A 72,089-nucleotide genomic window follows, 5' to 3' on the forward strand; every position below is an offset into this window, starting at 1 on the left:
GGAACACGGACAGAGTGGCCGGACGCTGCGTCGGCCGCGTTGCGGAATATAACCGTAGAAGGCGCACGACCGATCGTGTGTCTGTACAGTTGCTGAATTAATGACGTGAAAACACTCGCCATTGTCAGTGCATCTAGCGCGCGTTCTCTTGTAGTTGCTTCGTTGTCGGCGAGCCGTTACTCCCTGTTATTACTCGGACGAAATGAATTCGCCGAAGGTGTCCCGCTAGCTCAGAGTGATGAGCCCCGTTCCCTTAGTTTCGGATCGTCACGACACACGCGCTGCGCAGCCCACGTGCTTTTCGAGCCAGAGAGAGAGTCGCGCTTTCTGCTTTACATTCGGATGTAAACAAGAGAGGAGAATTTGGCCGGTCAATATGGCTGACTTCCGGCTTCACAACAAGTGACGTCAGGCCTCTCCTAGCTTTGCTTCCTCCGTGACCACTGTGGTATCTATCGTAGCCACTACTAGTACGCGATGTGTTCACTAGATGGAGATCAAATTACTAGTACAAGATTCCGCCACTAGATGGCGCGGGCGCGCCCTCTGCGTTTGGGTTTAGGCACTGGGGTTTAGGGACCGGGAGGGCAAAATAGACTTTAAGCGGGTAGACTTAACTAGAAGGAGGTTATCTGATTGGTGGCTAAAGTCATGGCACGAGTGAAAATTAAACTCTTCACTACAAAGTACGAATCCTCAAACTCACTTTAAAAAAAATAAATCTAGTTTTTGGTTCATTAAGTATTACGGCGTGGTGGCGCTAGCCACCGCCCAATCTAAAGGGTACAGCCATATCCATCCATCCGTTTAGGATGCGTTCTCTAGTGTGACAGCCAAACAGATGGATGCACAGGCTCTCTCCCCACCCATCATTACAAGTCGGGGGACATGCTGTGTTTTTTTTCTTGCTTTAGGTTTACCAAGCCTCGTCTCGGGGCGAGGCTTCATGGTTTAGCTAATCTGAAGTGGTATAACTTCTCTGTGTACGAGAAATAAATCCGAAGACTCATTAGCTTCACAGTTGAGAGCTTAACATGATTGCACCATTGTGTGCCTAGTGCATACTTCATAACGCTTAGCGCATACTTTTGATTGTATGATGGTAATTGAGTACACTGAATCACGGGTTACAACAATGTAACTGCTAAATTACTGAGCAGCTTGTATCAGTGAAACTTTTGCATGTGGCTTCATTCTGTTGAATGGCTAGTAAGTTCTCACAGACTTTCCGAGCAGAGGAAGATACCTTAAGTATGTTCCCAAGCAAGCGCTTAGCTTTGTGGTAGAACATCTGATTGTCATGTGAGAGGCCTTTTTTCGGTCCTTACTTGGACCCAGAAATCTTTATTATTTTTTATTTGACAACCTCTCGACGTTCTCTGTCATAAACTTTACGTGGACAGCGTAACTGTTGAACATTTACGGTTGAACAAGTTCCAGGACACGCAAAGCTAAACGGAGCCAGAAGAACGGAGATTAGACAGGTGCGTAAACTGCCCATCATTGCCATGCTGGCAGAAGCGGCGTGTATTGCAGCTCTCACAGACGCTAGCGTAGAAGTTTATTCTGGTGTATCTATGGGCAAGTTTTCGTTTTCATGCAAGGTTCCACGTAACAATGACAATGAATCTGTCAAAAAAAAGCGGCAGTGAGGTACTGTGTGAAGACCAGCATGAGCCGACATTTTGGGCATGTCTTTATAAGATGAGTACGCTGAATGGCAACACAAATTGCAAGTTTTCACAGGCAGTCACTCACTGACTTTGGCTATAAGCCAGGCTCATGTGTCGTTTCTGCGCGACAACTTGTTTGTTGTAATAGGTTTTCTTGTTTTAGAAAGAGCGTACTGGAAAAATGACAATGACCGGGAAAAGAGACGTGGTACATGTATGCAAACCCTTCTTGCTGTGTCTATTGCCTATACATCTTTTCAGAGAAAGAAAAAAAAACGCCGCCATGATGGCCTGCTTGTGGGTCTTTAAAGGCTAAAGACATAGCCTCAACAACGGATTTCAGGGCGTTGACACCCATTGCGCCATCCAGAAATGATTATGAAGCTGCACAAAAAGCCATTTTTGAAAATGAGTATAGGGGGCACGCGAAGTAAACTAACATTACTGTGCGAAGGAGGATATGAGCAAGAAGAAAGTATGGAAGTGGGCTGTAGATTTTTTGACAAATCTAATAACGACAAACCACTTTGATCACGTGTCCTCGTGTCCCACATTGAAAAAGACTACATTTGCACCCGAATTCAAGTGGGAATGAGAACAAAAATGGGAAACAACCTTCATATAATGGCGAAGACGAATAAGAAGCCTCCGCCCAATGTTCCATCATGTGGCGTCTCTTCATTTTCCGCTGCAGGAAACCTCCTGTGTCAGCAGATGTTAATTGCTTCGATCTCCCATGAATAAATGTTCAGCAATAGACACCATTTGCGGCTGATATATTTATCTCTACCAGTTGAGCAGCGGTGGCAATAATGTGACCCACCTCACGCACTTGGTGTCTTAAAAGGTGGCATGAGCAGTTTACAGAAGGTGAAGCGGTAGAAATGCGTCATCTTTGCTGCCTTACATGATGCGTTGTCACTCAACAAAACAAATTGATTCAACCTGTTATATGAGGGAGCAAGATCTCTCGGTAACTGGAGGAATTTCTGAATGAAATAATTGCAACCACGTGAAAGAAATGCCAAGGTTTAAATAATTTTTATTAAGCATTAAGGTTGTGAAACATACCATGCACCGGTGTCGGTGGTTTTGTAAATGTTGCAGTTTGTTTAGGGAAACATAGATGTTTATTTGATTAAGGATGACGCGCGTGACTGTAAACCGATGGTGGCTTTAATCCTAAATCTCGCAATACTCAACCTAATTGACCTCGAAATATTGTAAGGTAATAACTGAACGGTGCTAAGAATCCAGAGATAGCACTAAAACGGTTGAATGTAGCGCCTGTTTCATAGTTTTCTATGTGCACGATTACAGTTTCTGCTTTCTTTTTCTCTTTCCCGCTTCTGTGAATAACACAAAATTAACCGTATTGAATCCGTGAAGACTTGCCTATAGATTCTCGCACATCTGATCATCACGCATTCTACTTTCGGATAAATGGGAGAATATTTTAACGAATAACCTCGTTTCTGTTCCCAGTACATGGCATCCATATTTTGGATATTGCCATTTGATTGTGCAAAATGCTAAGAAAAACTTTGTGCTTGCATGGCAGGGGCTGCATCAGCTACTTGACACTGCCGCGCCGCCCTCTGTTCTGCTCGAAACATTTCTCTCTCTATCCGCTGTGTGGTGCGACTTACTACGGGTGTTGCGAAGTGCCATAACTTGCTAAAAGTTCTTCTTAAGTGTACGTTAATAATTAACCCACGTCATGGAACTTAATCCGAACCCTCTATACGGCGTGCCGTATGGAGCTCGTCAGTGAGAACCACAGAAATACCAGTGTAACGAGTAATATTACCTTAACCTCGCCTATGCATGTACAACAACTTGCCTTAGTTCAGCCGACTTCCCTTCCTCGAGTGCAAAAAGTCCCTAAGCGCAAAAGGCGACACTACGAGCTATTTCAAAGGCAAGAGCTATCAAACTATAACAATAATAACGAGCACCAAGTTTAAATGCACGCACATTTTGCAAGGACATGCGTTACCTAATATTTTCAGTAGCAAAGAACACGAGGCGCCTCACTCAACGACGGCAAGCGTCTCGCCTTGTGATCTTTACCAGCTTAGCCTCACTCGTGGGACAAAATCTTCACTAAAATGCAATCTGACCAACTGACCAACTCCCCAGATAACCACTTTTGCTGCGCAGTTAGTCGTCCGCCGTGGTGGAGCAGTGGCCATGCTTCTCGGCTGCTGACCCGGACGTCGCCGGTTTCATCGTGGCTGCAATGGTCACATTTTGGCTAGGTGCATTTTCAATGCAACTCAAAAAAAAAAAAAAAAAAAAAACCTGCGAAACAAAACTACCTCAGCCACCCACCACATAGCAGCTCTCATAATTATACTGTATTTTTGGAACGTTAGACACCAGACAGTATCGGTAATTTCGGCACGTTGTTTCTAGATGTGCTGACGTGCGGCGGCCACACTTTGTTGCGCTGGCCGATGAGAAAACAACTTGCGCATGCGTACTACCTCTTGCTGGAGGAAACCGGAAGGCAAACACAAAACCAAATTTATGTGCAATTCAAAGTACCTTTCACCTCGGAAGAATCCAAATGTGTTGCCAAAAAGGTCGATAATTACCCGCCGGCCACTGTTCTTATTTTTAAAACCTGTTACAGTTTGTGAACTCATATAGCATGGGTGACGGCAATCTATGAAAAATCTCACCTCAGACGGGGAGGGAAGAGCTGATTCATATAGTCCCAGTCGAAGTCTCGTCTTGGACCACGGTTCATGTTCGGAAAGCGGAGACACAACGGCGAAGAAAACCTCTGTCATGTACCACGTCACGTCTTCGTTAGTTTACAGGGCTTTTGGGGTGCACACCTCCGACTACATTGCTAACGACTAGTGTGAGTTTACGGACAAGATAGACCGAAGTTGGACTTCGGTCACTACGGTATATCTGGTATCTTTCCTCCTTCCTTGATGCACGGGGGCAAGACGCTGAAGAAAACAAGGTTCTTTGCTCTGCCAAGCCAGGTTAACTATGACAGGTAAATCTACAGTGACCATCCAAGGCACGAGGTGCTAACCGACGCGAATCGATCTCTAAGACGAAACGGGCTTCTGAAACCGGTTACAATGAATAACGGGGCGCTTCAGGAAATTTTGTGAAGCATGTACCCAGCAGCCTAACAACAAGGGAATGCTGGTGTTTTCGTCCCCACGCTTTTCCAATGGGAGCGCGTTAAACATGTTTCAGTGGCATTGTGTTTACTGAAAGAAAAAAAAAAGTACAGGAGATTTTTTAAACCCCCTTCCCCATTCCCTGACCACTGTAGGCAGCACTCTCCTGATTATTGGCGCATGGGTGACGGCAACGGTCCAGGAAAGCATACTGCGTTTTTCACTAGATGACAACTCCCCGTGAGGGGAATGGCGCTATTGCCTGCATGATGTAAGAAAAAAAAAACACTATTCTTCTAACGCTGGATTCTCACGTACGAAACGCCGTTAAGGACTCCGCACAAATGCATTCGCATTTCCTCATGATTACCCTAGGAATTGGTGAAGTTTTTTTAACAAAATAGACATGGTGGTGCGACCTGTGGTAACCAATCAAAACTTGGGTTTAGTAGCTCATCATAAGGAAAGTAGTTTGGTGCATCTTGGTAATTTCTCAAAACAATCGCGCGTATTAATGGCTTGCACGTGAGGTCATGGATGCGGCTTATAAAAGGAACTAAGACTCCACAAAAGCAGCTTGGATTAGAAAAGCGTTTTGTTTGTGTGAAGATGACGTCTCTTCGCTTCAACAATGAAATAATGCGCATGTTATGTTCTGACGACAATAATGTCACATTGAAAGTCTGGCTTCCACACACAAAGGGGCTCCCGCATGCGCTCTCAGTGACGTAAGTGCAAGCTATCCGTATGAGATGGCCAGTCACGCATATTACACAGTTGGTTGTGAGCACGGTGTCTGATATGTGTTTCTTCAATGGAAGCATGTGTGACTGTGTGCGGCGAGGGATTATGAAACATCGCTAAAATATTTAGATTCTTATGTGATAATCGGTCAGCAAACCTAGGCCGCATCGATAGGGCTGATATTAAGTAATTTTGGAAAGCACGGCACACACACACAAAAAAAACAAAAAGTACGAACTATTCACAGACAGCAAAAACACGCTCGCTAGCTATAGGTTAACACTTTCTTAGTATATACTGTTTCTAGTGGACCGTTTGCAAAATAGCTATTGCGAATGCAAGATCTTTCCACCAGATAGGCTTCACCATAAGCTAGACTGCAATTTTTTTTTTCGTTCGCCATTGACACTTCTGTTTTCATCATTTTGTTTGTTTGTTTTTTTTGCACGAGGACGAAGAGACAACTAGGCATCCCAATGCTTTATTGTGACTTCAAACGGCTTTTTGTTTCGTCCACACCTTCACTAGAATGTGGAGCGGTGAACGTACTTTTAGCTAAAAAAAAACAGTATGAGAAGGAGCAGGGTCGGTGCAAGCGGAGAGTATGAGGTAACAAATGCTTCCCCCCCCCCCGTATCGCTTTTCTGGAACTCGCTAAACTATTTCTTTAGGCGAGAACATATGCTGCAATAAGCCCCGTTAGCTTCGATCGCGTTCCACTTTATGTATGAAACGGCGTGTAGTGACACCTGTCTCTGTATACATTGTTAACGTAATGTCACAGACATCTTCCTTACGGTGGGAGCCGTAGAATGGCGGTAAACGTGACTTTTTTTATCTCGTTACAGCATGTCGGTTCAGAGGAGGACACGGATTCAATCGGTTCAGGCGTTTTTTTTTTTTTCATGCTCTCCCATTTTAGTCTTTTCTCATTCCACGGCACGGGAGCATCGAAAGGAACGCAAGAATCACCATGCGCTAATCTAAAATCCCCGTTCAAGCTCACGCAGAATTTCAACAAGCTGGATGCCCTAGATTGCGGGCATGGTAACTTGAATGCAAACTATGCATCGGCAGTGTGGCGCTACCTAAAGTCCTCAGTTTTTCCCCATTTTTTTTTTTAAGTGTTTACAACCATGGAAGTCTCATTGACGAACCTCATTTGCTAACGCTTGTTTTCGGCAGCAGTATTCTTCCTAATGCTTTGCCAGCATCAGGTGAATAGAGTCCCCCGCTGACTATCGGCGGGACACTTTCCGGTGGAGAACGGCGCTTCGCGTCTTCTGAAAGAGGCGGGGCTATTTTACTTAAATATACGTAGCTTTCTAAATCTTCGAAGTAGGGAAGAAAATGGCGGCAGACGTACACTGTGCGTAGAGAGGGCGGAGAGAGAAGGCAGTTTGTCGGTATTTAGATGGATGGATGAAAAGCTTTTGTTTGATTGATGAAAAACCTTTATTTCGGTATTTCGATAAAAGGGAAAAATCTAGGAACCTTAGCTTCTCACACACGCTAGCCCGCAAGCTTTTTTTTTTTTTCAAACATTTTTTTTCTTTATCCCGCTTTTCCTATTTCTTTGTTTCGCGGGATCAACATGAAGTGAGGTGTGACATTTCTCAGGTCTGCTTTGAAAAGCATTTGTGGCGCTCCTCTACCCTCACGGGAATGTGGAGGGGTACAACTGGAAAAGCATTCTGGGAACAAGTGTTCTGGTTTGAAAAGATTTACTAAGGAAAGACATTCAAACGTGTTTTTAAAGCGCACACATGAAATCTGGGCCACTCTACGCATAAGGGCGCTCACTATATTGCTGTAGTAAATGTACTGTATATACTGTTTTGAGTAAGACCTTTGGGTGCCGCCGTGTTGGACTGTTGAGTCAACGAATAAATTCGTGAAGTATGGTACGCCGCAATGCAACAATTTTCAAGCGCGTGTGCCGGCCGTAACACTCTTTGTTTAGTTGTTGCAACACACAAAATTCAACCACTCTCTAAAGGGGAACTGAATCCCGTTATAAAATAGTCGATACGCTACCTAAACGTAGCACATACAGTAACTTTAAGGTAATTTTTTCCCCGCCACCTTCTGGGAGATTAAGAGCTCTCCCCCTCACCACATTAGTTTTGTTAGTTTGTAATGTAAAATTCTCTATGGTCCTGCAGCATTTGTGGGTGATGTGTAAGTTATATCAGCACACCGCAACTATTCTATATAGAGTTATGCATGCTGACATATCCACGTAGTTTGAAGACTACAGTAGTTTCTTTAGTGTTTGGAGCACGATAAGTCAACACCATTTGCGAGCTTCGTATCGCACTTTGTCTCGCTTTATTAAAAAATCGTTACGATGAGAAAATATATCGGACGCTGTAGCTCGACAATGTGCAAAGCCAGCCCCAGAATTTGAGCAGTTTTCCACAAAAATGGACCACTGTGGATCCATTATTCAGGACATCGGCCAATTGCAACCACCATATAAAATCAGCACTACGCATAGAATTGATGAAATGAAGCACTCCGAAGGGGTCATCTTCTATATGGTCTCCGAAACTGAACTGGCTCGTTGGATTAGTAAGAGCACAGTATACAAATAAAATAGCTGAAGTTGGCTGTTTTCTGAAAGATGAGCTACAATAAGTAAAAGTCCTAGTTGCTACGTTTAGCAAAAATCAAATATGTGTAATGTGCTGTCAGAAAAACAGTTGTAAATGCGGCAGATTTTGAAGAAAATGGTCACAGCTGAGGCACAGTCAGCGTAAACCGTGTAACTAGCACCTATTCTAACCTGTCCATCCCAAAATAGCTATGGCTGAGTTTTTTTATTAGACATATTTGAAATATACAGAGATAATGCTTTAAGATCAAGCTTATATTGGCCGCGAGGGCCTCCCTTGAGAGGCCAGCGCTGCAATCCTTTTGGCGTCACAGATAGTATTCGTAGTTGTGGAATACGGCATGCAGCTTTGCTGTGGCGACACCACTTAGATCGTCCCCCATGGTTGCAATGGTTCTTAGTCGCGATTTTACGATACAAGTTAGACAAGGGAGAGGCACCGGGAGCACTGATTCATAATTTGCTCGCCCGTAATATCAGGTCTTAACGTTGTTTGAGGCACTGAGCTTCAAAACACAGAGAAGCACGCATGGTGCCCACAGCAAAAGCGCAGGAAATGCACAGTTATAGCGGACAAAGTCAACCCGGTATTCTATGAGAGACGTCGTCACGTAGGGAGCGCCACGGCATGTCCTCGAGGCCAATATAGGTTAACTATGTAGAACAAGGACAACAGCTGACCCATCAGTTGTAAAGGTATCAAAAACTGTCTGTTCGTGCCACCAGAGTGAGGCCGTCGCCGACTTGAATCCGAAGCCCCCGTACGGCGGGCCGCACGATGTAATCCCATTCTGTCATGTAAAACCAGAGAAATTGTCTAGTTTTTTTTTTCAAGGGTAAACTCTATAGTACATGCGCATTCAAAAGCAAGAGACGAAAACCTACAGAACGATAAGATGCAGCATCGAGTTTTGATACACGGACCTTGCGCAAGGACTGCGTTAGGCCGACATTTCACGAAGATGCGAGTCGAGGAACTCACGCCGTGAACCATTGTGCGGCGCAGTTACTCGTCAGCCATTGTGGAGCAGTGATAATGGTGCTTGGCCGCTACTTGAAGGTCGCGGGTTCGATCGCCGCCGCGGCGGTCGCATTTTAATGTAGGAGAATATTCAGAAGCCATTGCGATTACAGTGCACGTTAAAGAACGCCAGAATGTGCAAATTGATAGAGTCCAGTCACCGTGTCTGTCGTAATTATATCGTGGTTTTCACTAGTTAGACATCAAACGTTACAGTTAATTTCGTTACAGTTACAGAAAATGGTCACAGCTGAGGCACAGTCAGCGTAAACCGTGTAACTAGCACCTATTCTAACCTGTCCATCCCAAAATAGCTATGGCTGAGTTTTTTTATTAGACATATTTGAAATGTACAGAGATAATGCTTTAAGATCAAGCTTATATTGGCCGCGAGGGCCTCCCTTGAGAGGCCAGCGCTGCAATCCTTTTGGCGTCACAGATAGTATTCGTAGTTGTGGAATACGGCATGCAGCTTTGCTGTGGCGACACCACTTAGATCGTCCCCCATGGTTGCAATGGTTCTTAGTCGCCATTTTACGATACAAGTTAGACAAGGGAGAGGCACCGGGAGCACTGATTCATAATTTGCTCGCCCGTAATATCAGGTCTTAACGTTGTTTGAGGCACTGAGCTTCAAAACACAGAGAAGCACGCATGGTGCCCACAGCAAAAGCGCAGGAAATGCACAGTTATAGCGGACAAAGTCAACCCGGTATTCTATGAGAGACGTCGTCACGTAGGGAGCGCCACGGCATGTCCTCGAGGCCAATATAGGTTAACTATGTAGAACAAGGACAACAGCTGACCCATCAGTTGTAAAGGTATCAAAAACTGTCTGTTCGTGCCACCAGAGTGAGGCCGTCGCCGACTTGAATCCGAAGCCCCCGTACGGCGGGCCGCACGATGTAATCCCATTCTGTCATGTAAAACCAGAGAAATTGTCTAGTTTTTTTTTTCAAGGGTAAACTCTATAGTACATGCGCATTCAAAAGCAAGAGACGAAAACCTACAGAACGATAAGATGCAGCATCGAGTTTTGATACACGGACCTTGCGCAAGGACTGCGTTAGGCCGACATTTCACGAAGATGCGAGTCGAGGAACTCACGCCGTGAATCATTGTGCGGCGCAGTTACTCGTCAGCCATTATGGAGCAGTGATAATGGTGCTTGGCCGCTACTTGAAGGTCGCGGGTTCGATCGCCGCCGCGGCGGTCGCATTTTAATGTAGGAGAATATTCAGAAGCCATTGCGATTACAGTGCACGTTAAAGAACGCCAGAATGTGCAAATTGATAGAGTCCAGTCACCGTGTCTGTCGTAATTATATCGTGGTTTTCACTAGTTAGACATCAAACGTTACAGTTAATTTCGGCACCATGTTTCTGGGTGTGCCGACCTGAAGAGGCCAGCCCTCATGGCTCGCGCCATCGTTAAAAAAAAAAACAACTCGTAGCAAGAGTTAACGTACGTGGCAGTGTCTGAGTGAGCAGCGTGGCAATAACAGCGCCAATAGAAGTGGCCATCGAGAAAATAACACGTTCATTACCTCTTTCTGGAAGAAATCTGAAAAGCACCATTTACCTTAGAATAGTTGAAATGCGTTGCCAATAAGATCGATAATTAACCGCCGGCCGACGTTATTACTTTGAAAACCTGTTACAGTTCGTGAACTGACATAGCATGGGCGATTGCAATAAATGAAAAACCTCACCTCAGACGGGGAGGGAAGAGCTGATCCATATAGTCCCAGTCGAAGTCTCGTCTTGGACCACGGTTCATGTTCGGGAAGCGGTGACACACCGGCAAAGAAAACCTCTGTCAAATACCACGTCGCGTCGTCGCAGGTTTGTTCGGGGCTTTCAGGGTTGACACCTCCGACGCCGTTGCCAACGACGAATGTGAGTTCACGCACAAGATTAACTGACGTAGGGCTTCAGCACACTGCGGTATATCTGGTGTCTTTTTCCCTTCTTCGATGAGTGGGACAAGACGCTAAAGAGAGAAAGGTTCTTTTCTCTGCAGAGCGAGGTGAACTATTAAAGGTGAATCTGCAGTGGCTATCCAAGGCACGAGGTGCTAACCGCAACGAATTGATCTCCAAGACGAAACGGGCTTCCTAATCCGGTTACAATAGATAACCGGGCGCATGTCAGAATGCTGTAAATTGTAATGCGATGAAGGAATGCTCGCTTAGTCGTCTTCATGGCTGGCCGGCCGGTAAACGTGTTTGAAAGGCATCGTGCTAATTCAAAGGGGAAAAACTACTGAAGATTTCCTGCGCACTCCCCCTCTTTCCCGGACTTCCATAGACAGCACTGCACAGCTGCTTCCCTCGTGGTTTTACACGGAAGGGTACAGAAAGGAAGCACTTCCTCTTTAGCGGTAGAAGTGTGCACCACTTTTGAGGTTTATTATTTGCAGAGGATCTATCGATGCCATAACCAGCAAACGTTCCTTCATAATGGCTCGATGACGTGCTGGAGAAAAAAAAAAACTTCTGTTCTTTTTTTTAAGTCGGCCTAATGCCCTGTCCACGTCAAATAAATTACTCTTGCTATATATTAAAAAATGTAAGTTCAGGGCTAGTTTATTGGCACTCAAGGCGTTTTGCGCTTATGTTTCGCACTAACTTTGTCATTTCTCTCTAGGATTTTTTTTTGGCACGGATACTGTTATCATTCCTTATTTTTTTCCCAGGCGTGTTTTTTTTTCGTTGTGGTCCCTAAAACCCAAGGCCTGATGTATGCTGGGGCCCAAAGGTGCAGCTGGGCGCACATCTCCACATTCCATGCAGCGTCCGCACATGGTAGCGTAGCTCGATCAATACAGATACAAACGCCTATTGTGCGGGCCCTGCCAACACGCACCCTTGAAACGGGTGGGCGGGGGGGGGGGGGCTTTTGTTTGCCTTGCAGTGCACAAAACAGGTTTCTCGACAAAAAAGACGTCCCGTTTCTTCCAGAGCAATATGCACAGTCGAGCGTTCCGTGATAACCTGTCAGCAGATCTGAGCCACAGAGCAGATGCTCACACCATAAGAAACACAAACTGAACACAGAACACCCACGCTCGTCCACCTCGGTCGATTCGATGCCGGTCGTTTCAGTCAAATTTCGATGGAGGTGAATTGGTAGAGGCCCGTGTACTGTGCGACGCCAGTGTACGTCGAAGAACGCAAGTTGATCTGAATTTCCGGAGCTTTCCGCCATGGCATCTCTCATAATCATATGATGACGTTTTGACGTAAAACCCGGCCTAATAATATAGCATGGTACATTACATCAATTATACGTGCTTGCTAGATTGAAACTTTCTCACTGACATATCCCTGTTCTCCAGACATGATTTCGAGAAGTACTGACACACTTTTACAGTATTTTGGATTGTTGCTTGAAACAGAAACACGCATTCCGAGAACCTTATATTGAGTACTGTAGTGCGTGGTTGGCATACAAAACACCGGAAACCAAAAGGTGAACTATGGGATTACCGTAATATGAAACGGGTGTAAGAAATAGCGTCCCCGGAATAAATGGCCCCTTTGGCATGGCTGCCAAGGTGGAAAGGTCCCCTGGTGGAAACTAACCAAGAAAGCAATAAGCATGCAATCTCTGTTCGACCCTTCACGAACTTTCAAAGTGTGCTGGAAAACGAAGGAAGTTGAAACCGAATCGTGTGTCCAACAGTTTTCAGTGAGGTAGAAGTTTGTGTCCATAAACCAGGTGCTGCTCTCTGATAATAACTTTATTCACATTACGCTGGCGAATACAAGTAGTCTTCTTTAGTGATTCGGGGCCAGTAGCGCAGCACAGGAAGCGCTCTGGACGGTCGCCCACAGCGATAGTTCGAGGTGCAGAATTAACAAGGTCCCCGAGGCTGACCGGACTCGGTGGGTGCTCCTGCTCCGCTTCTGGCTAGTGCAGCGCTTGAGGCTCTGCTCGAGCGCTGCACTAGCCAGAAGTAATGCTCGCTGTCTCTGCCGCATTACTTTTTTTTTCTATTGGAGTTTCTGACGGCAACTGTGACAATTAGTAACGGATTTTTTCTCTCGAGACAAGTGCAGTCTCTTTATTTATCTGCCCCACTCTTGCGATAATAATCGCAGCTTTACCTGCAGGATGGTTGGGGTGAATGTTTAGGTGTCATTTCGTGGCTTGAGAACATCTCCGTACTCAAAAGGGCTTTGTATTCATTACATTTAGCACAACGCCAGCAGATACCCAAGGCAGCACGTTTTTGTCTTTGCATGACCACCAAGGCACAGATTTTGCCTCCTTTACTCGATTTCATGCACCATCTCAGTTCCGCAAACAAGTACCGGTCACTCAACCACACGGCAAGCATCGATTGAGCTCCCGAAAGCATCCACCTGACTGCAGAGTGCTGGAGCGACCAAGCTGCTGCCTTCAGATGGAATGTATGGGCGCAGAACTTCCGCCCCCTTTTTGTCTTTTTCAGGCGTGTGCATAGCTGGATGACATGTATTTGACATGCGCATTGTATGTGATATTTCATCTGAAGTTACACTTGTACAGATTAGTAGGGAAAGTTGGTATTTCATTATGGCGCTTCATCTAGAATCTTTCAGTAAACCGCTTTCTTTGCTGACATGTTTTTTCAATTCAGATATAAAGAATTGGTGACAGGAAGGCGCAACGTTCGACGCTGCCCGGTGTTAAAGGGACCCCGAAACACTTTTTCAAGAAGTAACAACGGAATGAATTCACTGGAACAGTTTATTGCCTCACGAATATAACACCGGAAAGAAATGTAAGAATCCGTCCAGTGCGAGTAGAGTTGCAATGGTTTGTCGCATGCTGCGACTGCATTCTGTCTTCTCTCGTCCCGACGAAAGCGCTGGAAGCTAAGCGGGGAGGGATGGCAGGGCCGCAGAAAAACGTCACACGCGCCTCGTGGCCTTGAGCACTTTTTTTCTTTTTTTTTTCAAATGCGCCGCTGTGTCCGAGTGATCACGCGCGAACGCGTGAACAAGTCACGGCCTCCCGCGGTGATCTCTGTAATGAGCGAGCGCGCCATGTTCAAATCAGCCAATGGCTCATAAATGGCTAATATACTTATGATTTTTCGCCATATTCCGCCATTTGTCGAGAAAAGAAAAAGCAATTTTTAGCTGACCTTGATAATTTATTGTGAATTTCACGCAGCGGTCTGTGCTATAATATTTGGCTCGCGTGTTGTCGGGAGCCTCTACTACCGATAGGCAGCGTTTTCTTACCATGCTCAAAAACTGCTGCAGAGCTTTTTTAAGATGACGTTTTTTTTGTTTTTTGACAACGCAAATAGGGATATTTTTTCGTGCACATTCATGCAAGGCACGTAATTTTCGGGGACATTTTTTTCCGGAACCGTAGAACTTGGTCAAACGTCACCCTAAAGCCTCTAGATTTCTCCCTTTTACCTAGGTACCAACTACTGCCTTTTCTCCGGCTCTCTTTGAGGGGTGACTGGCGTTTGCAACTGTTTTCTTTCTAACTTGAAAGACATACAAAGCCACGTATGTCTAAGCATTATTCACTCATCTTTCAGCAGACGTGCCGGCCTTTCTCCTCCGGTCAGTGCACTCACGTTAGTGAGCGATCTAGTTTCACTGCGTGCTGACCACTCGTTAGGAAGAACACGGCTGCCGAAAACGAGTGCTAGCCAATGAGATTCGTCAATGGCGCTTGAATGACTGTGGATACTTAAGAAACATAAGGGAAATATATCTACGAACTTTAGTCATCCCCGCTATAGTACACGGTGCGGCAGTCTGCTCTCTCCATTCTCTTCTATAGCTAGGCCTCAAGTGAAGGCTTTGTCCAGCGAATGCGGCACCCGATCTTTCACTTTGTCTAGAAATCATGGCGGGAGAAGCTTTGTTCAGTATTTTTTTCAACGCATTGTGAATAAACATTGGAAAGCTGACGAAAACGTCTAAATGGCGCTTTTCCTGTCTGAACGGCACATCAAGGAGAGTTCGCCGAAGTCAAAATTGGTAGCCCCCATGATGCCGAAATTGCTGGTAGGCTGTCTCGGTGGCCTTAATTCGCGCTTCTTTTGGGGGCAAACATTTGCATGTTTATGGCACCAGGTGCTGCATTGTCCGTAAATGTAGTCGCGTTTTCACCGGCGAAAATCATTGCGCATGCTTCCTAGAGGTTATTGAGCATGCGCAGACTACCTGCCCAGAAAAACGATTCTACTCTGTTGATGCGATTGTTTCAATAAGCTCAGTTGATTTCCCGTATATGTGAACAGTTGGCTGTGTTTTTATAAATTGGTAGCGTGCGGTGTTTGCACATGGCCCATGACGTCACAATCACTGAAGCACGTGCAGGTTGCACATGTTCCTGCAATTTTCTTCTCTTCCCCCAACCTTCGTTTTGTTGCGCTCTCCTCCTTCGACAACAGCGCTTACAAGGTCAATCTAAATAGGTCGCGAAAGTCAGAACGTACAGTGGTCTCAAATTCATTGCGGCAGACATCAATCACCACGTGACAATTGAAGCGCAACTAAAGGGGAAGGGAGGGGGGCAGAGAGCAAAAACAAAAAATAATAATTTTCAATCAGCATAATTTCATTTGTTGCTATAAAGTTGTAACTTACATCAAGAAATCTTTGGTCCTTGGTATATTGTTGAGCGCCTTTTTTTGTCAAGTTTCATAAGCAGCGGGCACATCCAGGCAGTCTGGCAACAGGGGTTAACGGATTTTAGGGCGTATCGAGGAAATATGATATCGGTGCTTGTGAAGGTGTGCTCTTTGGTTCAGAGCATTACCAGGTCTACGAGGCATCGCTCACTTTACCGCGGTGGTTTTGTGCGTATACGTACAGAAGATTACTTATTTTTTATGTGTATTTCATAGCTCAACTAGCTCACACAATGTGTAGATGGCCGCTTCTGTGACGGCCGAGTGCTTTCGCTAGAGCACGGCTGGCGCGTACTCGCCTTTGGTGACTGTAAACGCGACGGACTAAGCAACAAGGCGCTGTACTTGATGGCTGCCAAAGCTATATTTTCAAAACTGCTGTCTCGCTGCAGTAGTTTTGAACGATACGGCAACGCGACTTTTCGAACTATTATGCTATTGTGCTCGTGAACAGTTATCTCACAATTGCCTCTGCGAAGTTTCTTGTGCATACTGCAAGTACGTCATGTGGCTAACAAATAAACTTTGCTTCCTCGATCTTTGTTATTTTTTTTCTCTCTCGCAGCAATTAGTGAGACACAATAAGAGCAATAAAATGCCGCAATAATAAAAGCACGTAGCAGGCCAGCAATCGAGGAAAATGACAATTTCGTGCCATGTAGGGCGAATGCGCAACGTCGCTACCACTTGTGGTCTGGACGTCATATTTTACTTTTTTTCTATGCTATTAGTTGTCCCCTTCTCACGTAGATGGCGACGATGGCAGCGAGCCGCCGACTACTGGATCCACGGGCTTCTAAGGAAGTTACGCTACCAGTTGACATGTATCTTGGCGCAATTCCCCAGCCGGAATCTTTGCACGCTACCGGTGGTGTTCATAGTGATTTAAAGAGCCGTAACGAGATCTGACCGGGTCGAGGGACGCCAGCGACAGCTGGCATTAGACAGTAATAGTGTGATATTGGAGTTGATGTATAGTATAGTGTGATATTATAGTATAGTATAGTGTGATTTTGGAGTTGATGGAATAGCGTTACCGTGACGCAAACGTTCGTTGTGGACAGTGTCTTATAGTTTAATGAGATAATGTTTGCGTGCCCTATAGCTGGGATGGTGGGTGCACCTGTGGGAGGGTGAATCGGTTAAAGAACAGTGAAAAGGAAAAGAAAACGTGAATGCCTGTGCCCCCACGCGAAGCAATGTTAGTTTTTTTTAGTATTAGAAAAATAAATAGGTATCAACCTCGCACGAAACGCTAAAGCATTTGTGTTGCTGATATGCTTACATCGGTCTTCTGGTTAGGCCTAGAGACGTTCGGAATGGGAAGCTATCTCAAAGCTGACCCACCCGTAATACTGGCTCACCGAAGCTAACTGAAGGTAAGCGAAGACACCTTAAACACTCGTTTATAGTGAAGGAAGTGGATCTGTCAACAACTACGCCTACATCACTTCAAAGCTGGCGTCCGCAAGCGCCACCATTTTCTGCCTACACAACGTACACCGCTATAATGCGCTCAAATTAAATCTGAAAAATACCATGTGTATGATGAGCGGTACTGGTGACGCATACGTTGCTGCGCCTGCGCACTTCGATAGCGCAATCACGGCAAACCCGCTATCCACCTAAGCCCAGTAAACTATAACTGTATTATACCTGTCTATTGTTGGCTTGCGCGCTTCGGGCGTGTGGGGCGTCACCAAATGTCCCCTCCTCTAGTTTACGACGCAGCCGCTAGGTGCAACAGTGTGTGTAAAACGTCAACTCATTATTTTGCTATAGTTTCCACCTGGAACAAAAATTGCGTCTATCAGTTTATAAAGGCCCCGAAATTTTCAAATTGGTTGCAGATTTTGGCAGCGAAAAAATTGTTCAGTATTCCATAAAAGTAGTACCGACAATAAATTTTGAAAGCGAGAGAACTTGTGGGATAGATAGATGAAGAGACAAAGATATCATCTGCTAAAACTTATATAGACTAGAACATATTTAAAATTTCAAAGAACGATCGAACCTCACCCTGCGCCACGAGCTCCTGTAAGCTGCACAGATCCTCACGAGGAAATTGAAAAGAAGGAGTGATCTTGCACGGCATAACGAAGGCTGCTTTAAGAATAAACCTACTTTTCAGCCACGTTTAGTGTACAGTTTCAAAGACGATATTCCTAAGAAACTTGAAGTCTGGAATTCTGGTCTGCCTGTTTTGAATGCGAATGCATTCCTTAGCCGGACTATGTTAGGCGTACGTCGGGATTTGTCCACCGCCCTCTCTTATAGCAATAGCTGCGCGTGGCCGCGTCCCTACCGACCAAGCCTCCACCAAGTTACGCTTCGTTATCGGTAGCTATTAGCAACAGCTGAATACGCGCGCGCTTATCCTCGCCCCCAGCGACCGGAGCCCTCATCTCCTAGACTTGAACGTAACTTGCCTTCGTTTCAATGCGGGGCGTTTGAAACGCGTTTGTAGCGTTTGTTCTGCCAGCATTTGTGTAGCGTTTTTTTAACCATGCACACTAGCTACAAGAGCTACAAAAGCAAGCCGCGTTTCTGGCGACAAAAAACAAACGCCCCGTGTGGCGAAAGGAACTATAAACTGCGCGGTGTAAGAAAAACAAATCACAGCATGTTATCCGCCACCACACAAACAGCTCGACATATCTCAAGAAACAGATTGGCGAAGATTGCAAACCAGAACCTTTTCAAATGCAGTACACTTGAACAGAGTAAATTCCAGACAATACCCACAAACAAGCTGTACCCTCTGTAAGCACGAACACGCAGATATGGCAGAAATTCCATGGCAATACCCACAGGTCAAAGTCATATACCGAGACGACAATATAAAACCGGACCTTCTCGAAGAGCGTTGGCTGAGTGCACTGACTAGCTCAGAGCTGCACGACCAAGAGTGGGCAATCCAGCGGGCATGGACAGCGGCGGAAAGGCTACGCCTCACCGCACAAAACGTCGCGGTGGCCTGAGCCCGGGCCGATAACCCGGCAGGGTTTTTCTTTTAGATGCGGAGCATCTTATACTCGCGCCTTGTAGTGCGCCGTCCGCACCGCTTCTCGAACATTCGACAGCTGACGCGCGCGCATGCGCCGTCGCGCCGTCGCCCACTCTTCCACCATCTGTGCATCCCTTCCTCCTCTACACACCGCGCGCGCTTCACTCCTCCACCATCTGTGCACCCTTCCTCCTCTACACACCGCGTTCGACATCTACAATTCTCCTGATTCTCCAGTGGACGCGCATGTGGCGTCGCGCTTCGAGAACATTCAACAGCTGACAGTGCATGCGCCGTCGTGCTGTATATATACTCAAGGTCGGCGCTCGCTGGCTCAGTTTCCGCTCGTCGGTTGGTTTGTACGGCGCGTCGACGTCCAAGGTCGCGGTGAAATGAATTCCAACGAATCCACAAACACAATGATCGACGTCCCTTCGACCAGCGCCGCCCTTTCGCATACGTGTGTACGTGTTCACTCATTTAACACCCCCTCCTACAACCACGTTAACCAATTTAGCCATCGACCCAAGTAAGTCGCAATTTAACACCCCATTTCACAACCACGTTAACCAATTTAGCCATCGACCCAAGTAAGTCGCACTTTAACACCCCGTTAACCAATTATATGGTCCGCATCCTCCTCAGTGTTCCCCCGAGGGAAGCTGCGGGCAATTTTTTTATATTTCTTTTTCAATAAAGTATTTCCAGTCCGTTTGTCCTTATCAATGGAGTGCATGATCATGGATGCGGCAAAACATCCGTCAGTCCAATTGCGCTGCCGTCCGTCCATCTGTCCGCTCATCCGTTCGTGCGTCCATCCGTCCGTGCATCTGTCTGTCTCTCGACCTGTGCGTCCGCTCATCTAGTGAACACTTCAAGTACCGCCATCTCACACCTTTCCATCATATAATAATCATATAGAAGTACCGCCATCCAGTGGACATTCCAAGAAATAAACAAAATGTGGCACGGCCGGACTAAAAGAGCGACACGCGCGCACATTCTTACTGCCTGCGCTTCGTGTCTAGTTCCCACGTTTCGCCGCCTCTAGTTCATGGAACTGCGGCCCAACACTCGCTGAACCCGGCTAAAACCAAGGAGGTTACGCCCAGACCCAGCAATATTTTTTTTTTGGCACCAGTATTTTCGATTTCTCAAACAGATTGATCTCGAGGACATACCGTGGCGCCACCTATGTCATGACGTCACTCATAGGATGCCGGGTTGTGTTGTCTTCTAGAACATTGCGTTTTCTGCACTTTTGCTGTGGGTACTGTGCGTGCTTCTTTCTTTTGAAGCTCAGTGCTTTAGAAGCGGTAAGACCTGATAATACGGACAATCAAACTACAAATCGGTGCCTCCGATGGCACTTTCACGCTTACTTTCTATCGTAAAATCGCGACTAAGAACTGCTGGAGCCATGGGGGACGATGCAAGCAAGGCAAGCGCACGCATCCTATCTGTGACGTCAAAACGATCGCAGCGCTGGCCTCTCCAGTGGAGGCCCTCGCGGCCAATAGGGCTAAAGGTTTGTCCTTCTGTTATTAGTTTTTTTTGTAAGCATCAGATTCAAGGCAAATTTTATTCAGATTAAGTCATCGATACACGTCTCTGTAGGTTATTTATTCAGAAACCATTATCTTTTGTTTATGATCAATGTGCGTAGGTTTCCTCCTCGATTCAAATGAGTGCGCTTGTGCCGCTCCTCTGGTCTGGCTGTGCGGGTGGCTACGTAGTACTATGACGCACTACTACTACTACTACTACTACTACTACTACTACTACTACTACTACTACTACTACTACTACTGCTACTACTACTAGTACATACATCGCGGCCACACGACCCATGGCTTAAGGAGCTTCGCCCCCTAAAAAAAAAGAAGCAATATTCCCCGAACGCTTTGTTCTCACGTGCAAAACACCGTTATGGACGCTACGCAATGCATTCGCATTTCCTCACGAATTCCTTCAGAAAGGGAGGATTATTTTTTTCTTTCTGGTTGTCTACCTGTCACCTGATTCAGCCACCCGGCCAAAAGGTAAGCTCTTGCTAAGCACCCAGCCATCTTGAATCGGCGGCTACGTTCACACTTCTAAACTCAGTCGCTGAAAGAGCAAATATGGCGCATATACGGGTCGCAAGATCAATTCTTAAGTATTGGGTGGTATGTTGTTTTACTATTGGTTGGACGGCAGCGTTGAAAGTGCGACGCAATGCACGAAAAAGCCCTCTGTGGATGTTATGGCTGCCCCCTGGCAATGGTCCTGAGTCTGCACAAACTCATGTTTGCGGATGCCACTGCCAAATAATAATAATAATAATAATAATAATAATAATAATAATAATAATAATAATAATAATAATAATAATAATAATAATAATAATAATAATAATAATAATAATGATAATAATGTTAGTATTTACGCCCTAAAATAGCCATATGATTATGAGAGACGCCGTAGTGTAGGGCTCCAGGAATATGGTGTTCTTTACCGTGCACCTTAAACTAAGCCACACCATTGTCACCTTCATCAAAAATACGGTTCCTAGGATTCGATGCAGGGACCTTCGGGCGAGCAGTGAACTGCCTTATTCACCGATGGCGACCATATCCCACACGGATGACATCAGGACTCATGTAGTACGGCCGGCGGAAAGCTGTCGTCTTTCGACAATATTTGCAGCGAAGCAGCACATACGTGGCCAATTTCAGGAACTTGCTCCTTTTGTTGGGGGGGGGGGGGGGGGGGTTATCACGTTGTTGTGCCATACTGGCTCCATACTGGCTCCACGCAGCGTGTTCGGACCCCGATGAATGCGCGTTGTTATGGGCAGCGTCCAATCGAGTTTTCCAGTCTAAGCTAGCGGATGGTAGCATGCTTGTGGGTAGGCACTAAGGCGTGGGGCGTGGCTCTTCAAAAAAAAAAAAACATTATATATATGTATATCACGTGTATATACAATCACACCACAACTCTTGTGTCACGTTTTTATATGATGACGATTAAGAATATGTACAGAGGATTTGCGGTTTAGCGGATTTAACCTCTGGAGCAAGCTCCTTCGTCAACATTCACTTCGTGGATTTGCGAGAATATTTTTCTTATTTAAAAACACATCCTATATTTCAAGACCAGTTGGGACATTTTTTCAGGGAATAAGCTACTGCAAAACAGTTGATTAGGTGAGTTTGTGAATCATGATAGTTTAAAATAGAAGCCCGATACGTAGACAGGTACAGCTATGACACGGACAGGCGCTTGCCCCTGTCTTAGCTTTCCCTGTCTACTTATCGCGCTTGTGGTTTCAAAACATCAGTTACTACAGTAACAAGAACAACGATGGAGAGAGGGACAACCAGTAAGAAAAGTTGCAATATTGCAGGTTGTTTGGTTAGTCCGTAGTACATCATTAAACGAGGTGCTATGCAAAAAAAAACACGGACAAAAAATTGAATGAGGATGGGCGCAGACTCGCGACTGTATTTTTTTTATAAGAAAGCGCATATTTATACGACGCAAGTCACCTACGTGCATACGAGAATCCTACGCAAATTATCATGCAATTGTATCGAAGTATCACTGATAGAAATTCTCTTTCTTTTTTCAGGGTGAAGTAAGCCTTGGCAAGCTCACGTGCCAACTTGTCCTGACTAGGCCTAAGCATTTTCGTGGTCGCTAGCAAAGCGTGACACGGTTTGCCTCAGGCAGGCGACGAGCATGCGCTGCAATGAGGAGGCAAATTAGGTCCTTATCTGTTCTTTATCAAAAGGTGGTGTTTCATTTGTTGTTCATTTACGCAGTGGATTATTTGGCCGTTGTTTAGGGGGTATTCACTTCACGTCATCCGCCAGGTGCGCTAGCGTTGTTCCGGGATGCCACCACTTTGGCACTACCGACGGTAGTATTTATGGTGGCTGCGGTGACACTGTAGAGCTATCAGATTTTCTCTCGTTTTTCGGTGCGCCTGTGGACAGCAATGGACGTCAGTGCATGCACACGTGGGCTAGATAAACCTGTGTGATTGTGCTACATGAAAAAAGGGCGTCTGTGAGACGGCGTAGACCCAATCGAAGTTCATAACGCTGAACTGCAACACGACGTTAAACCACTGCCGCCTGTCGGCTTCACCGGTATAAAGGACTATCTTGTTCACGCGTCAAGTGTTGTGTGACGTGAGCACCCAAATGTTTGCAAATCCGTCGAGGGCCACAACTATCCTACAAGGGTACAGCAGCCAGGCGTGAAGGTTCTCCCAAACAGCACGATTACAGAGGCGGCTGTAAAGGTAAACATACTTCCCTCATTCACTCGTAATCGCGGTTTATGGGACGTGCGAGCGCTATGTCAGCACTGTAAACACGGTAGCGGGATGTCTTGGTACGAAAGGCATCACAGCAATTGCGGCAGTGGCTGTTTTATTTTCAACAACCACTGCGTGCCATTATCATGTGTAGCCAAGTGATCGCAGCTGTTCAGTGCCGGCGTGAGAGTTCTTCCGTACAGCACGATCGCTTTTGTCAGAAAGATAACCCGACTTCCTGACAATTTCTAATCGCGTTGCTTCAGTCACGCTAGTGTCATCGAAACAGGTGAACACTGTAATGGTATGCCGGGGCTGAAGACTGTTCAGGCACTGACTTTTCAACACCTTTTGTAAAAAAGGTCAACCTAGCGAGCCAACGATCTGGCCCCTAAGCTTCTTTTTCAAGTTGTTGTTACAACTAAACACGGCACAGTTCACCGTTGTCGCAGCTGGCAGACGGGCAATCATGTCACGTACCGCCTCTCCGCACACGCAGATGAACTCGTTCAAAGACATTTCAACTAACACATGAGCATAAGACACTGCTGTATGCCAACTAAGAAAGATAGCTTGCACAGCGAAGACCTTCGACACTTCTCTCACGACACGTGGACAGTGAAGGCGGAGAGCGCAGACAGAATGTATACCGGTGCTGCGCTCACGAAGTTGTGAATGGCCGAACCGCTAAGATGGCCTGGCTGCCCGGCAATGCTATTGCTCCGCTATCACCACCTCGAGGGTCACGGTTTTGTGCATACCCCCGATGCTTTAACGCACGTGATAGAGATTCGATGTACTATTCGCGTCGATCACTCGGTGAAATGAGTGGCATGTATCCTATAGCGTGTTTCATTGAGACGTGGGGAGCACTCTAAAGTACACTGAGAAGGCTTTCTTTTCAGAGCCATAATACTATAATAAAATAAATAATAAATAATTATTAATGCCCCTATCGCAAATGGGAAGTGTGCATTAAAAAATTTTGGTGCCGTATTCCGCTTCTAATTTTTTATGTATACATGGCTGATGAAATACCATCTCTCTTTGACTTTTACTTTTAAGAGCCAGAAAACATCGATACTTTTTGATTACTTCCCGACGTTCCACAAGACACAGAAAGAAACATTTAGAAACTATAGTTCAAAAGCTAAACATTACTATAAATTCTGGGAATAATGTTTCCTTCGGGGCTCCTTCTCTGGGTCACAGCAACAGGAGCGTCATTGTCGGTTTGCTTGTCACCTTTTATTCTTTTTTATAAGTATAGAAATTGCAGTTCTTTAGAATTACCATATAATAATTCATTTCAAATATTAGTTGCTTACCTAATATATTTTTAACTCAACTTATGATTATTCACATTTTCATTATTCACCTTATGATTATTCACATTACAATACCCGCAAGTTCAATGGTCATTCATCCCTAGTGGGTACAAGCCAAAGCATATAGGAACAAGCAAGCAACAGTTTACCTACACAGAGCAAGTCAAACGCTGTCTCCTCTGTGTCTAATAATTCTGTAAGGAGGAGGTTACAATTACCCATAATTTCTATACTGTTGTGGGTACACATAATTCGGGAGAAAATTTCCAGCATCACCTCTTCCAAACTTTGTTCTGGAAATATCCGAATCAGTTGTTCTTTCATTTGGCGCCTTTGAACTGTGGGCTATAGTCAGAGGAATTATTCATTCAGACTAAAAAAATATTGACCTAATTTCTTCAACTTTTTATCATTTTAAATTCTAATATTCATTAATTAGTTTGTTGTATTACTCAATCCTGGCTCATTCGAGATGTATTGCAAAAAACACCTAAAAACAACAAAATATAGTTCACCCAACACTGTGAATCTCCTGCAGTGAGTAATAGTCATGAGATGAAAAAGAAGAAAAAGAATTCCCTCATGTGCACGCCTGCTCGCGTTCGCACCTGCGCACGTAGTGCAAAGTCAAGAACTGGTATCCGGCAACGCAGCCTTGTGATAGCTACTTCTTGTTTTCGAGTGCGGCAAAAGTCTCTTCGCCAGGGATATAATAAATGGCGATATTCTGTAGAGTTTGTTAGTGCTGAACCTTTAAAAACTTGCATAAACGTACGTCTGCGGAATCGAGCAGCAGTCACATAAGCGGATGATGGACAGAGCGGCAGAATTGGTTCGCTGATTGACGACTTAGCTAAGGAATCGGCTATTTCATTCAGAAACAAACCTTTATGTCCAGGCACCCAAACTAATCGCACTTTTCTCAAATGCACAGGTAATAGTGCACGGAACGCCCTTGTTACGTGATTATCAGCACCAACAGAAAGTGCTGCACAGAGAGATAGGGAATCTGTTATTATGACAGCTGATGTAATTGCTGTATCTAACTTGCGTAAGGCGAGCACTACTGCCAGAAACTCAGCCACAAAAACGGGAATGAAATCGGGTAGTCGAAGGGAATAAATCCAATTTAAAATCGGGCTGAAAATACCAACCCCTGACTTTTCATCGTATTGCGATGCGTCTGTAGCAATAATAACGTTCGTTGTAATACGGCGCAGGTGATCTTGTAGTAAACCATCCAAAATATTATGGGGAAGTAATTTGGTATTATTAGGAAAAATGTCGTCGAATTGAATTTCCACCGGGGCTGAATTATAACGACTCGGCATGATGTCGCATATACGTACGTTTAGAGGCTCCAGTAAATTTTGCACAAATATAATTTGTGGCGTGTGAAATCGTGGCCATCTAGCTGCAAAAAATGATTCCGGGGTGTAAATAAAGGCTGTTTCTGAATGTCGTAATGGTGATTCATAAATTCTTAAGAATGTCTGAACAGTCAGAAGGCGAATTCTACAAGAAAGTGGAGGGACCCTCGATTCGAGATATAACACATTGTTGGCGACTGTTTTGGGAAGGCCAAGGCATAAGCGCAAAGCTTCTCTTTCCAGAAGAATTAGAGGCCTCAACTTGTAAGCTGGAACTCCAGAGAAAAGCACACAACCAAATTCCAAAATGGGACGAACATACATGCAATATATCATTAATAATGTGTCTCTTCTCATACCTATGCGGTAGTTACTTAGCCTACGTAGTATGCCAATGGCCCGCACACCTTTTCCGGCGATATATTCGATATGAGATCGCCAGTTAAGCGATGTGTGATAAATTACTCCAAGGTATTTAACAGATTCCACCTGTGGTATATCCTCATGATGGTAAGACAGAGAGATGTTCACAGGGTATTGCAGCGGGAAAACAAGAAGGGCACATTTACTCGGATTAAGTAAAAAGCTGTTGCCATCGAGCCAGCTCTCCAATATATTAAGGTAAGTCTGCAGCCGTTCATATAAGGTCTGAATGTTATCTGCCATTGCAAAAAATGCGATATCGTCTGCATAAACATAAGTTGTTATATCCTGTTTACGTGGGATGGTGCTCATTAGTAAATTAAATATCACCGGGGAAAGCACCGAGCCTTGGGGTACTCCCCTCGTTTGGAGATCTAAATTTCTATAAACACAGGTCTGCTCAGGCACCTTCGCCACTGTGCGCATTCTGTGATGAACTGGAAACAATAGAACATTTCTTTTTGACCTGCAGGCGGTTTAACACGATACGAAAAACCCTATTAGCAATACCTTTGCGTGGCATTGGTATGGACTTATCTCTGCCTGTCATTTTGTCTTTTGGAGCTTCCATTTCTGGTTTCTGTAATGGCACAGTATGCGCGGCCGTCCGGGACTATATTGATGAAACTAATAGGTTGACTAATTAACCAGTTTCATTATCTTAACATGTACACATTATTATATACGTATAAAATCAGATTATTGCTCTATTCTAAGAATAAATTTGTTTATGTAAATATTTGTATGCATTACATTAAGCACCACACTTGCCTATAGGCTATCGGTAATCTTTCTGTTATACCTCCATCATTCTAAATCTGAACAGTAAATTTTAAAGCCACTCGATTCTTGGCCGATCCCCCACAGTGGGTATGCGCCACTAACAATAGGAGAACAACAACAACAACATCAAGAACTGGGCATCATTTCGAAGCTACTCAGCGGAACCGAAATGGGTGACCGCTGCCAACCACCTCGGCTTGTGCCGCACTCGGATGGCCCACGACTGCGCAGTCGCTCGTTTTATGGCAGACGCCAGCACACGACGCCGGCGTTTGACGGACTGATGGACGCCGCCTGCCTGCAGGAGCTGTTTGGCCTTTCGTCGACGTTCCCCTGGACACTGCAGGGCCCACACTGCCTACGGAGCCCATGCCGTACTACTACGTCCAGTGTCCATACCCAGTACTCCCATTTTTCCTATTCTTGCCACCGTGGATGGTGCCAGCGATTCCTTACGAGGTGGCTCCGAACCAAGGCTCACCACGGCGATCGTTGTGCGAGCCCGGACGTCACCAGAAATGGCGCCCCGCCACGTCCACCAAAAAGCCAGGTAGTCAGGTGCCGCAGGTCCCTGCCACTTGCTGAAGAAGGCACCGAGGCGGTGCGATCTCATGCTACCAGGGCGCGGACTCGTAAAAGCGCTGTTCCTTCAAGGAAGGAGACGTCTCGAAGCAGCCCGTCAAATGAAGGGCAAGAAAAATACATCGATCTGGTGCTTTCGCGACTGCTGCGCATTGCGACAAACCTCGGGCTCGGCGTGCCTGCTAAAAAAGAAGCGCCAAGGTGTGCCGCACATAAGTTCATCTACAGCGCCGCAATGCTGAGAAGCTTGAACGTGCACAACCACGCCTCGACGCCTGCCTCGTGATCGGAGCGCCTGGACGAAAACCCTGAGGGGAGTGGTACGGCCGACAGCAACATTCGTGGTTAACCGGTCGATATGACGCCTCAGACCAGGTCCAAGACCCTGGACGTCGCTGCACCGGTGGGGCACCACTGATGCTCCAGATGACAGCCTGGACGGAATTTCGTACAGCAGCAGTACGCTTCACCTCGGGGTTATTTTTGCTTGCTTGGGTAAATTTAGGTTTCTTATTGACAGATGCCTATAGGTTTATGATTTTTGAGCAGACATAACGGCCATGTTCATGCGCGTTTCACATGATGTTGCTACGATACTGAGCGGATGGGTGGAAGAAGAGGAGAACGAGGTGGGCACGAGCGGTGATCTATCAGATCGCTGGACTCTCGCATTCATCATCTCTCAATAAAAGCATCTCACCGTAGCAGTAATAATGAATGTCGTTTTTTGTCCCAAAACTACTATATGGTAATAGAACACGCCGTAATGGATGCCTCCGGAAAACTAGGCCAGCTGTGCACCTGAATGTGCACTGATGGAGCATTTTGATCTAATTTGAAAATTTGGATGCCATAGCGGTGGTTTCATACCGGCGTTCCACCATCGAGCACCATAGCCCTAGACGACCACGCGTGCGTTTTAGTCGAGTCCTAGGGGTTCGAAAATGGCAACACGCGCGGGACGTAGCGAGTCTCATTAGCACGCACAAGCTGGTTGTAAAACAAATCACTTTTTTCTTTCGTAAATGAAATAACGATACCTACGAAGTGGAAAAAAGCCGAAAGCTTCCCGATTTCAGCTGTTGTTTTAGAAGAAAAAGTGCCAACATGTCTGGACCTTAAGAACGCAGGTTACACCAGGTTCATCATCCTTTGAGATATATAACATATCCACCAAAGGCTGTGTTTAGACCCGTTAGTCATGTAATCATCAATACACATAGAATAACAAACGCCTTCATCATCAGTTTGACCCGTTTGTCATTCTGTCAACATTATTTCTGCCCAATTACTGCGCAGGCTTACAGAAACACAAGATGACTGTAAACTAAGGTCACCTCTCTTAAAAACATGAACAGAAAGAAATTTCCGTCGATTCGATTGCTATGTTCTATATATCTCATGAAGAGAAAAATTCGGAATGTGTATTAAGACGGGAGCCACGGGAGCGGCCACGTCAGCAGCACGTACGTGTAAGTGAGCTCTGCACATATCTGCCTATAACTTTAGCAATTTTGGTTCTAGGAGGGTCAGCGTGGTGTCTATTTGTTTGTAAAGGTACAAGGAGTTTAACCGCTACAAATACTGCTATTACAAACGAAAATTTTAAATTTTAGAAGCGGAAAACAGTGTGAATCTCTGAAAACAACAACAGTCAGACCACGTGTTTTTTACGATCGCTTGTAGCTACGTTAATATTCTACCGGGAAACTTCTTACTTATAAAGTTGAAAGTCCTTAGGGTAGACCGGACGCAACTGAAGTTTGATCAGGCTAGGTTTAATAGTTCCAGAGTTATTCCGCAATCAAAATTAAGCCTAATCACTAAAAAGAATTAACTGGTAATATCACCTCGCAAACGCATTTAAATTTTGTCCGCTTAATATAATAATAAACGCCACCCCATAGGCTACCAGGAGGCCCAATCCCGTACACTCTAGGCCCTTAATTAAGGTGGTAATCAGCAAAAGGCTCATTCATTAAAACAAATTTTCAAAAGGAGCTACAAACGCCACCGAAAAATAGCTAATATCTTCTTTTAGAACACAACAGTCCGGTTTTTTCCGTGTAAAAATAATTTTGATAGCTTAAGGTAACCGGAAGATACAGAGTTAGAAAGAATATAACGAAAAGCGCTAATAAACGTGTGGCGCCCGCGTCTTCCCTCACTCAGAGGAGGAGGGTGGCTTACTGCTCGGGAGAAAGGTACGCCCATCAGATCAAAGTCTTGAACCACGTGTTTTTTCCCCGTTACGATCGCTTTAACTTTGCTAATAACCTACCGGGAAACTTCTAACTCACACAGTGCAAAGCCCTAATTGAAGACCTGTCGCCGCTCAGGTTTTATCAGGACCGGAGTAATAGTAGCGGAACTATTTCGTGACCAAAGTTAATCCTAATAACTAAAAAGATTAATTTGGTAACATCACCTCACAAACGAATTTAAATTTTGTCCGCTTAATATATCAATAAACAGCACCCCATAGGGTAATCGGAGGCCCAACTCCGTACTCTCTATACCCTAATTAAGGAGGTAATCAGCAGAAATATCATTTCATTAAAACATTTTTATAAAAACAACCACAAACTTGACTGATACACCGCTGAAACCTACATTTAGAACATAACAATCCGGGTGCGGCGATGGCATAGTAGTTAGAGCATCCGCCTCGCATGCAAGAGGTGCGTGGTTCAAATGCCGGTGCCGCGCAGTTCACAACCGGAAAAAAAATCCGCGTGTTGATGGAACTGCATTAAGAGGCCTGAGGTGCGGCCTCACCGGTAACCACCGCCGGGAACGCACTCCCTCACCAGAGAAGGATTGGCCACCCTGGTGCAGTATCTGGCCACTACCTCCCACATGCATACGTCAAATAACTCACGGCCCTCAGCTCCCAGCAGCTGCGAAGCAACTGACCATGGCGACGGTCAGATCTGCAACGCAGCAGAGGGTGCTAAGAATCTCTGGACTACAGGCCGCTTTTGGAACCTGAACTTGGCAACGTTTAACGCTAGAACCTTATCACCTTATCTAGTGAGGGAAGCCTAGCTGTACTATTCGAGGAGCTAGAGGGTGTTAAATGGAATATAATAGGGCTCAGTGAGGTTAGGAGGACAGATGAGGCCTATACTGTGCTACAGAATGGGCACGTCCTTTGCTATCGGGGCTTGGCAGACAGAAGAGAACTGGGAGTGGGGCTCCTAATTCACAGAAACATAGCTGGCAACATAGAGGAATACTATAGCATTAATGAAAGGGTGGTAGGTATTGTAATTAAACTGAATAAAAGACACAAGATGAAGGTAGTACAGGCTTACGCGCCTACATCCAGCCATGATGACGCTTCAGTTGAAAGCTTCTATGAAGACGTGGAATCGGCAATGAGTAAGGTAAAAACACAGTATACTATAGTGATGGGCGACTTTAATGCAAAGGTAGGGAAGAAGCAGGCTGGAGACCAGGCAGTAGAAGATTATGGCATCGGCACTAGAAACGCCAGAGGAGAGCTACTAGTAGAGTTCGCAGAACGCAATAATTTGCGGATTTTGAATACTTTCTACCGAAAACGAGAAAACCGCAAGTGGACGTGAAGGAGCCCTAATGGCAAAAATAAGAACGAAATAGACTTTATAATGACTTCACACCCAGGAATCGTGCAGGATGTGGAAGTGGTCGGCGAGGTACGATGCAGTGACCATAGAATGGTACGGTCTCGAATTCGCCTAGACTTGAAGAAGGAACGACAGAAACTGATACGCAAGAAGCCAATCAATGAGCTATCGCTGAGAGGGAAAGTACAGGAATTCAGAGTGTCGCTGCAGAACAGGTACTCGGCTCTTAGTGAGGAAACCAACCTTAGCGTAGATACAATGAATGATAATTTAACGAGTATCATTACGGAGTGTGCAGTGGAAGTTGGAGGCAGGGTAGTTAGACAGGACACTGACAAGCTTTCCCAGGAAACAAAGAACCTAATTAAGAAGCGTCAAAGCATGAAATTGTCAAGTACAACAGACAAAATAGAACTGGCAGAGCTTTCAAAGTTGATTAATAGGCGTAAAGTATGTGATGTAAGAAGGTATAACATGGAGAGAATTGAACACGCTCTGAAAAACGGAGGAAGCGTCAAAGCAGTGAAGATTGATTGATTGATTTGTAGGGTTTAACGTCCCAAAACCACCATATGATTATGAGAGACGCCGTAGTGGAGGGCTCCGGAAATTTTGACCACCTGGGGTTCTTTAACGTGCACCCAAATCTGAGCACACGGGCCTACAACATTTCCGCCTCCATCGGAAATGCAGCAGCCGCAGCCGGGATTTCAACCCGCGACCTGCGGGTCAACAGCCGAGTACCTTAGCCACTAGACCACCACGGCGGGGCAAAGCAGTGAAGGGGAAACCTGGGATAGGCAAAAGTCGGATGTATGCACTAAGGGACAAAGAAGGCAAAATAACTACCAATATGGATAGGATAGTTAAAATAGCGGAGGAGTTTTACAGAGATCTGTACAGTAGCCGAGACAACCACGACCTTAATACTATAAGAACTAGCAGTAACCCAGATGACACCCCACCAGTAATGATAGAAGAAGTCAGAAAAGCTTTGGAGAGCATGCAAAGAGGCAAAGCTGCTGGTGAGGATCAGGTAACATCAGATCTGCTGAAAGATGGAGGACAGATTGTGTTAGAAAAACTAGCCACCCTGTTTACGAGGTGTCTCCTTACGGGAAGGGTACCAGAGTCTTGGAAGAACGCTAACATCATCTTAATACATAAGAAAGGAGATGACAAGGACTTGAAGAATTACAGGCCGATCAGCTTGCTCTCTGTAGTATACAAGCTATTTACAAAGGTAATTGCTAACAGAGTAAAGAAAACATTAGAATTCAATCAACCAAAGGAACAAGCAAGATTTCGAACAGGCTACTCAACAATTGACCACATTCATACTATCAATCAGGTAATAGAGAAATGCTCAGAGTGTAACCAACCACTGTACATAGCCTTCATAGATTACGAGAAGGCGTTTGGTTCAGTAGAAATATCAGAAGTCATGAAGACACTGCGGAATCAGGGCGTAGATGAAGTATATATAAACATTCTGGAAGAAATCTACAGGGGATCAACTGCTACCATAGTGCTTCATGAAGAAAGCAACAGAATACCAATCAAGAAGGGTGTAAGGCAGGGGGACACATTCTCCCCAATGCTATTTACCGCGTGCTTACAGGAGGTTTTCAGAAGCCTAGAATGGGAACAGTTAGGGATGAGAGTTAATGGAGAATACCTTAGTAACCTGCGCTTCGCCGATGACATTGCATTGCTGAGTAACTCAGGGGACAAATTGCAACTCATGATTACGGAGTTAGACAAGGAGAGCAGAAAGGTGGGTCTTAAAATTATTCTGCAGAAAACGAAAGTAATGTACAACAACCTCGGAAAGGAGCAGCGCTTCGAGATAGGTAATAGTGCACTTGAAGTTGTAAAAGACTATGTCTACTTAGGGCAGGTAATAACCGCAGAGCCTAACCACGAGATTGAAGTAACTAGAAGAATAAGAATGGGGTGGAGTACATTCGGCAAGCACTCTCAAATTATGACAGATAGATTGCCACTATCCCTCAAGAGGAAGGTATATAACAGCTGTATCTTGCCGGTACTTAGCTACGGAGCAAAAACCTGGAGACTTACAAAGAGGGTTCAGCTTAAATTGAGGACGACGCAGCGAGCAACGGAAAGAAAAATGGTAGGTGTAACCTTAAGAGACAAGAAGAGAGCAGAGTGGATTAGGGGACAAACGGGGGTTAAGGATATCATAGTTGAAATAAAGAAGAGGAAATGGACATGGGCCGGGCATTTAGCGCGTAGACAGGATAACCGCTGGTCATTAAGGGTAACTAACTGGATTCCCAGAGAAGGGAAGCGGGTTAGGGGGAGACAGAAGGTTAGGTGGGCAGACGAGATTAAGAAGTTTGCGGGTTGTTGCGCACGACGGACCGATCCCGCCGAAGCCACCACTGTTGTGAAAGACGGCGACGCCAACACGGCCTCGAAGGCGCCACTGCTTTCAACTCCGTCGGGAAGGTCACCAGCCGTTTGGTAGCGTATGTTTCTCAGCTCGCGACTGCTTCTGCGCAGAGCTGATAAGACGAGCGGACGAGACGACGGTGAGTTAAACAAGGTTTATGTACAGCATATATACAGAGGCGTTACAATTTCGGCACTGGGGCCGACAGAGACTCGAAGAGCCGAGCTCTCCTCTCTAACACATAGATCAGCCTTTCGCCTAAGACCGCTGACTCATACACATGTCGGCTCTCCGACATGGGGACTCCTCTCTCAGGACCACCGATCGCGACGCGCCGCAGGGCTTCTTTTATTTACACCGGGTCCAACCAAAATGTCCAATCAGAAGCGCCGCTGGTCGTCAGGGCAGATTCCTCCAATGGGGTTGCCGCGCCATGCGTCAGACCACCAGACACGAGGACGCCGGCTCGCTGTCACGTGCGCAGCTGACTCACTGCACGTGGGCCAGAGGGGCGCCGCGCGTGTTCATGCCGTCGAGTTGATCGCGCCAGGCGGACTGCGGGCTGGCCTTGACCCAGATTGCCTTTTTCAGAGGCACGGACGTTTGACGAGGACTCGCTGGCATAACAGCACCCCCGCCGCCAGACAATGCACCGGAAAGACGAGCTGCTTCCACGGGGCTCGGATGTCAGGTGCGCTCGTTCGCCAGGTCCCTCCAGGTTCGCCTCCAGGGCCATGGGGAGAATACAGCTCCAAACTGTTCCGGAAACACATCCCATTTTTGACGACGGATCCCAGCTCCACTGGCTTGTCGCCACAACTTGCTGGCCAACTTCGCTCGTCTCTTCTGACCATCTTCGGTTTCAGCACTTGTCGATGGTTCTGCAACTTGCTAAGAACGGTTCGACAACAAACAACACACGACACAAGCAAGTGCCCTCGGTCACCCGACAGAACACCAGACAAAGTATAGTACAACATATACCTATCTACGTGTCTATCGGAATTTTGTTCCCTCTACATCAAGAGGCACATGTGGGACACAAGACTCTTAAAGTAAGAACTTGAATTTTTCACACTTACAACAACGCAACGAATTAGAATACCACATAAAGTTGGCCCCTTGAGACCACTCTGAACGAAAGCGCTCAGCCCAGGTCGTGATGAGGTCAAAATTTTGCCCCGAATCGCCAGCGAGAAACCGAAAGGTTGAGAAGGTACTAGCTAGAATGCACTGCTCAATGCACCTGCATTAGCGTTCACCTTTCCTTTATTTTTTTTATTTTTTTGATAGCGAACGTCAAAGTTGCGCTGTGGAGCAACATGCTCCACTTCAGTAACCGGCCACTTTTAGGCGACGATACCTATGCGGCACCAAGAGCGGCTCACACTTTCGACGTTGCACAGGAGAACAACGATACGGCTTGCTACGGATTGGCTCCACACCGCTTAGCTCGATATCGTGTTCGATCACCCTCGTGTTTCCGGGGCGGTCCGAAAACACGTCTTCAAACTCGGAACCAATCTTTCTCAGGTCCTCTTTCTCAGGTCCTCCTTCACTTAAGCTAGGCTCTAGGTTTATCTGCTCCCGGATTACTTTCGATCCCCCTTCAATTACCTCACTAGAACTCAAAATTTCTGCTTCCTCTTCCTTTGAAGCATTCAACAACAGATTTACGACCACTTGATGTTGAACGTATGGTTTCATCAAGTTGTAAATTTTGTCCGGCCGCCTTCCTAATTTCACTTCATAATTTGAATCGCAAGGCTTCGATAATACTTTGGCGGGCCCTTCCCAATGAACCTCAAGCTTGTTCCTTTTGGACGGCTGCAGCAGCATTACCTGACTATCAACTTCAAAAGCGCGCTTTTTCACCGATTTCTCGTAGTGCTCTTTCGACAGCACTTGTGCCGCGTTTTTGTGGCTTTCCACTAGCGCTTCAATCGAGAGATCCTCACGCTGCTCTCGAATGAGCGTCTCTCGATCAACTCTCGGCAGCTCGCTCCAACTTTCCGCTACAGGCGAGAGCGTTGCAACCCTCTCGCTCTGACTCAATGGCGCCATGTCGTCTCCCCTTTCTACGGAAACTGCGCCGGTCGGTTCGGCGATGGGCCGCTCGCGTGACTGCTCACATGACTCATGCGGAAACTTTCCTTTCTGGGGTTCCGTCAACCCGCCGACAAGGTCACTTGAGAGTTCACCGCATTGAACCAGATCAAGCTGCCGCGATAGCTTCCGCGCTTGCGATCGCGTGAGGGTCATGCACGCTAAGTTGGGGAAGAACGATTTGCCCTGCTCTTTGAGAAGCTGCTCCGAGTTGTTGGAGAAAAGATAGGGAAAACGATCGTTTAGCGCGGCAGACACAGCCGCTTCGGTGCGAAGCTTACCGAACGGGCCTTCAATGACAACGGTGGCGATTGGTAAGCAAACACTCTGCTCCTCGGCGACTTGCCTGATCCACGCGCATTCTCCTGTAAAGTCATCCGGAGACACCAATGAAGGATGGACAACGTCCATGGTTGCCGCTGAGTCTCTAAGTGCTCGGCACGTTTTCTCATTCACCCTAATTTCTTGGAGATACGGCTCCAACAACCGCATGTTTTTTTCTGATTCTCGGATTGTTGCGAAGGCAAACTTTTCCTGACAGTTTCTCGCGATGTGTCCTTCCTTTTTGCAGTTGTAGCAGATTAGCGGCTTCCGTTTGTTTTCCGATTCAAATGCCTGTGTGGTAGAAACCTCACTCGATTTCTCCGCTTCTGCTTGCCCTTCCCCTACACTGTCCTTCGTAAGAGACGGGTCCTTTTTGAAATTACGGTGCGGAACGGGTTTCCGTTGATCAGGTTTCCTTGAAAAGCCCTCTTTCCTTTCATCCTTTTCAACGCGCACTGCCCTGCTGTGCAACTTTCGGCGAGTATAATACTCCTCAGCTAACTCTGCTGCCTTGTTTAGCTGTACTTCACCAAGTCTGTCCTGCAGCCAAAGTCTGACATTATCCTCGATGCAGCGGTAGAATTGCTCCAATGCAACGCATTCCACCACTTTATCGCGGTCGTCATAAACACCTTCGCCCTTGAGCCATTCAATTAAATCGGCTTTAAGACGAAACGCGAAGTCAACGTGTGACTCATTCCCCTTTTCAGCATACCGGAACCTTTGCCTGAAAGCCTCAGGTGACAACTTATAACGTCTTAAGAGCACTTCCTTAACCTCGTCATAGCTCTCAAACGCTTCCCTCGACAAGCAAGTTATCGCGTCGGACACTTCGCCGGGAAGAAGAGCTAACAGGTTCTGCGCCCAAAGAGACCGCTCCAAAGCGTTTCGCTCACAGACGTGTTCAAACTTGACGAGATACTTCGCCATGTCCTCGCCTACTACGAACGGTGGCAGTTGATCCCGAATTCTAATACCGCTGACCTGAATCGTCGGAGAAGCTGCGCTAGGCGCCTGCGAACACTGTAGGATTGCCAATTCTATTCGTTTCATCTCGAGGCGCTCCTGTCTCTCGGCCTCCTCGCGCTCGCGACGTTCTCGCCTTTCAGCTTCTTCACGTTCGCGAGCTTCTCGCCTTTCAGCCTCTTCACGTTCGCGAGCTTCTCGCCTTTCTTCACGTTCGCGAGCTTCTCGCTTTTCAGCCTCCTCGCGGCGTGCTTTGATATCCACCCAGGCCTCATCGACTTCCTCAGCCGACACTCCCTCATCCTTCATGATCTCAAGGATCGCTTGCTTCCGTTTCACACGGCCCAAAGTAATGCCGAGTTCCTCACAAATTTCGATGAGTTCCTTCACTTTAAGGTTCTCCATCGTTCACACTAGCCTCTTGCTGTTTGCCCCTGTTAAGAATCTACTTGCCGTACCCACTATAAGCCTACTAGCAAGACGCGCAAGCAATTTTGCACACTCCCGTGTTTACCCCCTCCGCATTAACTTTGGTTTCAAAGCGCTTCGACTTGGCTTGAAACGATCAAAGCTCACTCTAATGCTTCACACAGCCCTTCTCTAAACTACTACAACCTGAGCTAGAGTAGTCTGGTGAACTGAGGGGAAAACATCAGGCACTCACCGCATCGATGTCGCTGACGCCGGCCGATCCCGCAGCTGCCAACCACTGTTGCGAAGCCACCTCCGAAATCCCACCGCTGACCTCCACTGTTGCGCACGACGGACCGATCCCGCCGAAGCCACCACTGTTGTGAAAGACGGCGACGCCAACACGGCCTCGAAGGCGCCACTGCTTTCAACTCCGTCGGGAAGGTCACCAGCCGTTTGGTAGCGTATGTTTCTCAGCTCGCGACTGCTTCTGCGCAGAGCTGATAAGACGAGCGGACGAGACGACGGTGAGTTAAACAAGGTTTATGTACAGCATATATACAGAGGCGTTACAATTTCGGCACTGGGGCCGACAGAGACTCGAAGAGCCGAGCTCTCCTCTCTAACACATAGATCAGCCTTTCGCCTAAGACCGCTGACTCATACACATGTCGGCTCTCTGACATGGGGACTCCTCTCTCAGGACCGCCGATCGCGACGCGCCGCAGGGCTTCTTTTATTTACACCGGGTCCAACCAAAATGTCCAATCAGAAGCGCCGCTGGTCGTCAGGGCAGATTCCTCCAATGGGGTTGCCGCGCCATGCGTCAGACCACCAGACACGAGGACGCCGGCTCGCTGTCACGTGCGCAGCTGACTCACTGCACGTGGGCCAGAGGGGCGCCGCGCGTGTTCATGCTGTCGAGTTGATCGCGCCAGGCGGACTGCGGGCTGGCCTTGACCCAGATTGCCTTTTTCAGAGGCACGGACGTTTGACGAGGACTCGCTGGCATAACAGGGTATAATTTGGCAGCAGCAAGCACAGGACCGGGTTAACTGGCGGAACAAGGGAGAGGCCTTCGTCTTGCAGTGGACGTAGTCAGGCTGATGATGATGATGATGATGATGATGATGATGATGATGATTAAGAATATATAAAAATATTGCCCGAAACTCAATACTTGGACAACCCCCAAGGTGGGTATTAGCCACAAGGGATTCCATACGCGATTACCTACGTGATTCCTTACCCGACGTGAAGCCTGCATAGAGTGAGTTTGCAAAGGAGTATTCAAGCACCGGCATACCTATGTGATAGACTACTGGACTGACATACAGAAGGCCCGATATTGACTTCCATTCCGTCCTCTATAATTTGTGCCGTTTTCCTTACTTCACGTGATGGTGGCGGCGGAGACCGGCGGCGCGGGAGCGGAAAACTGTGTTGCTAGAGTTTGCCCTTGTTGTTCCATAATAATGCATTTTGCGCAAATATACAATTGGGAATGGTCCGGCATCTGCATTTGAACCTAGTTTTTTCATGGCATGCTAAGCTGCTACGCAATTTCTTGGGTTCTGTTGCACTTTTTTAGCCCTGTTGATTATTACGTGACCACGTATCAACTCCGAACTTTACCCGATTCGTAGCTCACCTGGCCTTCTTTTCCTGTTTCGAAATTCATTTTTTTCCTTAAAAAGCTTCTTTCTGTTACGCTAAGTTTTGACAGTGTCAGCTTCAGAGTGTCCGGCATGTCCGATTTTTCCTAATATTAGGTGGTCGCAGTCCTGCTTTGACGTTTGCTGTCAACTGACGAGTTGCGCGCACCTGTTTTGCAATGAATCAGCTACTTCCATGTGATTATCACGTTGAGCGTATACGTCATGGGTGGTTGGAGTGCATAAAAAATAAACGCGATGAGTTTATAACTGATAAAAAGTTACAAGTACTGAATTTAAGGCTGTATCCTAATTTGGTGGCACTTTGAGATACTAATTAAAAACTCTGGTTAATAGTCATAGAAGTACACAGTAGTCTTCAGTCGGGAGTCAGATATACCTATTAGAAAGTACATCCACGGCTAGCCAATAACCTAAATTAGTGAAGGAAAGGTAGTGAGCGAATTATTTTTATTTCTAAAAAGCAAAGAAAGGTAAGAATGATGAATGAATAATCCATATTTATTGAGGCCAACATTGTTGGTAGTACGCGCAGGCATCAGATGGGGTTGTTCTCTAGTTGCGGGACCCGTATGTATTCAGCAGCTCCAGGCCCCTTCCCGTCAGTGCATGCTGAGTCGGTAGGGCAGGGCTGGATAACAAGGTCTCCCATCGCTCAATGAATTGAAGATTCGAGGTGAGGGGAGAAATTTGGGGGGGGGGTAGTTTACGTTCAGTGAATTCTGGCAAGATGGGCGACAGGGTGCCATTTTCTATTTTACAAAAGCGCCAGAGCATGCCGTGTTCTGCAGGGTACATGCGGTTCAGCAGCACGGGATGCGCAAGCGATCCCACCTGCGCTCGACGCAATATCATCTGTTGTTTCCTGGTCAGGTTGGGCTGTGGTTCTGGTAGTCTGCACCTTCCCTCTCGGTACATCTGGGCAATGTCCCGAAAGCTGGTAACCGGGTGTGGTACCTCTTCTGGCTCATGCACGGCTCAGATTGACATTTTTCGGGCATGGTAGTCGGCCATGGTGTTGTCTGCTTCCTGCGAGGGAGCCGGTACCTACACGAGCTCTACGGCTCTTCCCGGAGGCTTGCACATGGATAGAATGGATCGTGCCGCGGATGAGATTACCCCCCTGCGGAAGCTTCTATAGGCTCTCTTTGAGTCGGTGACCTCCATGTCCACGCTCGGCTGTATGAGTGCGGGGGCCACGGCCACTTCCTCGGCTATTCCAGGTTGTTTTGTGCTCAAGGACGCACTGACGATTAGCCTGTCGATGGACGTAACTACTACCGCAGCACCGTCACTGTGTTTTCAGAGTGAGGCGTCCGCGTACATGACCCTGGGGTTCTCTTCCATCTTCCGGGCCATGGTTTTGGCCCGCGCGGTTCGCCTCTCATCGTCCTTGCCTTGCGTCATGTTCCGGGGAAGGGGTTTCGTTTGAATTGTTGTCTTCCAGTCCTCCGGAAGAGCCGCCTTGACGGGTACTGGCTCAATCTGCCATCCTATTTTGCGCAGGACAGCTCGTCCGTGCTTGGTGTGACTGAGCCGGATTCTCTGATTAGAGAGGTGGGTTTGATAAGCTCCTCCGCTGTGTTGTGGGCGCCCATGTCTAGCATACTTAGCGTAGATGAGTATATCGGCACGCCCAGTGCTTGCTTCGTTGCCTTGCAAAGCATCGTGTTGAGGGTGTCCCTATTCGCCTTCGTCAGCTGGAGATACGGGGCACCGCAAGTAACCCGCGACACGACGAACGTGCGTTCCAAGCGCACAATATCATCCTCTTTCAGGCCTAGGTTTCTGTTAGATACCCTTCGAATCATGCCAGGAATCTGTAAGGTTGTAGTCTTTACCTTCTTGACTGCGGCTTGAGCCCTCCCATCGCTCTGAAGCAGTAGACCAAGAATCGAGACCGAGAACCGAAGTGAGCGTAATCTCAAGAAAACGTTACTGCAGTCTTGAAGCTTCTCCAACAATGCAGGCACTGTTCACGCTGAGAATCGCATACATCATAACGGGGTGTTGAAAAACTTCAGAAAGTAGCGTGATATTATGATTTATATCTGGGGTTTGACGTCCCATAACCACCACCATATGATTATCAGAGGCGCCATCGTGGAGTGCTCCAAGAATCTCGACCATCTGGGATTTTTTAACGTGCACCCAAACCTGAGAACGCGGCCCTACAGCATCTCCGCCTCCATAAAAAATACAGCTGCCGCAGCTGGGATTCGATCTCGCGGCCTGCATGTCAGCAGCCGAGTATCTGAGCCAGCAGACCACTGCTATTGGGCTGACAAAAATGCGTGTACTAACTTAAAGCACTGGGTGCTTTACTATAGGAGAAAACATATAAGCGTCCCCACAAAAAATGGCCCCGAATCTCCATGTTACACTGCAACTGTCGTCGGAAGACGATAGTCTTGCATGTGGAGAGAGTGAACAAAATGTTCATTTGATGTTCTGCGCAATAAAATATGCAACTGGTATTTTGGAGACGTTGCGTTAGAGTTCCTCTAGCGTGTAGCGGAGGCGAACGAGCTCGTCGAAGCACGATAGACACGAGCGCCATCTCGAACTTATCTTCAAAAACGAAGGCATGCACGCCCGCGGGGAAAGATGTGCGCCTGTCTCGGAGGTGACACGGTGTAGAACGCAAAGCGACGGACAGGTGCCACCACCGTGTCGTCGTAGCAAAGCGTTGGAAACATTTAGCTTTTTGAGCACCACGTTGCACTTTCAGCGCAGAGCGATACACGCTACAGTCCTGAGAGTTACTTGTGCGTACTTCTAGTATAAAGGCAGATATAAAAAACATCAACGTGTTGTTATGGCGCCTCAGATATGCGCAGCAATTGCTTTTCAATTGACAATCGCTCAACTATCAACGCTAACTCTTGAGCAATATTGGTGGGCGCAGCGAATGGGTCGGCCGTTTGAGGTATTGTTAAGGGCGGACAAAAAGACAAGTTTACAGAAAGACCGACCGACCGACCGACCGACCGACCGACCGACCGACCGATATTGGTGGGCGACGCGGATGGGGTCGGCCGTGTGAGGTATTGTTAAGGGTGGACAAAAAGACAACTTTACAGAAAGACAGACTAACTGACGACAGACAGACTGACAGACAGACTGACAGACCGGTCGGTCGATTGGTCGACCGACCGACCGACCAATCGAAATTTTTCTTTCGAAGTTCCACAAGAAAGACTATCATCTCAAAAAAAAAAGAATTATCAGGAGGTACACAAGAATAAGTCCACGCGACTCGTTCAACCCGCAAAGGCTTCTTGGTACCATCCTACCAATAGATATGGTACTGGTGCTGTTGGACCCTATCTTTTAGAAAAAATTAAAATTTGCCTGTTTTTTAAGACAGTGTACAAATATATTAGATGCGAGTGATAACATCGCCAAGGACTGTAATAAAATTTATTAAAAAATAATAGCGTAATACCACCTCGTAAAAGCGGTGCATGGTCAAAAGTTAGCAGCAATGCTCAAAAGAACCGTTGCACTTTCAATTTTCTGCAAACTTACGTAGTAAAAAAAAACAAAATATAGTAAGGGCACAAACAAGCTGGTATCAGCTTCTTTTACTAACTGTATGCTTGTCGTTAAAAACTTTCTACTAATTCATTCTACAGTGAGCAATTAAAGTACATTTATTTGGCCTTGAATGAACATGAATAGTCTCGAATGATGTTCAAGTTTAACGAACTCCTCGGAATGCATGAGTGTGACCCGCAGCAGTCTACCCACGTTACGGGTGAATTAAAACACTAGCTCTAATTTCACGCAAAACGCTGCATCAGCACCTTGACGTAAATTGAAGCTTTGCGAGCGTTGCGTAAAGCAAAGACATACTGCAACACGCAACAACTCGAGTACCGTGCTAGTCTAAAGATGCTTGCTGTCACGGATGCATACACCAACATGCGTTAGGTCACCCGCAATAAAAATACACCTGGTAACAGTTGAGATCATTATTTGTTATGACTACTGTCAGAGGGCGTTTTGATGGTACATTTAGATCTAGTCTAAGGAGTCGGAGAATGGTACTTACCTAAGGTATTGCTCCACAACGTGGAATATCTGTCGCAGGAATGGAGATAATGTTCAGTTTTCTCAAATACTATGCAAAATTAGAATGAGAAGTAACTAGTAACTTGAGATATGTGGCTACCTAAAAATGTCTGCGCAAAAACGTTACACACTGAAGTTACGAAATGGTAAAGAGTACTTTAAGTTACTGACCAAAAACAAAATGACAGATCTCTCGAATAGTGCGAATCAACGATATGCGAAGCACGAATAAGGAATGTTTATGTGGCAATTTAAAATCAGCGCAACCTTACGAGGCGGACGTAAACTATACCGTACATGACTTCCATGTCATGATTATCATGTTCGCGCCTAGAATTTGTCTTCCTAGTGTATTCACGTCACTTGATACCCAATTTGGTATACGTGAAGCTAGCAAAATGGCCACGAGCGCGCAATGAGCGTAGCATTTAGACATGTTTTACAAGACACGCATATCATGATTATCATGTTTGGACGTGTAATTTACCTTCATCATTCACTGACGTCACGAAAATGCTTGGCAAGACACGCAAGCATGCGACACGATACGCGAGGCCCAAGCATCCGCGGGGCTGATTGAGCCTCTCCACAGATGGATTGGCCACTGCGGTGCAATGTTTCGTCACTATAGCTGCCACATGAAAGCTAGAGCTGCGTAACCAAGAACCAAGCGTCACAGAACAGAAGATTCTAAGTTTAGATTCTAGAAAGTGAAGACATCGCGTATGCGAAGATTCCGAAGGTTCGTGTACGTTGCTGATTGACCACTGAAGCTGGGGGAAACCCACCAACAGTTAGGACTAATGTAGTGTTCAATACAGTGGTTCACTCTACTGTATAGAACAAGGAAGCTTTTTTTCGCACTTGGACTAGGCTGAACGACATGCGTAGTTATAGACGGGCCACATCTAAGCATGCGTGATACCAGGATCGTGTCTGCCTTGCAGTTTCCGTTCTTATCAACGCAGCTGTGATAACTGCTTCGAACGTCAGAAGCGATGTCAACAATAATGCAGCAAAAAAAAAATTGTGTTATACTCGAATCAGCGCCTTTTATACTGCGAGTCTCAGTTGATGGTATGGCATCAACTGAGACTCGGTACCGGTAAGAACTTGCTTGTTTTTTCTTTCTTCCCTTTTTTGCCTAAACCATTCAGAGCGCTTTCGAAAGCTAAAGCAGTTGTGACATCCTCGGCGGTAAACAACGTTTAAAACAGAGTTTCCTAAAAATTACTAGAGGAGAGAGTAGCGGTGCGATTGTACCGCGACTGTGGAAACAATGGGTAGCACACGGATTTGCCTATCGTAATTTCGGGCGCCGTATTGCACTTGTAGATTCGTTTATTGCAATGTTACGGTTTTGTTTTGAAGGACACAACGAACCCTTTGAACTTTGTGGTACGATTTGAAGTGGTAAGCCTAAAATATTGAGGTGGCGAAGCGCAATCGTTCAACATTCACCGATTTCTGTTTCGTGACATGACCAGCTCCCAGCCACACGAACCGAGAAGTATGAAAATTAGACAAATCCATGTATTACACGTCATTCGCACGCTCGCGTAGCGCCATGCGTTGCAGCTCTCCTAGACCGTTGCGCCAGAGTTCCTTCAAGTATACATTTTTAGTAAGCTCTGTGGTTTAAAAAAAAACAGGAGAGACATTATGTGCGCTGTGCATGCTGACACGCGTTGTATTTTTGAATGGCTCGTAACGTACCGATCACGATGCTAAGTGGTTATACACATGGCAGTAGACCCCCGTACCATACAGACTAAACTTGGCCCCCCCCCCCCCAATTTGGTGGTGTTTTTGTGATGGCGATAGCATCACCGCGCATATCCCTTATTGTTATGTATCTCGATTTTGACACTAACGATGATGCATTAACTCTAGTGAAACTAACTCTTAAACGCTGTCGGGTTAAAATAAGAAAGGCCGTGTAGCAATGTCCAACATGGTGTGCGTATAGCAGTGGCAGAAAACAAGCCCGCTCTGGAGCCAACGGTTACCAGATGTGGAAAATCAGAGAACCAGAGTTCAGTGTGGATTCTGGAGCGCATCGTACTTTAATGAGAGCTTAACGTCATAGTCAAGGAAGACACAACGATGTAAAACATAAAAAAGTATGAGTGGCTAACACCTTTAAGAATAGGCTCCGCGTTTCCTGCACATGTGAAAATGGAAGAAATAAATAAAAGAAATCTGTTTGCTGAATAATATATTCACTTCCGGAGGTATTTTATTTTTAAACGACTCACATTCTTCTAATTCAGTCGCACGGGATCCAGGCCTGAATGACCACGAATAATATTTGAAAACGCTCAGTGATATGCAATATTATGGTTTCCAGGAAAAAAAAAAGCTTGTTTATCTACGATTGTGCGAAGGTTATGGTTCTTAGTGACCCTTATTGTCTTAATGAATCTGGTCGTTGTTATTGCGCAATGAATCATTACGCGGATAATAAAACTTTCAAAACGATGGTCCTAGATAAAATGCTAGCCTACTTGCCCGCCAAGTAAACTTGGTGTTGCTAGTCAACTCCTTTGCTCGCGTAGTCAATGACTGCACGCCTTGCATCGATAAGGTACTCGTAATCACCACGCAACAAAGGCTCGCAGTCGTAACCCAGCACCTTGGTAAGAGCGTTGTCCAACAGTGGGTATGCCTTAACGTCCGTAGCGTACACGGCCATGAAAGGCAGTGAAGGCCAGCAGCACATGCAGATCACGTCCGCTGGTGGTGTCTCCGCGCTGGCGCTGCTTTGGCTCTTGTTCGCTGGTGGTGACTCGTCGTTGTGCACCAGGAGGCAGCCGTACACCAACGAGTCGTTGTACATCGTCACGAACGTTGTCTCATGGCCAAGGTTCCTCACAGCTTTCGCGATGTCAGTCAGAAACGCAGTCTCGTTGAATGCCTCCTGTTTCACCATGTCGCCGAGTGTAATCAGCGTCCACGATTGCAGAATCTGAAGTGGTGCCATCCAGCAGTAAAAATAGCCGAGGCGCTCGAGCTTCTGCTGCCGGGTCTCGCACGATTCCACCGTTTCGCGAAGCGCATCGAGGGCGAGTTCTTTGCTACCGTGTTCTTTCATGGGCGGAAGCCACCGCGCATTCCTGTCGCCGAAGGAGCACAGTTGTTGTTCCGTGACACTGGAGAGAAGTCTGAAAGCCGCGTTTATTTCCTGGGCTGTCATCTTGGGAGCAAGCGGCCGTCGGCACTAGTGCGAGATTGAGCTGCTATGGTCGACTGTTCGAACGACAGCCACCATTAATGCGAATGGTGGCGGCTGGTCATTCGTCTTGGCAACTATAAGAGATGCGAATGACTTGAGCAGCAGATATGGGTGATCCGATATCTACCGTCCATGATCGAAACGTTAGCTGGCGTTTCTGTCAAACGAACAAGAATCAAAATGCTAATCATTGGGAATGTGTATGCGGAGTGTGATGAACTCGATAGCTTGATATAGTGCATGGGCGTGGTATACGGTTCAGGTTGTCAAAACAGTCACGCTTTTTAAATGCGACTGGAAGCCCCGCCGCGGTGGTCTAGTGGCTAAGGTACTCGGCTGCTGACCCGCAGGTCGCGGGTTCAAATCCCGGCTGCGGCGGCTGCATTTCCGATGGAGGCGGAAATGTTGTAGGCCCGTGTACTCAGATTTGGGTGCACGTTAAAGAACCCCAGGTGGTCAAAATTTCCGGAGCCCTCCACTACGGCGTCTCTCATAATCATATGGTGGTTTTGGGACGTTAAACCCCACAAAACTAATCTAAATGCGACTAGAAAATAAGAGTTTAGGCTTCTTTTTGTGTTATCATGAGCACGTGAAAAAGGCTTCAGAATGTTCACACGTGGCCCGGACAAGCTTCATCATAACACAATAATTTGTCCCACAAAGGAGAAATTATAAATGTTGGTACGTAAACTGAGTACTTGTACGTTCGATACAATTATGAAGCCGATCGTAAAGGACAGCCTTGCAAGTTTGGACCACATGTGTTCAGTCAGGTCCACTCCCATTTCACGTCACCCCGGCCTGCTCCAAAGTGTGACCTTTGGGGCCGTGATCGAACCCGCAGCTTCCGGGTCAGGCTTTGTGCGGCGTAAACACTATAAAAGCGCAAGGCTGTGGGCGGTTAAGGCAAAGGTCTTATAAAGTGAATATACCGGTATCGGGATGGCCTTCTGTGTTGCAAGACAACGATAGCAATACAGGGGGCACTGTTTGAACTGGGCTATTTCTTTGGGCTGCAGATTTGTTACGAAGCATCTCATTTAATTCGTTTTACGCCAAGAATTCAAGGAGGACAAACATTTCTTTAACATGAGGTCCTATTATTGTGTACCAAAAAGAATGAAATAACAAATAATACAAAGCGACAACCGTGACATTCTATACACGAGGGACACCAGGCCGACGCCAATGTGCTTTGGTACACAGGACGTGGCGTGTGTGTGGGAGTCTGGAATTTTTGGTTTTCCCGTGGGCGCATCGTGACGAACCTGATTTCACCAATTTCTGCCAACGCTTTCACGAACGCTTGGCTGGATAGCCTATGTTTTACAGTGAAAAGTGCTATGACATCAAAATAACGTTCGAGTGCACAGTAGCTGTCCTTCACCGCCGCTACTACCGCCGGAGTCCGTAATCACAGTCGAAGAAAATGAAAAAAGCTAAGTAATTGTAAAACAGAATGACCCACGGGGATTATAAAAGCGTGGTGTCATCTTACTTCCTTCATGTGCTTAACCGCTGACAGGATCCCGTATGCCTCCACTGTGATAATGCTTGAGTTCGGGTGGAGGGCACCAGCCCTCAGAAAGGACTTGCCGATTACCGCATAGGATGTTCATAAGAGCGGTATGAGAATAAGGCAACGTGGCTTGGTTTCTCCAGTCACTAACTGGTATTGCTAAATTAGAAACAGTGCAACGCAGATTCATGCAGTTTTTACACGACACTATCAAACGTAAACATTCTACCGCCAGCCTTTTGGCTTTTTCTGGCATTGATAAACTAACTGCAAGGGCAAAGAGGCTCCACGCTTGAGGTTCTTCTATCAGTTGCTGCGTAGGCATTACGAGGGAGATTAGTTTAAATGCGTCAGACTTTCGCAGTGTAACGCTACTCGTTCTAAGCACAGTCTGAAAGAATATTTCTCAAAGAGCGATGTCCTTGGTAAATCCTTTTTTTTTGCTAACACTACGCGAATGAAACGTGCTAAATGTAGGTGTTACTAATGCCTACACACTATATGCGTTAAAGTCCGCCTCAGTGGAACAGCGGCTACGGCACCCGGCGACTGACCCGGATGTGGTCGGTTCAATCCCGGCCATGGCGGTTGCATTTCGACTGAGGCGAAATGGTCAAGTCCCATGTTCTGGGCTATGTCAGTGCACGTTAACACCAGGTGGTCGATATTTCCGTAGCCCTCCCCTGCGTGCGGAATCTCTCATAGTCCTATCGTCGACAGTGTGACTGCGCAAAAAACAAACAAAAACAAGAAAGGAGAGAGCTATATAGACAAGCACAGAATATCAAGTGAAATTTTATTGCAAGGACGATTGATATGATTGATATGTGGGGTTTAACGTCCCAAAACCACCATATGATTATGAGAGACGCTATTGCAAGGACGAGGCAATATGTGATGGACTGAATAAAACACAAGAGGCGGTAATGGGGGAGGAGAGAAAAAGGCATGAGTAACTGAACTACCAAAAACCTAGCCCGCGTCAAGCTCAGCACGCCCGTCATACAATACCAAGATAGCTTAACTCTTTATCGTGTATGACCACAGAAGACACACTGGCGCAACGCTCGGATTTCTTGTGATTATGCGCAGCCTAGATAAGCTCACACACTCCTTGGTTCTTATACCAGAACAACACAGAAGTATCAACAAAGAGTGGAGTGCAGCCGCAATTCTTAAAGTGGGCTGCCAGATGGAAGCTGGAGGGACCTTTCAAAGACTTGAAATGTTCTCGAAGTCTAACATTTAGACAAAGACCTAATTTGCTACCGCACACATGATTGCATGACAAGGGAATGGAGTAGAGAACACTGCTGATACAAGGTGCATAATTACGAATATGACTAACATTGCATGCAATCAACATTCAACGCAGCGAAGGAATTTTCCTTCGACCCACCTAGTTGATTGGTCCACATAACTTCTTACGAAAAAAAGTGACCAATATATCCGATAATACCGTAACCTCGCTTCCACTTCGGCGAAGAACCCGAACCAGAAACACGGCATTAGAAACCGACTGCGTATTTTATCATAAATGAGGAAGCTTAAAAGCGATTACAACAAACGAATCAGCATTAAACTCATGCAATTTCAATTACTTGTCTAATATGCTAATATTTTGTATTATTTCACATTATCTTACGTAAATACCTGCACCTGCGACCATATCCAAGATTATGGCAGTATTAAAGTGTTTTCCTTAGTATATACCACCTATATTTGCAAATGAGATATATTGCAAAAAGGAGCTATGTCAGATGCTGATAACCTAAATTCGCCAACTCCAATACATTCAAGACCACCAAATATCCGAAACTCATTTCGCTTTTAAAAAATAAATCAATATTTTTGTCTACTCCAAGCACGCTAAGTTTTCGAAGAGGTTTCGGTAGATAAACGATATTGGATGTCAAAAGCTTTGTAAAAGCGCTTCCTGTGATGTCCTAAGCATTAACTTTCGTGTATCACACAAACCTGGACGATATTTTTCTGTACACTTTATTATGCTTAGCGATCTTCAGATATAATATTGCTAATTAACAAGACCAGATGGTTCGATGATCAAAAGGACAGAAACCTTTGATACTAAATATTCTGTCTTTTATGCAGCCCTTTTGAATTAAAAGGTACACAAATCCCAACGCAACTTCGCAGTCACCTTGGCCTGCTTTTTCCGGCCACTTCACAAATTCGAACTTATAAGTGTATATGTTGGCGTCCATGACCACCACGCCTTCTCGCTCCAATGAAGAAAGATTGATGGCGTTGTTTAGATAAGACTGATCGACTAAAACACTTTAAAGCAGAAGGTACACCACAGCGAAATCACAAGTTTGGTTATTCAAGATTTCTATTAACAGTTTCCCAAGCGAGCAAGCAAAATTATACTTATGCAAATGATGCTCCATTAAACATACCTGAAAAGAGCCCTCACTATAAGGGAACTAACTTTAAGTTTCAGTGCTTCCTGGTCATAATGCCAATAGAACCACCGTCATCAATATCATTACCAAAATAGTGGCACACAAAAACGCCCATTCCAATCAGGGTCACAATTACGAAATTACTATTCTGCAAATGTGTTTTTAAATGCAAAGCATTTCTTAGTGAACTTCGCCAATTTTGAGCGTATGTATGTATCTATCTATCTATCTATCTATCTATCTATCTATCTATCTATCTATCTATCTATCTATCTATCTATCTATCTATCTATCTATCTATCTATCTATCTATCTATCTATCTATCTATCTATCTATCTATCTATCTATCTATCTATCTATCTATCTATCTATCTATCTATCTATCTATCTATCTATCTATCTATCTATCTATCTATCTATCTATCTATCTATCTATCTATCTATCTATCTATCTATCTATCTAGCCACGCCGCGGTGGTGTAGTGGCTAAGGTACTCGGCTGCTGACCCGCAGGTCGCGGGTTCAATTCCCGGCTGCGGCGGCTGCATTTCCGATGGAGGCGGAAATGTTGTAGGCCCGTGTGCTCAGATTTGGGCGCACGCTAAAGAACCCCAGGTGGTCGAAATTTCCGGAGCCCTCCACTACGGCGTCTCTCATAATCATATGGTGGTTTTGGGACGTTGAACCCCACAAATCAATCAAAATCTATCTATCTATCTATCTATCTATCTATCTATCTATCTATCTATCTATCTATCTATCTATCTATCTATCTATCTATCTATCTATCTATCTATCTATCTAGCCGCCTACGACATTTACTTCCCCTGGCCGTTTCGGTAATGGTATCAATAACTAATTTGGTATGGCAAAACATTACTGTATGACGAGCATAATTGACTAGTCATAAGGTGAACATCGTGACATGTATGTCATAAAGTCATGATTTATATTTTGTGGTCTTGCTGCTGTCGTGGCGGTTTCACTCACATGATATCTTGTAAAACTTGTATGGTATGACATGACTGCATGCCGAACACAAGTGACAGAATTCAACGTGTAAATCATGACAGTAATGTCATGTAAGCCATAAGCGATGACTGCACGCCATGCTCATGATGCGCTTGCAGCCGTCTTGCTAGCTTCACATATACCAAATTTGGCATTACGAGACGCGAATGGGTGATGAAAAGATGTAACTGGTGCAAACTGATAATCGTGAGATGCGTGTCTTGGAATAACATGACTACACGCTACGCTCATATTGTGCTCGCGGTTGTTTCGCTGGCTTCACATAAACCAAATTCAGTATTACGTGACGTGAACGGACCGCATATGTAAATGACATGTCCAAACATGATAATCATGGAATGCGTGTCATGTAACAACATGACATGTCTCACTCATAATGCGCTCACGGCCGTTTTCCTAGATTAGCATATGCCAAATTTGTTATTAAGTGATGCCAATCGATGACGAGGGTATGTGACTGGTGCAAATATAATAATTATGAGATGTGTGTCATGTAAGAGCACGACTACATGCCACATTTAAGGCGCCAATACACTTAGACCTGACCGGCGAGCGTGTTCTCTAGCGTTTGTTTCGTCGCGTCATGGCGGCGATGCCACGCCAGGCGGCGATCTTCCTGGCATATACTCGCAGGCACGGGCCGCACTGCGTTACTTTGACGCATGCGCGTTTGAGCACGCCCGCCGTCCTTCCGTCACGAAGCTAGGTAGACGCGCTGAATTATGGGTAACGTCGTCGGTGCATTTCGCGCCGGTTGCCATCGGGCTGCGCCTACAGACGCTGATCGCGTCTGGCCTCAGACTATAGAGTGTTCGCGTTTTGTTAGCGAGCTTCCCTGCGCCCAGCGTGAGCGTGTCAACGTTACGTCGCAGTATATTGGGCCCTTCACGATTTTTACCCGACGCTTGGCCTAGCTTTACATATACCAAATTCGGTATTACGGGACGTGAATGAACGACGAAGGTAGGTGACTTGCACAAACATGATAATAGAGAGATGTCTGTTATGTCAAAACTTGACCACATGCCACGCTCATGATGCACTTGCGGTCGTTTATCCAGCTTCACATAAACCAAATTATTATTACATGACGTCAATAGACGACGACGACGTTAATTGACACTTCCGAACATGATAATCACGATATGCGTGTCATGTAATACATGACTGCTTGCTACGCTCAAAGCGTGCTCATGGCCGTTTCACTTGTATCCCATTTACAAAATTTGGTATAACGTGACGTGAATGAATTGCGAATGTAAAGGACACGTTCAAACAAGGTAGTCATGATATTTGTGTCATGTAAAGCTGGACTACGTGCTACGCTGATAGCACGCTTGCGGCTGTTTCGCTAGCTCCACGTATACCAAATTTGGTATCAGGTGGCGTAAATAGATCATAAAGGTAAAAGGCACGTTCAAACATGATAGTTATAACATGGAAGTTTTGCAAGGCATAATTTGCCTCCGCCTCATAACATTGATCTGATTTTACACTGACATATAAACATTTCTCATTCGTGCGTCGCGTGTGATCAATTCAAACTGTACGTGGGATCTTACAATTTTTTTTTTTCCAGTTCAGACCAGACATGTCGGTATCTTCAAAACGTGTGAACGTGGTAAAACATAACACTAACAAGAAAAGATTCCACTTTTTTGTGGCAAACTATTGGCGCAATCAGTACACACGCATCGCTAGTTAATGACGTGCACTGCCCCATTAAACTTTTACTTTCGCAGGGCTGGTCTGATTATGTCAGCCATCTACTTTTTTCGTCTCAAACGCATTTTCATATTAGATTTCGACTTCTCATTGATCCACTTTCAAAAATAGGCTTAAACGTAGCAGAAGAAAACGGGTTTTTCTTATTCGTTACGGAAGGCTGCAGAAAAATTAAATAAAAAAAGAATAAGAAAAACACGGCTGAACCTGTATTAAGTGTTTTTAAAACACATGGGGGTGGGCGAGACTTCACTTGCGAAGTTTCCTAACAGGGATCGTTGAAGTTCTTAGATATTATTATTACATTGTTTCCAAATCACGTATGCTGGGAATACCAACCGCGAAGTGTTAAACCCTTGTTAAAATATGCTTCCTGCCACATGAAACTGATCAAGAGAGCTATCGCTTCGTCGGCTGTAAGTGCTGGCTTATCTAAGTCATGCCTATACAAGATGACTGATAGTGTAACAATGCAGATTAACACACTTCTGTCAGCGGGATTTTCAAAATCTGTAATTTCTTCAGTGTGCGAAACTTTGCTGCATAAAATCTAACAAAAACAACAAAAGGCAAGAGGAAAGAAAGAGCCCAAAAGAATTGCTGTCATTCCATACTTCCACAGTATATCTCATGGTTTGAAAAAAGTAGGCTCGAGATATGTTGTGGATGTAGTTTTATCAGCCCCGTTTCTACCATTTCTTTAGGCTCGGTTACATCTGAAACCTTCGACTACCCAAATAGAGGCACCCCCCAGGGAGCCATGCTATCCCCGATACTATTTAATATCGGCCTGAGAAAGCTCGCATGTGAGCTGGAAAATATAAAAGGTCTAGGAGCAGCTCTTTACGCAGACGATGTCACCTTATGGACAAAGGGTGGCTCTTATGCGGACAAAGAAAACGACCTCCAGGAGGCAGTAGATAAAATACAAGCTTTCGTGACAGCTGCAGGAATGCAATGCTCACCGGAAAAAACTGAAATGGTTAGAATTAGGGCAAGATACGCAAAGAAAAAGGACTTAATACCGGTAGCAGTACTGCTGGATGGGAGACAAATCAGGGAGGCAGATGTAATACGCGTGCTTGGCATGTGGATACAAGGAAATTCGGGAACGTCACACACACAACAAAGGCTACGGGGAACCACGGCTAATGTGGCCCGGATGATCAGGCGGATAGCAAATAGCGAAATGGGACTAGAGGAGAATGAATCCATTGCACTCGTTCATGCATTTGTGATCAGCCGAGTTACGTACGCGCTACCGTACCAGACAATGACAAACCAGGAGACAAAGCAAATAAACACAATAATAAGGAAAGCATTCAAAGCAGCATTGGGGATTCCGGAAAATGCCAAAACCGAGAGGGTAGAGAAATTGGGCATATACAATACCTTTGAGGAGTATGCGAATGCGGTGCTTTTATCTCAAAAGGAAAGGCTCAATTCAAGCTATCATGGGAGAAGAATTCTGGAAAAGATGGGATATACATTGCGACCGTTATATTGTGACGAGGAAACGGTGCTAATAGATGCGGAAAAACGCACACATTTAACTGTAGCGCCTATTCTCAGAAATATGCATCCGACGTATCACGCAGGAAGGAGGAAAGCGAGAGCAGACTCCTTACGCAAAGCATTTCAGAATAGCTCAGAAGCCGTCTTTACAGACGTAAGTAAAGCGAGCAGAGGGTCACATGTAGTGGCAATTGTAGCACAAAATCACACCACAATGGCGTCGGTTAAAACTTGTTTCACAGGAGTGGCAGAGGCGGCAGCAATAGCCATAGCCATATCCAACGCAGAAATCAGGGGAGAATCAGTGGTTGTGCTCTCCGATTCACAGGCGGCATGCCGAATGTTTCTCCGAGGAACGCTTTCTAAAATAGCGTATAAATTTTTAAATAAACCCATAACAGGAGACCATCACATTATATGGTGTCCTGCTCACGAAGGTTTGGAGGGGAACGTCGTGGCAGACCGTATAGCTCGAGGCATCACCAACCGAGCGACGGCAGGCCACGACGTTGAACCTCTTTCCAATTCGCGTGACATCCTCCTCCAACAAAGGAAGCAACGAAAGGAATATGGGCTTCCACATAAGGACTTGGATAGCCAGCAAAGCAGGGATTGGAGACGCGTACAAACCAATAGCTTTCCCAATTTGTACCATCTAAGTAGAATATATCCCGCAAGATATAAAGACACCTGTCCGTGGTGTTCACAAGTACCAACACTCAGCCACATAACATGGGAGTGCACCCAGAGGCCCACACACATCGACAGCCCACACATCACGAAGCAACCACACATGTTTCACAGGCAGTGGGGAGGCATGGCTTGCGGACGAGGACAAGCAGAGCCAAATAGCTTTCTTGACCAGGTCCAGCGAGCCGCTCGTGCTAGCGGAGCCCTGGACTGAGGGGGCGACCAAACTGCCTGCATTTCAAATTTTTTTTTTCTCTCTGAATAAAGTTTCTTCCTCCTCCTCAGCCCCGTGCAAAGTAGGCCAGATTTGCAGAATGACGGATGAGCGCCTCAGTGGTATCACCACAAAAAGTTGGACATGCGCCGTAAAACACATAAATATATTTATAGATTGTGCAGTGGGTGTTGGCTACACGCTTCCTTTACGTGCGGTCGTTGTTATATAGGCCAAACTTGGCGGTGCATTAATAAAAGGTTGGGAGAGCATTTGAACGATTTATGCAAAGGAATAAGTTCAAACCTGGTTTTGCACTGTAAAAGCTGCGGGTTCCAGCCTCGATTTCCGGGCGTGAGTGTGCTGGTACGCCATGTGGACAATAAACCCGTGGAATAGCTGAGGCGTATCATATTAGAAAAGGTGGTGACAATTGCGTGAGCCAGCCTTCGGTGGCCTTGCATGACAAAGAGATCGCGTTTTTAGATAGGGGTTAGCCATTTTATCACTGTGCCTTCTTTTTATCGGACACTCCCGCAGAACTATGTCACGTGCTCACGTTTGCTGTTAAAAAGTGCGTGTTGTATATATTATGTGTGCCGCGAAAAATAAAACCAGTTGGTAGTCAGCGCTCGTGTTGTCCTCTCTGCTTTCCTTGCCTCGCCCTTCGTTTCTGGTTTCTTCTAGCAACTTCGTGCTTTCGCTGCAACCCTTATTACCATGGAATTTAACCAACTAGCCCGAATAGCCGTTCTTCCTAAATGATTTCAAAACTGTCTATTACCATTTTTAGATGCGGAGCATCTAATACTCGAGGCTTGTAGTGCGGCGCCGTCCGCAAGCTTCCTCCTCCTTCTTCCACCATCTGTGCATCCCTTCCTCCTCTACACACCGCGCGCGCTTCACTCCTCCACCATCTGTGCACCCTTCCTCCTCTACACACCGCGTGCGCTTCTCTTTACGAACATTCGCTAGCTGTATAATGTAGCGCGCATTCGCCGTCACGCTTCGAGAACATCGGCAGCTGACGCGCGCGCATGCGCCGTTGCGCTTCTCCCCCTTCTCAAACATTCGACAGCTGACAGTGCATGCGCCGTCGCGCTGTATATATACTCAAGGTCGGTGCTCGCTCGCTCAGTTGCCGCTCGTCGGTTGGTTTGTACGGCGCGTCGACGTCCGAGGTCGCAATGATCGACGTCCCTTCGACCAGCGCCGGCCAAAGTGTTGGCGGAACCGCAACCAAGTCGTCGTCCGAAGACAAGGCAGCGCGGAGAAGAGCTCGCGACGCCGAACGTAAACGTCGGCGTCGAGCGGAAGATGCTCAACTTAGAGAACGTGAAGCCGCTGAGAGACGTCAGCGTCGAGCAGCAGCACCGGATTCGGCCGCTTTGAAACGTAAGCGTCGACAAGAGGACCCGGACTTTCGAAAACGGGATACGTGTCGTACGTGTTCACTCATTTAACACCCCTCCTACAACCACGTTAACCAATTTAGCCAGCGACCCAAGTAAGTCGCAATTTAACACCCCATTTCACAACCACGTTAACCAATTTAGCCATCGACCCAAGTAAGTCGCACTTTAACACCCCGTTAACCAATTATATGCTCCGCATCCTCCTCAGTGTTCCCCCGAGGGAAGCTGCGGGCAATTTTTTTTAATGTTGAACATTTTTTTCATGTAGCAGGGCACCGCTCATTTAACAGCCGATGCCTTGGGATGTTTTGCGCCAATATAAAGGGACACACAAGCAAACAAACAAACATTAGTGGGCACTTGTGGCTGTAAAACATGTGTCCAGTTGTCGCGATTCCTGCATTCGAAACATCTTCGTTTGATAAGGCATGTGTCCGGTATTTTTCAACATTGCGGAAAGGAAGCATCTGGATGGTGCCTGCGGCGTTCTTTTTGCATTGACAGAAGACACCTGCCGATATGTACAAAGATTAATCCTTTCAGCCCTGTATTTTTTTTTCCAGCTAAAGGTTTTGTGAGGTCGCTTCAAAGATGACACGCGGCGCCGTAATTTTTCGCCGCTGGTGTCCGTAGCCACTATCGAACGAAATAAAATCTAAATAAAAACTATGAGGACCTAGCGGCATTTGAACCCGTGTCTCTTACGTGCCAGTGTTCTACTACTGAGCCACACCGGTGCTTCCCACTCCGTAGAAAGCTTGCCTCACGCAGGCTTGATGCTGGAAAAAATTTGCGTTAGTATATTAGATTATGTATTTTTAAACAGCAAATGAACACCCAGGTGTCACACAATGCTAATTGCGCAATTATTGAGTGTTCCAGTGCTCAAACTCATTCCAAAAACTTGTTCTTGATCGCCTAATAACTGTGGTGCGTACCGAATCCAGGCATGATTTTTCATCGCCATATGCCACTGCATAAAACATTTAAAAATATCTCGCAAGTATGTAGTCGATACCACACTTCTCCGTAGAATTGCGAAGGATGGCTTAGTGAATTCCGGCCTATTATACAACAGTTATGATTATTTGTGACGCAAAGAGTACCCAGGAAGTGTGCTTACAGCGGTTACCCAACGAGTGTTTAGCAAAGACCCTGAAAAGCCACTCTTCCAGCTTTCGCTTTGAATGTGCAGCCCGTTCTTTGTAGGTCTGGCGAATTTTTGGCCAGATGCGTTGTATTATGTAATTTACTGATAATCAGTCCTTCAGAACACCAGAAACAAAAATTTTGTGGTTGGTGTAAGTAGTTATAGATTTCCAAATATAGAGTCAAATTAGGTCATCTTGACCATGTAGTCACAAAATGACAAAAATGGCTACTTTATTTCTGCTATGCCCTATATAGAGTACTCGAAATCTGAAGCAACATACACTCTCATTCAGGTGTCGAATAACTAACGGCATAAAAGTTGCGCACTCCTGCGTACGGACGAAAATCCTGTCTATATAGAACCTGCAGCATTAAAAATACCTGTGACAGCCGCAAGGTGCGGAAGTAACGCCTACAGCCGGTAGGAGCAGGCGCAAGAAAAAAAAAAGAAAAAGGGGAGAGCCACCGTCTCTGTCGCGTAAGCCTGGTGCTAGGAGCCGGCATCAACTTACGCAGAACCATTCAGTGACAACAAGCGCAAGCGCAAAAAATAGGAGAAAAAAACGCCCCCCCCCCCCAAACCCTTTGCCGGCGCCTCACCAGCTTGGTGCCCAGCGCCGGCATCACGTTCACCGTCGCCTGCATGCCGTGGCATCTGTGCGTCACCGTTTCTTCCCGCTGTCTAATGATGGTCGTTTTTCTACAAGATGGTCTAGGATGGAAACATTTTCCAGTGCCATACGGTCCACTTTATTCAAGATATCATACATCTCTCTGCATTTGTGGAAACACTTGGATGTGCAGTCCCATTGCTACTCTTTTGATTTTAATACAAGAGTACGAACAACCTTCCGTTTATCAGTTGTCGAGGTATGACATTGTGTCATGCACAAAATAAAAGAGTACTAGTGCATGCGCGACAGCCTAATGAAACGCTGGCTTATGTATGTTGATGCTCCTGTTCTACGAAACAAGTTGAACTGATAATTTTTGGAAAGCATGGAAAAAAAGAAACAAACGAAAGGCTTCGAGCCATATAAAGATCAAAATCGAAAATCGATTGGTTGATGTTTGATTAGTCGTTGCATAATTTGATGATGAACTTTAATTACACAAGTCAGAAGCCAGGTGCAGCCGTCAGCAGGAGAGCATATGGCACCGACATTTGCTCACTATTTTGAATATTGGGTACAGTTCTCACATTCCAGCATGGATTTGTAACAGTCAACTACGACCAAGACAACCACTGTACTGCTAAAGAGATAATGTGTCAGCTTTAAAAATCCAAATTTTTTAAACAGCAGCTCCATGCAGTACCAATAAAACATTTGAGGTTCGTTCTGCACCATCTCGTGACCCCAGCTGCACGCGGACGTTCACGAAATAGATGTGGAGAAGCATTACTTATTTTGAGGAAGACCGACTTGTTCGTCCCTACTTTGTGTACGTCATACTTGACCTTGGCGCGCGTTTCGACATTCACTTGAACAGCGGTGTGATGTTGAATAAAGGTAAGAGTAGCCACCCTCCAAAAAAGTGTCATTTAAAGCCTGAAAATGTATAAAAGTCACTCTATATCACGAAATAATGCCCATTAATTCTAATTGCAGAAATAAGTAATCGTCGCAATTCTAAAAAGGCGCTGGTGTCCCGGCGTACATCTCACGACAGTTTGCGCGTACGAAATGCAAATGTTAGAGTGCGCACGCTAAAATACCCATGCAATATTCAAATAGCTGATAATAGGCTGCTGTCACTGACACGCGTGTACCTCCCGACACAAATCAGCGAAATTGCTCGAAGCACATGCACATGCGAGAAACATACGTAGGTTTCGATAGCCGAACACAGTCTCGAACGCCAATTTTGGTGAGCGTAACATCCGCGGTTTGCTGGGAAGCACTAAAACGACACACAAACACGTTAATCATAGTTGCGGAACGGCGCACCACAAACCAAAGTCGGAGCCAAAAGCGCTCACCATGGTTGTCTGGAGTTCATGAAACCCTACAATTTATTCGCTGATCAATTGCATGCATATCAAAGTGTCATGCATGTGGCACAAAAACAGTTGAAGGTTCCGCCGACGGTTTGCGAAAAGCCACTTGGTAGATATATACCTCGCAAAAAGACTCACCTTCATGCGGTGGCGCTGTGATGCAATTGCATGAGGTCCCGAGTTCGATTCCAGGGCTGAATGTGCTTGGCATGTTAATTTCGCAGATGTAGATGATTGTGATACCCATGCTTTTCTAATTACCTGTAGTCATAATATACACCGCACTATTGGCGAGAAACCACTCTCAAAAGCGTGAAATAATGCTTTTTTTTCGCCACCGCGTGAGGGCCGGTCTGCCTACGAAAATGCCACGCCTAACTGCAGGCCGTATCTTGCCAGGAAAAATCTGACCTAAAATCCCAGCTATTCCTTGTCTCGGCTATTCTTAAGGCCGCTTCAAATCGGGCTGGTTTCTCTGGAACACGTCTACGGAGCCGCGTTGTAGCGGCGATAATTTGACTTGATTTCCTGCCTGCAGAAGTGTAGCCTAGCAAGGATTTGACTAAGAGTGTAGTATTTGACACTGTGGACTCTCTTAAAGGAACGTCATACTTCATCCTAAAAACGGCGCCTTCACGTCTCTTCTTACTCGCCCGGCCGTCACCCACGGCTCCGGTCAAGTTGCTTCTTTCAGCTCAAAGCTCCAAAAAAAAAAAAAAATGAAACCATGGACGATTCTATCGGAGCGGGGATAGTTGAAGAAACATTTCTTCAAGAATGAGGCGGTTCTTTTTTAATGAGGTTCTGAAGTTTTGGTTGTGGTCTTTCATAGACGACATACGGACCGAAATGTCAATTTATTCCGATAGTAATTTGAAAAATTAGAACAGTTAACTTTTTACATAGTTTAAACAATTATCTTTTCATTGAAGGCGTTTTGCAGGTTACTGCTAGATGCGCTGTTTCGTGCGTTGGTTTCGGTTTCGTCAGCTAAACACGCCTTATTTCATTACTCCGCGGGAATTGCTAGATGCCGCCTGACAAAATTTTGATGTGGCTTTTGACGATTTCTAGGAAGAACTTTATTTCGCCCATTTGACTCAAATGGTTACTTACACCGGTTGAAAAGGTAATTGTTTATAGTCTGTAAATACTGACGTATTTATTGCAGAGAGAAGCGGTCCTCGTTCCTTTCAACGGTGGTAATATCACTTAATCTTCAAGGAAGAATAATCTTCACGATGTGATCATTTCAGAAGGCAGACCATCGGCGGGTTCAGTTATTTTTCCAAGCGTCACCTGTGAACCAGGCCTGAGTCGTCTAATTGGATCAAACCGATTGTGGAAAGCATTGCTAAATAACAGCGACGGCTGTTGGGTGTCGGATAACAAAGCGTTAATCGCCATTAACACGAAAAAAAAAAGTGGACTGTCCAAGGAGCATCATACGTCGATGAGCAAGGTGCACTGTAAGGAAAAACTAACCAAGTTTGGTGTTTTTGTGGCTCATGGCCTCTGAAAACTCTCTTGCGTTTAAAGCTAATGCCTCACGTGGGAGTAAAAGATGGTAAAGGACATAGTTTTACCACCACCTTTCAGATAAGTAGTAAAAGGATGTCAAAATCCAGTTTTACCACGTAGTGAGTTTTGTATCACGTGATTTTTAACCTGGGTTTCAGAGTTTATTACCATGTGCCTGCAAGGTGCAGCTGCTTCGGAAGCTTTTGCCCCATACCCCCCTTGTGACGCTCTCAATGAATCCTAAAGATACGTGAGGACCACAGATGTTTTTTTTCCACCGCCGTGCCTCATGGCTGACCTCGAGTCAACGCACTTTCACTGGAACGGGGGGCAGCATAAGCACAACCAAGGAAAACAGCATTCTATGAACGAAAAAAAAAAGGGGGGGGGGCGGCTCTCAAAAAAAAAAAATAAAGAAAACCTTCTGTGGAAAGTTGACCTGCATATTTTCGAAAATTGTTGGCTTCTGCTCTGCGGTGGCCTTGGAGACAGACGGTGCAAGAAGCAAGGGATCTGTGTGTCTGGTTGAGTTGATGGATGCCACGTGTTTTCTACATCATCAAGCGACCGCGCACTTCCGAGTGCCTCCGAACCAGCACGTCATGGACATCTCTCTTCCGTGCCGAATCGCGAAGATCTGCCAGTAGTAACAAAATCAATCTGGTGGCATCGTCCGTGGTTGCTTTCTAGAGAAGCGATTAGCAAAACGCTTCACTCCGTCGTCGGCACCGAGCCGCGGCCACCAGCGACCAGTGGGAGTGTGTTGCCGCGGCAGGTGAAAAAAGCATCGCATATACTTGATTCCACAAAACACGATGTCTGTTAAAGTAAAGTGCTGCCCGTAGTGTCCGTCCCATGCGCCAACTGTTCTAAAACATGTAGCACGAAGGCGAGCATCGATACGAGCCAGACGGAACCAACAAGCGGCTGCCGGTTAGCACGAAGAAATCCGAGATGGGCCGTCTAATTCATTGGAAGCACATACATCGACCCGTCCCCGTAAGACTCCGCAGATAGCGGACACGTGTTCATTTGTGTCTGAAATGAAGACGAAATTCGCACAGGATGTCTATTCTGTGATCGCCAGCTGTGTTTCAACGCATAGCCGTGCTCCTCGAAAAGGGCTAGCACGCCGTCGGTAAGCAGCTTGTATGCAAGCGTGAACCGCTGTTCTACGCCCGTTTCATGAATACGTGCTGCTACTGTGTTTGTGCACCGTCGCTCAATGCAAATCATTGAGCTGCCATTGTTTGTGTGTACTTAGGTATATTTTATGGACTTGCGCATCAGCAGTGCTAACACGTGTGGGGCAAAGAGCCCAGTGTGCCAAGTAATTATTGGATAATCAAAAAGTGAGATCGGGTTTTATAATAAAAGGTCGGTGTGACATTGAGCGGCGTGCAGCCCACCTCAAGCTTACGTTTGCGCCTTTAACCATTGTTGTTATTCAATGCAAAAAAAAAAAGAGCTCTTCCGCCGGTTCCACACGGTCGGTCAAAAAGTTGTGCACATCTATACCGGATTGTCGCAGTGCAGTCGAGTAATCCGTGCAGTCTGTTCTAGTGGTGTTTTCTTCTGCATTTTTGTGTGTGCGTGTTTGTCTGTATGTAGATCTCTGTGTCATCAGTTCTGCCGTTGATATTTAGTAAATTTGTCGACTGGGTGAGTGCACCCGTCAACTTTTATTTTCTACCACCGGAAATAACTCCCAGAAATCCCCTCAAAACCCTCGTGAAGTGGTAAGTTTTTACTCTCTCTATACTCGCTCAAAACCTCATTGGGGTAAATAATTACTACCCTTCCTACGTTCAAAAGCTCAGTTAGCACGAGAGTAAATTTTTACTGTGATATTAGGTGGTAAAAAAAATCCAAAAAAGGAAGTGCGCAAGAGGGCAAGTGGTTTACCCAGTTTTTTAGGTTATTTCAGGTCATTTTCGTTTAGTGTGTGGTCAGTGTTCAAGCAGTCATACCTGCGTCATGCGAACATATGTGTATCAGGACGGAAATGTATCTTACTTGTCACAGCGGGTTTTAGAGCTTGATGCCAGTGGTATTGATGAATAGTAATTCTTGAAGCAAGAGATCAACCTAAGAGGGTCCAACTAAGCCTTCGATTTGTAAAACGACCGTTAGGAAGTTGCGCTGCCGAGCAAATTAGTGAAGGATTATGACAGTGTGGCATTTTCGTCATATTGAGGGTCGTGTAAGAGGTAAAAATTCACATGAGAAAAACGGACATGTGGAGAAAATCGCCAGAGTGGAAATGTCAGAAGTATTCTGCGAAACATGTACGACTAAACGCCAGTTTTTTGTCACCTCTTCGAACCGAGCAGAAGAAAACCATGCAATGTTCAACTTGAAGAGGGGGTTGAAGACAAAAACACTCGGGACGTCACTTCTCCCTTCGACAACGCGAGAACTTCTGAACACGGTAACTGGCCTGAATGGCTGCCACAATCTTAACAATATGCACACTTTAATTTGAGTGAAATGCATTGACGCCGTCGTCATGGTGGAATTCAAGGCATTACCACTGAGTTAAGAGACCGGTTCTGGTCACTAAGAGGACACTCACGTGGTTAACAAATGCGCAGTAATTTTGATGCATGCATGTGATTTAGACTCACTGCTCCCTCAACAGCCAAAACACCTTTCCAGAAGACACTGTTTCCTGATCGAACCTGATTCAAGTCAACAGTGTAGAGATTGAGAATGCCTGTGCCTGCAGGGGGGGGGGGGGACTCTACTGTGAAACGGTGTATTGGTATCTTTAAAACTGTGCCAGTTAGAGCAGCTCCCATATTTGAAGTGCGATTGAGGCTAACGCAAGTCTGAACGCTTTCCTTCCTTTTATCGCGCAGAGTTTCATATCCCGATAAGGAAGTAACGCTCAAGACAGATGGCCGTGAACTGAACCCTGGGCTTTTAGGACAAATTATTTTAGGACATCCCTACACTCGTGCAAATAAAGTGAAAATTGTAGCTGAGCAATATTCGTTGGAGAAGCATTGAAATAAGTATGATACGTACTGTAAAAGGCTGTCTGCGGAGAATAGCGCGAAAAGGTTCGTGAAATCATCGGGGTGGAGGATGCATAAATTTGCGCGCGACATGGACTGAAAAAAAGTAGTGGGCCAGAAGTTTGTTCTTGGACTGTGCGAACATTCACCATTTGTAGGTGGCACTGCACTCAGTGCCAATAAAGGCTCCAGCCAGATTTACCCACAAAAACACAAAACTGAATTCAAACTTTGAAGACTGTCACAAGAAGAGAATAAAATAGGCATCTTCGCGGAACGAGGACGTTGGCTCGCTTACTACTGCTGGGTGGGGCTCGCTTTGACAGATTATATAACTGCGGTCTGTGGTGGCGGCAACTCGTGGGAAAAAAAGTGTCGCAAAAAACCTTCTCGTTTTAGGCTCGAAAACGTGGTGTACGGTATTGAAAGCCCAGGAGTCTGCACGATTGCTTTATTTCTTTAAGGCTGCCCAGACTGGTGTGTTCCTCCCATAAGTTAAAGCCTGTTTTTTATAACTATTGCATGCTGTAGTAAATGACGTTTACAGGAGACGTCTCAACAGCCCTGACTCGCATGCAAATTATGTAGACTCAAGCTATTATTTCCTCTCAGTTTTTAAACTTCATAGGGGTAGTATAATTTCTAGTCGCTTTTTGAAATGCAAAATATAGAATATATGGTTAGCCCTGCATACATGAGAAAACTAGCCCCGACAATAACTTTAATTTGTTGTTACGGGTTTAATTAAGCGACAATACACAGAGCATACCAGTGAAAAGTCGTGACACTGAAAAAAGTTCCTGAACACTGACTAGGATATACCTTGTATGTGGAAGGTATCTTCCCAATACCCGAAGAGTGCACAGGACCTCGTTTATGTTCAAAGCTATATAACTGGCTGAAACGAGCTGGGCCGTGCCGGGCCCAAGCATTTCGGGCACGAGTGTCACAGGTACCGTGAATTAGGGAGGCGATTGCCAGGCTGATTCCAAGGGCCCAAGTATCAGCCCCCCCCCCCCCCCCCCCGCCCCCGAACTGCACCACGAAAGCGCGGGCAATTTAGAAGTGGTCCTATTTGGTGCGCCAGCGGACGCCTGCGCGCCAAACAGGACCACTTCTAAATCAACTCTCGTCTGTGGCCCAAAAAACGAGTCAGAGCCGCGAGTTGATAAACAAAACAAAATTATATTCTCAAATATGGCAGATCAATCGATACAAAAATATGCGCACTCTACAATAGTTGACTACGATATGTCCCCAACAAAACAACGTACTACACACTACAATTAGCTACACTTGAAACAACGGACACAAATAACTATACGCGCTACAATGCAATCACATATATCGATCAGCCAAGACACTTAAAGACTAAAGAGTTCGAAAACCTATTCAGTCCAAAGTCCTTGGAACAAATTCTGCACAATACTCTTCCAAGAATCATTCACTCAAAGTCCAGCGCTGTTGTCGATCCACTGCCCCCGAAGTATCTCAGCCAGGAAACCTCGCGTCTTCATTTGGCCGCTCTCCGAGCACCAAACTTCCTCACCGGTAACAAGTCGGCTTCCTACGCGCCGCTGCTGCGACGCGTCTTCACTCGCTGGCGGTAGACAAACTCTTCTGCTTATAACACAAGCTTTCACCTCTCAGGTGAAACTCTCTTCATAGCCTGCTTTGTTACTGAGAACAGAAGCCTTCGCTGACATGGTGGAATGACCCTATGCTGACTTGCGCAAAACTTTCTTCATGTCCTGCCTACGCACACTGGCGGAAACAGACTTCCTCTCCTGCTGTGTCACTGAGGACAAAAGCCTTCGCCGACACGGGGGATTGAACGTACGCACAGTAGCGCAAACTTCCTTCTTCTCCTAATCTCCCTTCTCCGCTGCTCGTTTTAATACTTTTCGCGCTAGGTTTCAGAAAATTCGAATCGTTTCGTCAGCGCAATGCACAGCCTAGGCTTGGGAATGAACGAAACGTTTCGAGGAGTGTTTTGCGACACGTGACGCAACTCTACATCACCACGCCCCTTTCCTTCCAGATCTTTCCAGGGCTTGCTCAGCGGCCGATGTAAGGAGGCTGGTCAGCAAAACGACGCTTCCGATGGGGAGAGGCGGTGCGCCCGGTGCGTCTTTGGATGCTTGTTTTCTTCTTTAGCGTTGACCTTGTGTCGTCTCTCTGGCGCGTGGTATCATCACTGACGCCAAAATTTAGCGGCGCGCTCTTTTTTGAGTGCTCGTTTGAGATAACGGACCGTTTTTACAAACACCGGGCCGGGCTCGGGAAGGACAAAGCAAGATGTTTTCCGACGGGATGTGCTCGGGCCGGATAAATAGGCCCATGCAGTGCTCTAGTCCGGGGTTCTGCACAAGCTCACGTTTCCCGACACCGCGGCCAGATGACGCGAATATCTGACACAGATCAGCGTTACTGTACAAACTTTTTTTTTCTTGTGCACCACCAGCTTACGAGCTGGTGCTTCTTTTCAGGTCTGGCAACCCATCTGGCATGCGGTAAGCTCGCTGTTTGCATAAGAGGTAAATGTGCCGCTGTGGTTTTGTCGTTACTTTAGTTTTAAAGATGATAGTCTTTCTTGGGGACCTTCGACAAAAAAATTTAGGTCTGTGTGTCTGTACAATTGTCTGTTTGTCTGCCCTAACGATTCCTCAAACGCATCAAACGGCCAACCCCATCCGCATCGCCCACCAACATTGCTCAAGGTTTAGCGTTCATAATTGTGCAATTGTTATTTAAAAAAGCAAATATTGCGCATATTTGCGGCGCCATAACAACATGCCTATGTTTTGTATGTCTGCCTTTATACTAGAAGAGGAACACACAAGTAGCTCTAACGACTGTAGAGTTTAACGCGCTGCGCGGATAGTGCAACGCGATGCTCAAGAAGGTGTTTCCAACACTTTGCTACGACGGCACGGTTGTGGCACCTGCCCGTCGCTTTGCATTCAACACCTTATCACCTCCGTGACTGGCGCGCATCTTTCCACGCGGTCGCGCACGCCTTCATTTTCGAGGATAACTACCAGATGGCGCTCGGGCCTAGATAGGCTTGTTCGCCTCCGTTACACGCTCGAGGCACTCTAACGCAGCGCCTTCAGAACACCATTCGCGGATTTTCTTGCGCAGAACATCCAATAAACGTTTTGTTCACTCTCTCCAGACGCAAGACTATCGTCTTTCGACCACATTTACAGTGCAACATGTAGATTCTGGCCAACTTTAGTTTACGCGGTGAATTTCGGCTGAAGTGATGCGGGGTCTTTGGAAAATAAGTCTATGAGACATTTTGTCATGGTTCGAGTCGTTGAAGGTCAACTGTTTTATTATACAGTGCCGCGAACATGTCCCCTTTTGTTGATGCAGTATAATAACAGCACCGGATTTCCGCTCAAAGGAGGAGCTGTATTTTCACGTCTTTTTTTTCTCCAGAATGAGCAACAACCCTTCGAGAGCGTAGCGAGTATTTTTGTTGAGCTGTAGTCATCCGCTTTTCTAACAAGATTTCTTTACGCCACGCCGTCACATCGGCTACCACTCTTCGTCTTTATTTCGTGACACTAATGGATTTCGTCAACTGCGCAGTAACTGTTGTCTAAATTGTTTCTCGACTATGAAAGAGTCACCGTATCTTACTCACTTGTTCGTTTTTACAGGTGTTCACCTGAATACAGCACTCTAATTTTCGAGCGTGCTAATTTGTTGAGTGCGCTGAAGAGGGACACGTAGTCGCTTTGAACTACATTGTCGAGGGCCACAAAAAATTGGCAGATCTTATGTACAGGAAGATCGATGATATGCGATGCACTAACGAGAAAGGTAAAATATGTCATTTTAAAATTAGCACAACGTTACGAGTGGAGGTAAAAGATACCGTACATGTCTTCTGTGTGATAATTATAAGGCTTGGTTGTGTCGTTTACCTTCGTAATCTATTCACGTCTCGTGATACCAAAATGAGTTATGTGGAGCTTGCGAAACGACCACGAGCACGCTATGAGCTTGGAATGTTGTAATGTTCTTACGTAGAACGTGTGTCAGGAATATCAAGTTTGCACCAATCATATATTTTCTTCATCCATTGACGTCACTTAGTACCAAATTTGGTATATGTGGAGCTAGCAAAATGGCCGCGAGTGCATCATGAAGGGCTCAGTATCCTCCAACGTAGCGTTGACGCATGCACCCGCACGGCACAGTGACACTACGTTAGCAAACGCGAGCACTCTATAGCCTGACGCCAGGCATGACCGGCGCGACCAGCGTCCGTCAGCGCCAGCCGACGGCAACCGGAGCAATTTGCAACGTGCTGCGTTTTGCGCTGATACGTTACCAAGACAACACTGTGTCTCCCTCTTTTCGTGATAGAGGTACGCCAGACGCGCTGACAGACGCATGCGATAAAGGAACGCAGCGTGGCGCGCACCTGCGAGCACATGGCAGGACATGCGCCTTACGTCGCAACGCTTGCGTGAAGCGTCAAAACGAACGCCGGGGAGCACGCGCACCCCGCCCCGTTGAAGTGTATTGGCGCCTTGATTGTTGCATGTAGTCATGTTCTCACATGACACTCATTTCTTTATTATCTTGTTTGCACCAGTCTCATATCTTTGTCATTCTTTGACGTACCGTAATATGAAATTTGGTATATGTGACGCTGGCTAAACAGCCGCGAGCGCATTATAAGCTTGGCGTGCAGTCATGTTGGTACATGACACACATGTCATAATTTTCATGTTAGGGTTTGTCGCTCTTGTTCGCCATGCAATCATGTCACACCATAACAGTTTTGTAGCATCCATGTGAACGAAACCACAAGTCCTGCAAGACCATGAAATGTAAACCATGACATTCGTGACACCCATGTCATGATTTTCACGTTATGACTAGTGAAATATGTTATTCATACAGTCTTTTTATGCCATACTAAGTTTGGTATCGATACTATTATCGAAACGGCCAGGAGAGCTTAATGTCGTAGGTGTCCAGATAGATAGATAGATAGATAGATAGATAGATAGATAGATAGATAGATAGATAGATAGATAGATAGATAGATAGATAGATAGATAGATAGATAGACGGACGGACGGACGGACGGACGGACAGATAGATGGATAGACGGACAGACGGATAGACGGATAGACGGATAGATAGATAGATAGATAGATAGATAGATAGATAGATAGATGCAGAAAGCATAAGCGTAGATAAACGTAATGCCTAATCACAGCCTACACAAAAAGGGTTGCGCCTGCTCGGTTAAGTCTCGACGGGACTTCAAGACTTAGCACAGGGTCAAGCGAGGGCAGTCGGCCATGGTTGGAGTGCAGCTGCTTTTATTGTGACGTGTTGCGTTGTCAAGCAGCTTCAGTGCAACAGCGGTCTTATGAAAGCGGTTGTAGTAACTCATGATCGTCTGCGTGGGCGAAGCGGAGAGCTGGATCGGCCCATTGCTCTCAACGTAATTCGAAGACCTTTCTCAGTTAAGTCGTGCTAAGCTCTGCTGTCTCTACTACAAGCTGCTCGAGTGGTCCACGGCATCGCGCTGAAAGTGGAGAATGCAGTGCGAATTTCGAGTCGCAGAAAACAGTCTATTCGCTTGTTGGTGATCAAACAGTGACCACGCATGGTGAGTCAATGCCAGCTTCTTCCACTCCTGCCACTATATTTCTGGTTCCTCCATGATGCCTCGCTTCAACAACATTTTCGTACCTCGCTACCATATAAAAAGCCGATTTGTCATCACCAACACTTCAGCAGCTCTCACTATTTCACTTATATGACTACAGAAATTCTATGCACATATATACACTGATGGATCCATTCTGCCGAACAGCTTAACCGCCACAGTCATGATACCAAGGTTTGTCATGACGATTAATTTGAAGACAGCCCACACAACAACATTAACGGCAACAGAATTGGCAGCCCTTCATAGCGCATTACGATTTGTCATTACTTAACCGGCCATGCGAAGGCATACGGTAGTACCTATAAGGTGTTTCGTTTCGAGAAACTCTCAGCGTGAAGACAAACACGTCATATGCTAGCACAACGACAATTTTCTTGCATTCGCTGATAGCGGGGCGCGCGTTGGCGGTGGGGCACGCCTTGAAACCGGTGGCTACTGCCTGCCGTGGGTGCTTTCATTCTGGTTTAGCATGTATATATTCATTTATTTCTAAAGTAGAGCAAAGAAATAATGAATATTCAATGAAGCGATCAAAAATTGGAAAAGGACATAGCGATTATTTAGTAATTATTCTCTTTGTTGCATTACATGGCAACGGTGGGCAACGGTATGCCGTCATAATCGAGCTGTCAGTGTTAGGTTTCTGTCACCACGCTCATATTAGGTGAAACAGCTTGTCACGAGCAAGAAAAATGTAGGGCAAATCACATTCCATTTACATGCAGTACGGTATACATAGGACAAACAGTGTGTTGAAACGAACGGCTGAGAAACCAAGTTTAGCTTTCAATTCATTGTAGAAACGAAGCTCACTAACGCAGCATTTTGTGTGGCTGTGTTGGTGCGTCATATTGTGTTTTTTAGAGCAGGAAAAAACACGTACAGGAAAAGACGGAACAGGTGCTAACTCGCCACAATGTTTATCAAAAAAAAGTAAGCACAGGCACCGTTGCTTTTCACTCATCAATTTCAGACGCACTTTGCACATTCACAAATCTTTACGTAGATAATCTAACTTCATACACGAAAAACAGTCAACGTTTTAAAACTAATTGTCTGCCAGCCCACCTTCGAAATAACCATGCAAGTGACAATGTGCGAACCGTGTGCTTGCCGAGTTCTATCGAGTTCAGTTGTCGGTACCAGCAGAGGTGAGCTGACCCTCCAAACAATCTCGGCTGAGATTATCGATAGACCGGCAGATAACTGTTTCTAAACCGTCGATGGCCATTTCGTGTAAGGAGTTAGCCTATATACGTAACGATATGTGAATTCCCAACATGCGTGTAATCATGATGAAATAAAAGCGATGGTGGCTATCTAGGGTTACTTTTTGCCAGAATAAACATTGCTGCAAGTTAGCGCCCGTCCTTCCTTTCTCTGTCCATGTTGTTTCGTGCGTTGAAAAACAAAATCAATGTAGAGTCAGCGAATGCCTTCTCGTTGAAAGGGCATTCTTGGTTGGGGATAGGAGTCAATAAAATTTGGCGTTAAAGCTCATAGACGGCTTCTTTATAATAAACGGGCCATAATGCATAAGCGAACTGTCACAAGGGAACAAACGTGAAGTCGTTTTAGATGAGCTTGCTTGAAAAATAAATGAGGAATACCAAACGTATGCCCAAGAATTGGAAGGAATGTTTTATATAATAGGATGCATTGCATTCA

This window comes from Rhipicephalus microplus, chromosome 9 (genome assembly GCF_043290135.1).
Source record: "Rhipicephalus microplus isolate Deutch F79 chromosome 9, USDA_Rmic, whole genome shotgun sequence".
Classification (NCBI taxonomy): domain Eukaryota; kingdom Metazoa; phylum Arthropoda; class Arachnida; order Ixodida; family Ixodidae; genus Rhipicephalus; species Rhipicephalus microplus.